At 40.9% G+C, this 71580-nt stretch overlaps 5 protein-coding genes and 2 pseudogenes across 7 annotated transcripts; 4 read left to right on the plus strand and 3 right to left on the minus strand.

Annotated features, from left to right (window-relative positions):
- Window positions 1-7133: 7133 nt before the first annotated feature.
- On the plus strand, window positions 7134-9793 carry LOC147512022 (AP2/ERF and B3 domain-containing transcription factor At1g51120-like). Of its 2 annotated transcripts, none has more exons than XM_086603604.1 (5): window positions 7134-7609; window positions 7729-7846; window positions 9137-9198; window positions 9279-9576; window positions 9734-9793. In XM_086603604.1, exons 2-5 carry the CDS (start codon window positions 7744-7746, stop codon window positions 9751-9753), a joined length of 483 nt encoding a protein of 160 aa, XP_086459730.1. In that variant the 5' UTR covers window positions 7134-7609; window positions 7729-7743; the 3' UTR covers window positions 9754-9793. The 2 variants fall into 2 exon arrangements, with proteins under 2 accessions (XP_086459730.1, XP_086459731.1); XM_086603605.1 differs by having other exon boundaries at window positions 9279-9562.
- A 620-nt stretch (window positions 9794-10413) lies between these two features.
- On the plus strand, window positions 10414-14894 carry LOC147512023 (ferrochelatase-1, chloroplastic-like; annotated as a pseudogene). Its single transcript, XR_015216061.1, has 8 exons — window positions 10414-10494; window positions 11140-11286; window positions 11464-11564; window positions 11982-12085; window positions 12226-12352; window positions 12423-12575; window positions 13818-13918; window positions 14415-14894. The product of XR_015216061.1 is annotated as a ferrochelatase-1, chloroplastic-like (transcript).
- Window positions 14895-19047: 4153 nt separating this feature from the next.
- Window positions 19048-21455, plus strand: LOC147512024 (pectinesterase/pectinesterase inhibitor PPE8B-like). The gene is made up of 3 exons (XM_086603606.1): window positions 19048-19472; window positions 19756-20301; window positions 20484-21455. The coding sequence occupies exons 1-3, from the start codon at window positions 19151-19153 to the stop codon at window positions 21185-21187; spliced, it is 1572 nt and encodes a 523-aa protein (XP_086459732.1). The 5' UTR covers window positions 19048-19150; the 3' UTR covers window positions 21188-21455.
- Window positions 21456-21678: 223 nt separating this feature from the next.
- On the minus strand, window positions 21679-23102 carry LOC147512025 (ornithine decarboxylase pseudogene; annotated as a pseudogene).
- Window positions 23103-24817: 1715 nt separating this feature from the next.
- Window positions 24818-25656, plus strand: LOC147512026 (uncharacterized). Its single transcript, XM_086598631.1, has 2 exons — window positions 24818-24827; window positions 25238-25656. The coding sequence occupies exon 2, from the start codon at window positions 25240-25242 to the stop codon at window positions 25654-25656; it is 417 nt and encodes a 138-aa protein (XP_086454757.1). The 5' UTR covers window positions 24818-24827; window positions 25238-25239.
- Window positions 25657-35295: 9639 nt separating this feature from the next.
- Window positions 35296-39221, minus strand: LOC147512027 (Mitochondrial ATP synthase subunit G protein). Its single transcript, XM_086603608.1, has 3 exons — window positions 38528-39221; window positions 37831-38019; window positions 35296-35783 (listed from the first exon to the last, which is right to left on the minus strand). The coding sequence occupies exons 2-3, from the start codon at window positions 38010-38012 to the stop codon at window positions 35597-35599; spliced, it is 369 nt and encodes a 122-aa protein (XP_086459734.1). The 5' UTR covers window positions 38013-38019; window positions 38528-39221; the 3' UTR covers window positions 35296-35596.
- Window positions 39222-54353: 15132 nt separating this feature from the next.
- ACS7 (1-amino-cyclopropane-1-carboxylate synthase 7) lies at window positions 54354-56352 on the minus strand. Its single transcript, XM_086599437.1, has 3 exons — window positions 56006-56352; window positions 55575-55870; window positions 54354-55426 (listed from the first exon to the last, which is right to left on the minus strand). The coding sequence occupies exons 1-3, from the start codon at window positions 56174-56176 to the stop codon at window positions 54550-54552; spliced, it is 1344 nt and encodes a 447-aa protein (XP_086455563.1). The 5' UTR covers window positions 56177-56352; the 3' UTR covers window positions 54354-54549.
- Between the last annotated feature and the right edge of the window lie 15228 nt (window positions 56353-71580).

The following is a 71580-nucleotide window of genomic DNA, read 5'->3' on the forward strand; positions in this document are numbered from 1 at the left end:
ACCGTATTGAGGTCACTGATATCGTGGAACATTTTGCTGTGAATCGGTCTAGGGCCAATAATTTTAGTTTATAGACACTGACCAAGAAGTCGAGCGTCCTGGATGGGGTTAGTAATGCACCCTGGGAGCTGAGAAGAGGTCGTTGCTGGTGGTTGGAAATTATTGTGCCCCTGGGTTTAGTGTTGAGACTAGGGTTTGTAATTTTGCTGGTATATTTCTGTTTTCTTTGTTGTATTATTGAAAAAATAGGTGCTATATTAACCTGACCTTTGTACTGGTTATTTTTCAGAGGTCGCTATCACAAGGCGAAGTAAGCGTGGAGTGATTGAGAAGTTTGCTAAGCTTAGTCGAGCTCAGAAACAAGCAAGGCTGCCTGAAGTGGTGAACTACTTTGTGGAGAGGGGAGGTCGGGAGATACGGCTGAAGAGAAGGAACCAAAAGAAGCGAGCTTGTGGTCAAGTTGATAGTGAGTTGTCTACTGAGTCAATAATGGAAAGGGGAAATAGTGGAATTGTTATGAGGGAAGAAAGGAATAAGAACCGTGCTGAGTATGGGTGTCCTGCCAGCGGAGCTGGGACCTTTGGGTCTGGGGGTGGGTCGGTAAGGTGACTTGTCCAAGGTGGCGGTGATGGCAAGGTGGTCGCTCCACTGGAGAGGACGAGGGAGGGCTCTCCTTTAGACCTAGAGAAGATCGGGTTTGTGCCTCGTCGGCCAAGCAGCCTGGCTAAGTGGAAGGCAGATGCACCTGATCCTAGGGCCACCAAGGTGGCTAGGGTCATGGACCGCTTTGCTGGGAGTGGGTCTGGTGCTTTGCTCTAACGAACTGGGGGTAAGGGGGTGAGGAGTTCAAGGTCTAGGGGAGGACTCAACCTGGCAATACCCGATATGGACAGTTTTGAGAAGGGGTTGGCTTTGACTGCTGATGTGGGTGGTAAAGGGAAGGGGAAGGTCGTTGCCATGGAAGCAGGCAAGACTACCTCCCAGAAGGGTGACGATCTGGATCGAAACCTTGTTTATGTGAACCCGAAATCTGGGAAGAAATATCTGGTGAAGAGGTAAGATTGTAGCTATAAATCTGCACCTATTGTTGCATGTTTGCTTGATGGTGTTGTTCTAAATGGTGATCGTAAGGATTTGGATGGTAAAGACCTGGCTGAAAATATGAGGGCGATGGATTTGGCCCATTGTTTGGTATGTCTTTTAACTTTTCTTTTTGTTGGTTGGTTATGTAAGTAGTTGTTTAACACTTGTTGTCTTTGTGTAGCTTCTAGCTGGTTATCAGAAGCTGAAACAGATGGTTCAGATAAGCGAGTCTAAGAAGGGAGAACTGGAGAAAGTGAAAGATGAACTGGCCAATGTGAGGGACGTTCATGATGCAGAGAATAAAGAGTTAGACGAGCTGGAGAGACTATACGATGATGTTGTTCCGGAGAAGCTGACTATGAGTGACTCAATTGCAGAGCTTGAAGAGAAGGTGGCTTCTGTAATTGAGTACGCTAAAACTTGTAAACCGGTTACTCAGAGGGCTCAGCAGGCTTACGATGGTTTGGGCCAAGATTTCGATGAACTGGAGCAGATGTATCTTCAATTGAAGGAAAAGCATGAAAGTGGGGCTCCAAGTACACCAGTGATCGACGTACCTAGAGATGCTAGTAATGCTCTATATGCCAATATTGGCGTCCCTACTGAGCGAACTAAAGATGCTGTCAATACTCTTCCTGCTGCCATTCTTCTCGTTGATCTTTGATCTTTGCTACTCCCGATTTGGATCCGTCCGCTGGGCATCGGAGTCTTTGAACAATGTTGCTTGATTCCTTCTATGTCTTTGAAATTTGTGAGGTTTTTGCTTGTTCCTTGAATTTGTAATGTTGTTTGAAAGTGGTGGAGATACAATAGAGCTGGTTTCCTGGGATTGCCCGGGCAGTTCGCCTTATTATTGGTTGTATGGCATGTGCCAGATACATTAAGATAAAGCTGATAACTTGGGGTAGCCTGGGCAGTTTGCTTTATTTTTGAGATCTGAACGAACTGGTTTCCATATAAGTGGCAGTTTGGTAGACTTTAAAGAATTGGTTTCCTGAGTATGTTCAGGCAGTTCGTATTTTGCACTTATGAAATGCATATTTTCTTTGTCTTACTTTAACTTGAATGCTTGTTGCATGTTGTTTTGACATCTCAGTAGGAATTTGACCTGGAGATGTATGTCGTGTCGTTTAGGAAAACTTAGGATGCCATGAAGCATTTGAATAGCGTTCTGACCATGGAGAGCGTTTTGGGCTCGAGTGAGTACGTTATTCTTCGGAAGTGTTATGCACTGAGCTGACCCTAGAAGTGTAGGTCTCCAACTAGTAAGAAGTGAGTGAGTTATGTAACCCTGAGCTCGTGTGAGCATTTTATTGTGGAGAACGTTTAAGCTTTGGAAAGCGTTTTAGTTCAAGTAATCATTTTGGCAGCTCTATAGAGCATTCTACACTAAGTTGATCCTAGAGTTGTGGGTCCTCAACTAGTGAGTAATGTTGGAGCTATGAAGCCCTTGAGCTCGAGTGAGCATTTTTAACTTGAGTAATTGTGTTGTCATAGAGAACGTTTGAGCTCTGGAGAGCGTTTTAGTTCAAGTAAGCGTTTTGCTCTTAGAGAGCGAGCTTTGTGCCTTTTTGTTAACATTGAGAGACTGTTGGGCATTGATGCAAACAAAAACTATGTGTATAATGTTAAGAGTAAGAACTCATGCAAATGAAATCTTTTATTGATAAAATTTATTTAACAAGAAAGTATTCCAAGGACGTGGTAATGTTTGTCCGTCTTGGGTTTTGATCCAATATGCTCCATTGCCAACGACTCGTTCCACTATGTAAGGGCATCCCATGTTATTGCCAGTTTCGAGTCATCTTTAGTCTTTTTCAAGACTAAGTCACTAGGTTGGAAACTTCGAGGGTTTACTCGCTTGTTGTATGTCTTCCTCAAAGTTTGGGGGTAGGATGCAACTCGAATGCCTGCTAGGTCGCGACATTCTTCAAGTAAGTCGACCTCTCGAGCGAGAATGGAATCGTTCTGCCCAGATTCGACGATCTCAGATCGAGTCATTGTAATTGTCAGCTCGATAGGAATGACGGCCTCAGTACCGTAGCATAGTGTGAACGTTGACTCGCCTATACTAGAATGAGTTGTCGTTCTATGGGCCCATAGAATGTTTTCTAGCTGCATTGGCCACTGACTTTTGTTCTTTTCAATCTTCTTTTTCAAGTTCTCTAGAATTGCTTTGTTACTAGCTTCTGCTTGACCATTACTTTGAGCGTACTGGGGAGTGGAGAATGTGTGAACAATCTTCCATTTAGCCAAGAACTCCTTAATTGTTTTTCCTTTAAACTGGGAGCCATTGTCCATCACCAGTGTGTGGGGGAGGCCAAATTTGGTAATGATGTTGGTTCAAATAAAGCGTCTGACATAAGATTATTTGATATGAGCTAAGGGGATAGATCGCTTCCACCCATTTGGTGAAGTAATCAGTTGCCGCTAGGACGAACAGGAAGCATGTTCTTTTCTGTGGGATGAATGGACCAATGATGTCCAAGCCCCACATGTGGAATGGCCAAGGGCTGGCAATGTTGATGAGTTCTCGAGCTGGCTAGATGATATTGTGGCCAAATGTTTGGCACTTAATGCATTTGAGTACATACTTCTTAGCATCGATCTGCATTCTTGGCCAGAAGTATCCTTGTGAGATTGCTTTGTGAGCCAAAGAGCGACCTCCTACATGGTTTCGCATTCTCCCTCGTGGATCTCTGTGAAAATCATCTGACCCTGTTCTGGGCTGATGCACCTCAAATGGGATCCTCCGGCGGACTTTCTGAAAAGTTTGTCGTTTACTAGGCAATAGCGACCTGATTGGTATTGAACCTGTCTAGCCTTGGTACGATCTGCTGGTGCTTTGCCTAGCTGGATATAATCTATGATAGGTTGCATCTATGTTTTACTCATCTGAGTGTCAGAAAGTGGGCATAGGTCGCTGATTTCTAGGACGTGCTCACTTTGGTAAACAGGTCTATCAATTATTTCGATGAGTAGTTTCCTAGGGTCACAGTTCGGTGTTTAGGTCGCGAAGGTACGCCAGGCTGTAAGCGTGGCAATTCTCTTCCCGTAGGAAATGGTGTATTGTGACTTTCTTGAAAGAAGGCAGTAATTAATTTACAACTTGAAGGTACTTAGAAAGGTTACCTTCATTGGTGGTATACTCGTTTGTGACCTAGCGAACAACTAGTTGTGAATCGCTGAAGACCTTGAGCTCCTGAACTTTAAGTTCTAATGCCATGCGAATCCCCATGACCAGGCCGGGCTTTGTACTCAGCTACATTGTTGGAGGTCGCGAAATCCATGCGAACTGATTTTTCCACCATAACGCCATCTGATGACACTAGGACTACTCCGACTCCGCTGGCACCTGGATTGCTAGCTCAATCTACGAAAAGTGACCATATCGACGCATCATGTTGTTTAGAGGTCGGGGTGTTAATCTCTGGTTCCCAGTTTAGGTCGTCAACTAGGAAATCTGCTAAGACCTGACCCTTCTAAGAGGTTCTTGGGGGTGAACTCAATGTGGTGTTCAATGAGTTTTTCTGCCCATATTGTCATGCGAGTTGTTTTGTTGGCTTTAAGAAGGAACTTTTTTAGCGGGAGGTCGGTGAGCACTTTGATTAGAAGTATGGCCTAAACTTTCTTGCTGAGTAAAGTAATGCCAGTATTGTCTTTTCAATGTGGGAGTAGTTCTTCTCAACTGGCAACAATGTCTTGCTTGTGAAGTAGATCGGTTTCTCTGCGTTCTGTTCTTCTTTGAAGAGAACTGAAATGATAGCGAAGTCAGACACAGCTAAGTATAGCCCCAGAGTTTCACCGTCAATCGGTTTTGCCAGCACAGGTGGTGTTGGCAAATAATCCTTGAGAGTAAAGAACGCTTGGTGGCATTGCTCGTTCCATGAGAACTGTTCGCCCTTCTTGAGAATTTGCAGGAAAGGTCGGCATTTGTCTGATGCTCTCGATATTAATTGGTTTAGAGTTGCCACCATTCCTGATAGTTTATGTATTTGTTTCTTTGTTTTTGGGTCGGGCGTGTCCAAGAACGCTCGAATCTAATCTGGGTTAGCTTCTATCCCACGTTGTGAGACCTGATAGCCCAGAAATTTCCCAGAGGACGCTCGAAAGAGACATTTCTCGGGGTTAAGTTTCATCTGTAAGTATCCATGAACGACAAGAGTTTGTGTCCACATGTTTGGTCTACGAGTCGGTCGATTCTTGGTAAGAGGAAACTATCTTTAGGAGTTTCTTGATTTAGATTGGTAAAGTCCACGCAAAGGCGAACTGTGCCATTCTTTTTTGGGACTGCTACTATGTTAGTGACTCATTTAGGGTAATCGACCTTCCTAATGAAGCCAACTTTTTTGAGATTTTCAACCTCATCATTGATTGCTTTTTGAAATCTAAGGAATAATTTTCGAGGTCGTTGGCGAACTGGTTTAGCATTTGGGTTAATATTTAACTTATGGCATGCAACATTGGGATCAATTCCAGGCACATCAATGTACGACCAAATATAAAACATCTTTATTCAATGATAAAAAGCTTACAAGTTGTGCCTTGAGAGTAGGATCAAGGTTAGCTCCTACATAAACGAACTTGGGGTCCTCCTCAGTTCCTAGGTTGACCTTTTCCTTCAATTCGGACTGAGCAACCGCCTCAGTAGGCTGAGCGACCTCTGGGGTCTTGGTCTCTTGCGGTGCCTCCTTGACCTGAAAGGGTGGAGCGACCTCTGGGGTCTTGGCTTCTGGAGGGACATTTTTGACCGAGCCCCCAGTGTTCTCCTTTGTTAGTTCGTTTCAAAGGGTCTTGACCTCAGAGATGATCGAAGTCTTCTGCCAGCTTGGTTTTGGCGATCTCTCCTTTGTTTTTGAGTGAAGCCCCAGCAGGCTTGTTAACTGAAAGGATCTGGTTGCAATTGTGAGCATCAAGCTGGTTGCTTCTGAGCTACATCATGCCTCTGGGGCCAGGGAAGTGTAATACCTGATGGAGTGTTGATGGTACTGCTTGCATCTCGTGGATCCAACGGCGTCCTAAAATAGCAGTATAGGACGAGTTGACATCCAGAACGCTGAAGCGCGTGTTGATGCTGACTTTATCTTCGCATGACCCGACTGAGACATGTAGAATTATGTCTCCAATTGGGTCATCTCGAGATCCATTGAAGCCATAGAGGGGGGGGGGGGTATTGGATCAATCATAACCGACCTAGGCAAGTTCATCTCTTTGAGAGTTTGATAGAACAAAATGTCACACGAACTGCCTGGGTCGATCAGGACGCACTTAACTGTCCAGTCGCTGATTTTGACATGGACAACTAGGGCATCATTGTGTGGGAGGCAAACTTTGTTGAGGTCGGCCTCAGTGAAGGTTATGTCTCCTGAGCTGTGGCTAGCTGGTCGTGGAACGGTGGAAGCTTGTGAGGAGAACTTGTATACTTCTTGGAGAGTGCCAACTCTTCTCCTCTTCTCTCTAGAGAATGTGACAGAATTGTCTTGGAAGGTGATCATGTTGATCGTCCTGTTATTATCTCTATCAGATGAGTGCTGACGACACTCATGACGAGACCACTCATTTGAGCGTCCTTGAGCGTAAGAGCGTTCCTTGTTTGTGTTGCGTTGTGGAGTTTGGCTTCGCTCTCTGCGAGCCATGAGCTTGTGGCGCAGGTCGCCATCGGCAATATCAGTATAGTGCTTGATATGCCCTACTTCCATGAGGTCTTAGAGGTAGTGCTTGATCCTCTAGCATTCATTGGTCTCATGACACTTTGCTTTATGGAAAGCGCAATATGGCTTTCCTGGTGTGTCTTTTGGTTGTTTTACCTCAAGTCGGTAATAGGCTGCTGTTTTTATTTTCTCTAGTATGTAGCTTGGAGATCTTGTCAGCACAGCGAACTCATGTCGCGTTTCGTGTGCGTCTTGGTACCAGACTTTTATCCTTGTGGTCTGGGTCGCTTTTTTAAGGATGGGGCAGCGTCTGAGATTGCTGCGACTTCTCTTTGTTCACATTTGTGGTCTAAAGCTTCCTGTAACTTTATATACTTGTACACGCGAGTGTATATGTCTTCCAAAAGTTCAGGACACTCCTTCATTAGCGACCTGTATAGCCAGGTGTTTCTCTCGAGAAAGAGAAAAAAAAAAAAGTTTAAAGCCCAAATTGGAAGGAAAAAACAACTCCGAAGTCCTACTGTCGGGTCTCCTCAAAGGCTAAGAGTCACAAACAGTCACACAGGTGACAGGCCATCCAAATTATGGCTATTTCCAATTGTAATCAGATTTTCCCTCCCTTAATTCGTCCTCTCTCTTTCGTCCTTCCCGTATACGAGTTAGTAAAGAAATGGACCGTCTATAAAGAACGGAATTTTCCAAATCAGTTTATTTGTATTTAGGTTAACGCTTCAAGTAAAAACAAGAAATAGACTTTTACTTCGATTGGTTATATTGTTCTCAAAAACCTTATTATCATCTCCCTATAGTTTATCTTTGTTTTTTTTTCTTTGCTGCAACTTCATGATGGATGATGAAAAGCTCCTCGCATCATTGTAAGTCATGTCCAACCTTTTTTTCTCAGCATCTTGTCTTTGCTTTGTTAGATTTGCATATTTTTTCTTTTCAGATTGTAATACTAATCGAAACATGTAATTTTTCGTTGTTCACATAGTTCCCACATGTACAGATGTACTTGCATGCATATATGAAAGAGAAGGGGTGGCATGAAACTGCAGAGACTTTCAAGAGAGAAGCTGGTGTTCTCGGATCTGGTGATATAACACTCTTGAGTAAGAATCCTCATCTTTTCTTCCCTTTTTTATTTATATTATTTGTCTTTTCTTTCAAAATAACGAGCAGTATACTAAAGGTCGACTAACAGCCAGGGCTACTCTCAAAACTCATTTTGAAGAGTAGAAAGTTGCGTTTGGATCTATGAATTGCAATTTTTCATGGTTCAAATTAGTTAGGACGACATCCACTAATTTTACCGAGTCTCTTATGGAAGACTACTAAGAGCGTCTCTAGGTAGTGGAGGCATCCACTGCATGTTTGAGGCCAAAATTTGATGCAAGTATCTGTAAATTTTGACTAAGAGCAAGTCCAATGGGGTGCTAAAGGCCATATGGCACCCCAAAAACCAAATAATCATTCTAATGGGGCTGTGCAGAAATTGTGTCGTCTGTCTAATGAAATTCTACTTAAATTTGCAACTAATGGATGGACGGCAGAGTTTTTGCCGTCTGTATGCCTTTACCACTTCAAAATAAGAAACCATCATTGGAAAGGTTTTTGTGCTTTGTGGCTGCCAAATTTGACACTCCTACCAAAAGGCAAAAAAAACACTATGTGGCATCTTTTAGCAGGTCCTTCTAGCAGTCCTCCATTGGACTCGCTCTAACTCTCCAACCAAGTAAGAGTTGCAAATTTGGAGTAGATACTATAGTCGCGCGACACTCCCAATGTCACCCCAAGTTGAAAAAAGGAAAAAAAAATAAAACCCACGCGACATTCTCACTGTCGTGCCAAATTGAAAAAGTAAAAAAAAAAAAAAACCACGCAACATTGGTAATGGCGCGCTACATTGTCACTGCCACACCGCATCTGCATATGAAACTGCAAATTTGCCTCTATAGATGTGGCTAGACAATTGATACCTCCACATTTGCCTCTACCTAGAAATGGTTTCCGAAAGGTGGAGGCAAATATGCAGTTGATGCCTCCACCTAAAGATGCTCTAATAGTGTATACTCTGTTTCATTCGGTAAGCTAAAGTTATTACCATATACATCTATCCTAACTTGCACAAATTAATGAATTATGCATAGTGTAAGTTAAATATGAAGTAAAACTAGTAGAAATTGCATTATCGTGTATTCGTGTTTGAAGCACAGCAAAAAAAAATGTTGATTTTATATACCGTTTAATTAGAATATCCTTTGCCACATGATCGTGTCATGCCCTCTAGTTTCGTGTCTTTTAGAAGTCACAAATTCCAATTTACAGTTGACCAATAACAATAGCAGAATATCAACCTCGTTATGGATTAATGTGTTAACATTTTTGTTGATTTTTTGTAGAAAATGTTGAGAGTGACATGATGAAATGGTGGAACTACTACCTCAAGCAAGTTCCTTCACCGGTAACGAACATTCACACTTTTCAATTAATATGAACTTTTTCCAAGTCATTAACTAAAGTGAAGTCTTTTTTGCTATGCAGCAGCGGATAGAAATATTCACGAAAGTTTTGTCAAGAAGTGATTGTTTGAAGCATCTCGTTGTTCCCAGAAGAAGCAAGGTTATGGATTGTTTGCCAAATCCGAAAGACTCCAGTAATGGAATAGAGATTCTTATAGAAAATGAAGGGGAAACGTATAAATTTACGTATTGCTATAGACAAAGCAATTGCACTTTTATCTTTTGTGGACAATGGAAAAAGTTTATGGCACGAAAAGGACTTAAAGATGGCGATATAATCATTCTAGAACGCAATGAAAATCAAAAGTATGTCATGGCATGTAAGAAAGGAAGCCGTTAGGACGTGGATGACTAGTGCATTTATCAAGAAAATAGAGTAGCGTTCTTTGTCTTTAGATTGTCTTTTAAATGGAAATAGATATTTGTTTGGAATAGTTATTACTCACTTGCTATTTCTTTTAATCTCCTTGACTTTAGACTATCTTTGCAAGGAATAATCAAAACTTGAATCAATATCATGCGTCCAATTTACCAAAATTTTGAGAAAAGAGCTTGGAATTTCTAAGTAACCACCACCCTGCTTCTCGCATCCCAATTTCGAAACGTAAACCTTCTCTGTAAGTTCCTCTTATGTTTTTTTTTTCAGTAATTCAACTCTTTTGTTACTTTTTGGTCTAGCTTCATTAGTTACTCCGCTGGATTACTAGTGGCATTTTATAATACATTTATCATTTTATGAGAATACAGTATGGTGGTGTATCAATGCGCATAATTTCATAAATGTACTGAGGATCCCAATAGGGTTTCTGAGAATAGGATTCAATTGAGTTGTTTGGCGACTGACTGAAATGTAATAAGAATAATGATTTCAAAAAATTAAAAGTAATATTAGTACCAATTCATTGTATGTTCTATCAAAATTGACCTAATTGTGCCCAAATTCTTGTAGTGGGATTTAGAATATTGGTTTTGCTACCTGTTACCCAGAATCCCAGTTTTGGAGATTTTATGCACCTGTCACTGGCACACAGTTACTTCCAGTTTTCTGTTCTGAAATTGTTCTGGTCTTTTATTTGTAGGTCATGTAAGAAGAACAAGTCATTGATAACTGTTAGATGCTGCTCGATCAGTTGAAAAATCTAGACATCTTTCTGAGAATGAAGCAATTAGAGCTTCATCTTGTGACTTGGGTGATAGAAGGAATGGATATATTTGTGGATCATCTAGATTTGACCATGGTAAGAACTCCATTGGGAAAACGTTTTGCCTGTGTTGCATGGGTACGGGTATGAGTGTCCAATTTGGACACCGGTACGGAGATTTGGACACGGCATGGTCTAAAAAGCTGATAGGTAGACACGCCTAATATTTATTTTAATTTTAATTTTTTTTATTAGAAAAACGATTTGGCAATAAGGTTATTGAAAAAATAAGTAAAATTCTGTGGTTACAGGATCTCTCAATTCTAATATTTTATGTTTCTGTGGGTCATATCTTATAAAACATACATTATTCTACACCTCTTACTGTAAAAGTGTAGGTGTCGTATTTGGGTCGTGTGTCCGCGTCAGACACGCCGACACGGGAGTGTTGGACACGGCAACACGAGACACAACAGAAAATATGAAGTACCCATGCAACAGAGTGTTTTGCACTACAGGAGTATGGACGTTTGGTTAAACTGTGTCTGATAGTCCTTCTCAGTTCACACATGAGAAAGTTGGAGTGGTGCTTCTGAATCTTGGAGGGCCAGAGACGCTACATGATGTTCAACCATTTTTGTTTAATTACGCCCTTTTCCACACTTCATTTTATATGCTTACTTCATATTTTGTTCATAACACATGACAATTTTACTGGTTGTACTATTTTTGTTGTGGTAGGATATTATACGGCTTCCCAGACTGGTTCAGTTTCTTTAGAGACCATTGGCACAATTGATTTCTGTTCTTAGGGCTCCAAAAAGAAATAAAGAGGGGTATGCTGCCATCGGGGGAAGATCACCGTTGCGCAAAATAACAGATGAGCAAGTAAGTTTCTTGCTACCTTATTATGAAACAGTATAGTGTTGCCTGGTTGGCGTCGGGATTCCTGATTTGATAGCTTTCCATGTTTTGCAAAATACGACATGCTACTTGTTTTAGATATTTGTTTGGCTTGTCTATATAAACAATGAAATTAACAGTCGGTAATGTTTGTAGTCACAGGCACAGGCACTGAAACTGCCTTAGAAGCAAAAAAACTACAGGCGAATGTATATGTTGCGATGAGATACTGGTATCCATTTACTGAGGAAGCTGTTCATCAGGTTTGTTCTTAAGATCATAAATAATGTGATTGGTTGTTGGTCTTTTTAATATTGTTTCATATCTGCAATTTGATCACTGGAAGGTCTTATTTATAAGCACACTGCCCTTCACTTCCTTTACACAATTTTTTTTCCTTCTTCTTGTGTAAGACTGGCATCAATTCCAGTGACCTATTTACACGACTACACAAAATCTTTTCATAAAGACCAAGACTTGATTATTACATCATTCAACCTCAATATGTTCATTTTATCCAAAATGAACATATAGATGCTCATACTCGGTCGGGATACTCGGCTCTTACTTTATGTTGGATTATTGACGAATGTGGAAATTCCAAGACTTAATGGAATGGCACTATTGTTCATTTCAAGGATAGTAATTGCAAGTTGACATATATGCAGCCTAATGAACAGATTAAGAAGGACGGAATTACAAGACTTGTTGTGTTACCTCTTTAATCTGAATACTCAATCTCTTCCAGTGGATCAAGCATACTCCTCCTCCAAAGTATCTTCAGGTAAGGATGTGATCAATATGAACCACTTCAAGTCATCAGCCATCTTTTTTTTTTTTTTTTTTTTTTTATCAATTCCTGTAACATGTGTTTAATATCTACTTACTTGGCTTACTTAATTGAATAGTTTCTGTATCTATCAGGGAAGATTCATATCTATCAAGGCTACCAGTTTCTATTATAAAGTCATGGTATCAACGTCAAGGTTATATTAATTCCATGGCTAACTTGATCGAGAAAGAACTACAGAGTTTTGCCAAGCCCAAGGAGGTAGGTTTGTGCAAGTTCAAGTGTCTTAGCTTCAGGAGACGGGCTGCTTATCTTTCTATACAACTTATAGGTGATGATATTCTTTAGTGCACATGGGGTGCCGATTACCTATGTTGAGGATGCTGGAGATCCATATAGAGACCAAATGGAGGAGTGCATCAGCTTGATCATGCAGGAGCTTAAAGCTAGAGGAATTGGCAACAACCACACTGTTGCTTACCAGGTTATTTTGCAATTCTAAGTTTTAACTTTACGTAAGTGTTTGTATTGAGTGAATAACCACACTCTTGCTTACCAGGTTATTTTGCAAATCTAAGTTTGAACTTTACTTTAGTGTTTGTATTGAGTATTTGACAATTGATACCAATTTGTTCTCAATTCAAACTCTCGCCCTGGTTAATCACTACTTTTCTTTTTTTTCTTTCCATTTAGTCATTCTTGGCCCAAAGCATCAATTCTGTCTATCTTTTGCAGATTAAACAGAAGCAGCTATAGCTTATAAGTCGTGTTTACTAAGAAGTACTTTTACTGTACGAGGGCTTTAATAACTCTTCTAATACTAAATAGTCGTGGTAATATAATAAGTTAACTGATGTTACTTTTCCTAAAATTCTTATTTTATAATTTTTTTCTTCTTCTTAATATATCTCTATCTCCAATAAAAAAAATTGTTACCAATCTTTGCAGAAGACAAAACGGACCCTTTGAGCTCTTGATGCATGATGAGATTTTTTTTTTGAATGATAGCTATGGGGTTGGGCTGACCCCTACCTGCATTCCTTGATCAAAATCTTACATAGATTGTTCCTCTTGTATCCTCCTCAATGATTTTAGTCAATTGTTCATCTAGAGGGGGTATAAAATACAAAAGAGCCTTGAGAGAGTCTTTAACACACTTAGCTAATAAATCTGCAGCCCTGTTGGTCTCCCTATAGCAATGGTTGACACTACTGTAACTGAGTTTCTTCCTTTTGCTCCCGATAGATAGTACAATATTCTGACAATATCATGGTGGTGTAGTCAAGCCATTAACTATACTCACAGCAATCATAGAGTCAGAGTACACCTGTACTTTGGTAATGTCATGTTTCAGACACCCCTCTAGCCCCGCATCAATAGCCATTAGCTCCTGTGGAAGTATAGACCTCTTTGGGTTAGAGCCCATGTAGGCAAAATGCACTGTGCCATCTTCTTTTCTTGCAATACCCCCGAATCCTTGGTCTGAAGGAGTCAAAGACCCATCCGTGTTTAATATATAGTTCATACTGATTAATTTGTTATGAAATATAAATATTGGAGCCCAGTGCTTTTTCACTCACATTTGAGCACTATAATCTGGAGGCTTTATTCTACGCAGGGGATTTTATTGTAGTTCATAAGTACTATTCAACTGAATTGTATGTGTGGCTGTCTTGGTTTTATAGCCTATTAATAACTTATATAGAATGAACATATGCTGTTTCAGAGTCGAGTTGGTCCTGTACAGTGGCTGAAGCCCTACACAGAAGAGGTTCTTGTTGAGCTTGGCCAGAAAGTTGTAAAGAATATGCTTGCTGTTCCAGTAAGGTACATTTTGATATTTCTGGATAATCACGAGGGTGGGTGATCATTGTTTGTTTTATTTTATGTCAGCAAAGTGCTATTTGACTTCCAGATACATTTTATTTCTGCCTTCATACTGCCTGCCATCCATAGGTTATTGTCAATAATTATAGTAATTGGGTTATCATTGTGAAAAGTAAATAAGTATATTTATTTTAAGTGGGTTATTGTTGGGGATCTCAAGATTTGATTCTCTTTATGGAGTTCAAGTCAGATAGGGACAGCCAGAATCTGTAGAGATATGAGGGACTTGTGAACTAATCTCTGTTAGAAATTTATGTATACAAAATCTAATGTTTTGAGAGTTGAACACCAAGGGTTCCTTATATAACGTATCTCTGGAATTGCTTGATTCAACAAAAGAATCAAGTTCTTCCTTACTTTGCTCTCCATTTGTGACAAGTTGTCAAGGTGATCTTGAAATTTTTATTGAACTAAAACCTTTTATCTTGACTTTCAGCTGTGTAAGCGAGCGCATAGAGACTCTTGAAGAGACTGACATGGAGTACAAAGAATTGGCTCTTGAATCAGGCATTGAGAACTGGGGCCGAGTGCCAGCATTGGGGTGCACCTCTTCTTTCATTTCTGATCTAGCAGATGCGGTGATTGAAGCTCTTCCTAAAATTCTCCCGAAAATTCAGCCAAAAAGAGCATGTCGAGATATACCTTGAAACTATGTTTTGATTCATTATTAGCATTTACTTTTCTTTTCTTTCCAAAACTGATCTCTACCTTCAAGAACTACCTATAAGAACAGAACCACAGCCTTCTTTTGCTTATATACTACAATTTACAGCAAGTTATCAGTTATCACTTAAACAGTATCATGTAGCGTGATGAAAAGAATTCCTTTCAGTTGTAGCTTGGGAAGATTTAGTCATTGAATTTTGTTTGTCACAGCTTTCGAGATTGAATATATCATAACACGAATTGGGGTTGAGCAATGTGTTCAGTATCATATAAATCTATTGACTCTTGTCATATTTATCTTAACCCAAGGTGGTATGTTTGGCTCCCAAGTATATTTTTTCGAAAATTTCTTTATATTCGTTTGATATAAGAGGGAAAATGTTAGTTGTTGTTTTATTCAAAGAAGAAAGGAACACGAGATAATGAGACAATTTTTGCACAGAAGCCTCTCATTCACGAATTTAGCTTGAACGATGTTTAGGGCCTCATATTACTGGTTGATGCAGAATTAAAGTTTATCTTATTGAATTCATTTATATTGAAGTTATTTGCAAATATCGGACACTGCTTACATCCAATTTTTCTTGAGATAAGTAACTTTTTTTATGTTGACAGTAATGAGGTTGAAACGAATGGGAGGTGTACCAACTTGAATATAATTGGGAATTTTATGGTGCTAACGATTACACCTTTTGCTACGAATTATGAAATCAGTGGGTTAAGTTTTGTTACATATGAATTCAAGGAAACTCCAGTAACTGATGGCGTCAGTTGATGGCTTGTGCTGTTGAACAAATTTGTTCTAATACGTAATAACTGACAATCTGACATGGAATATTGACAAACATTAAGGAACATTGGAACAAATGAACAAGTACATAATAGTTTCGCATCAGTTAGGGTGGGGAACGGACGTGTTCAGGTCGATATGCCAATATTTGAATCAGAACCTTCTGATAGTATCTGACCTCGAATTCGAACCCAAAATCCAAATTTTTTACAAATATTTATACTAAATCCAAACTCCAAACCCAATGGGATAACACTAAAAATATAAAAAATTACCCAAAACACGTATAAATATATCCGATTTGAATTTAAATATGGTTATAGAAATGTATCCAAACCCAATATATTCCAAGGTTTAGGTCAGGTTCAATTCTCTACCTAGCCATCAATGTCGTGACAAAATAAATTGCCATTTTCTAATAATCAGGAAGGTATATAATATATCGTACATTATGGATCGTCAACTCTTCCAGCCCTATGTAATAGTGAGCAAGAACTGACGTAGAAAATTGACATATGTATAGTGACGTGGCAAATGATACATGTTTTGTATCATTTGTGCTACATGTCATGTATGTGTAAGAGGATGTTACATGCATAGTTTGGGATTTTAGAATTCCATAAATCTGAAACACCTAAATTCACAATATTTCGATTCTATATTGTTTTTTGTGAAAAAACGAAATATACAGTGGAATTCTGATACCCGTAAACACTAGATACATAACATGTATCATCCACTACGTCATTTTATCAGATGAATGTGTCAATTTCCTGTGAGAGTGTAAAATTATTGATTGTCTCAAAAACAAAAGTCGTTCAAGAGGCACAACCTTATCTTTTTAAGAATTAAGATGACCCAAGATCAGATGAAAAAATGGACAGGTCAAAAGGGGTTTAATGCACATGCATGTGAAAAATCAGATTACAAAGAAGGACGAACATGCAACATTTATTAAACGCGTTAATAGAGTACTTGATTAAGGTGAGACATAATAGAACTGAGTACTTGACAGAGACCAAATCAGGGTTGCTGCAAACAGTACGAATATGTGGGCGGATAGTGACATGCTCACAACATCATTACCATGCTGTTAGTCTGGTCCTCTATGTGATCCACACCGATTGGTGATAGCCTTGTTCTTTTGCTTACTTCATGTTGTTTCTACAGTTTGATATATAGCCAAGCAATAAGAAATTGGGAGATCAGAGTCATATCTGCGTGTCCAATACACTTATATGATGTGTTTTGCTTTCTAACAGTAGAATTGTGATTCATGAGTCAAAAGTCGAATTTTTTATACTATTTATGGTAGAGCATATGACAATGAGCTGATCCAATGCAGTTATGCGAACATGGTTTGACGTCCAAGCGAAGGCAATATATAGCAAGTGAGAGTATTGATCCCAAGAGCATATGTTTCTGTCTCTAAAAAGAAGAAGAGAAAAAATTGTAAACGTAATATTTACATGCATGTATTGGTACAAATCTCCAACTAAAATTAGTAAGGACATATGGTAGGTCTCGCCCAAATTAGAGATCGAGTACGTTAACCATTCAATGGAGTCGTAGGTTCGGCTTCTGAGTCCCCATGGCTTAGTTGATTGTCATTCATGAATAATCATAGTGTTTATCTACTACTGCAGTACTACATACGCTGTATATATATACCCTCTCAAATAATCTTTTGAAATTCAGAATTTTGAAACGAAAGAAATTTGGAGATTTCAATGCTGGTATATGTTGCAATTTTCTAAAATAGAGGTATAGACGTATAGTATCGCGCAAGATTTTGGTTTTACACATCTTAAAATTTCGGCAATTTGAGATTGTGGAGTATGATTTTATTATAGTAAGATAGGAATTTTGTACGTGACAAATATTTTTTTGCATGTTAGCTAGGGCCCTGGTACCATGTGAATTTTGTATGAGATTCTCACATAATGCTCCATCTCAAAGTTACGAATCATTTGGCAAAGTTTGGACTTTGAAGAAAGGTTAATTAAAAGTGGGCGATCGAGTTGTTACTTCACTTACTTGTTAGCATGGCCTCATGACTCATGAAGATCACTACGATTAACCAAAGAGAATTTTCGTGCTTTAATGTGTCAGGTACGGTTCAAGTTCGTAAAAATGGTTGCCAAATATTTATGGAACATAAAATTTGAAATAATCTCCTTGAATTTTAGACTACATCTATCTTTGCAAGGAATAATTAAAACTCGGATAAAAAATTTGAGAAAAGAGTTCGGAATTTCTAAGTCATGATATGTTAACTTCCAAACAAATTTCCTTGAGAACTTCTAGATGCAGACTGCAAATTCAGGAATCGGAATAACAAATAGTGGGAAGAATTTGTTGAGAGGGTGAGAGTGTACCAAAATAGAGCACAGAGAAAAATAACGTTGGAGAATAATGGAGTTGCTTTCAATTTTCAGAATAATTATTATTGTTCGAAATGGAGGGCGTGAGGGTCTGCCATAGTGCCATGGAGAGCTGAAAACTGAACTTAGAAATTTCAGAAAATAGAGTGTATGTCTTGTTTCAGTAACCCGAGTCCTGAAATACTGAAATACTTTGTATATATGTCAGAACATTCTTATTGAGGAAAAACTTGTAACATGTTTTTTACCACCTTTGATTATACAGCGATGAGAGTCATGAGACTGAGTACTATATTGCAGATCCAGATGTGGGGAAACCATTCCCATTACTCTCTCATGTAAATTTAACTCAAATTAATAGGCAAGGTCGCAAGCAAGTCGCAACTCGCAAGGACTAAGGACGTAAGGTTACAATGTTACATTGATACTTCAGCGATGGACGACGTACTTTCACATGCGCCAAACACTTAGCGATACCTTGCAAATGATAGATAGACACTGTCTCCTGCCTGGCTTAAAAATGTCAATGTTTGTATTCTTTCCTTTAATGCTTGACGCCTTGACTACTGGTTCCTTTATTCAATGTTTATGGAATAGGCATTCAATGTGGTGGGGAGCTTTGGCCTTTAAGAAGATTCAAGTAACTGGCACGCAATACTAAGATGCTTAGATGCCCTACACATCTACACTTTGGTTAATTTAGCTAGCTCAGCTCCTTCCCGGATCTTTCTCGGGGGAATTTATGAACTACGTACACATTCACAGTTGCACTGATGCAACCTCAGCTCAGTATGTAGAATGTCAAGTAGAACAATATTTTCAATTCATTATAGACTTAAACAAAATACTTATGACTGCAAAATTAACATATTTATCGGGCATTGTTATATTTCATAATCAATTATTCTACAAAAAAAAAAAAAAAAAAAAAAAAAAAATTTTTAAGTTCGTGCAAAATGATACAAATTTGCTGGGAACTTTAGTGTATGTAAAATAATGAACAAAGAATCATCTTATGCTGTTGGTTTGTGGAATTGTGTACACATTTTGCAGTTTTCACTTTTCACAAGATTGTAGCGATGCAACTAGTTAAGTGACAAAGTGCGCTCGCTTACTGTCAGTTTAGCTAGCATGAGTTGCACCGACTCCTCACTAATCTGGTCTTCTCTCCTCCTTTAATACCCTCACCTGCCCACTCCCTCTTGACTATAAAACTTTAATGGTTCACTGCATTCTCCAAGAAACCAAAAAAAATCTACATACCATTCTCCTCATAAAAATAGTTGTTTCTTCAAAACATTCTTATAATCCTATTAGCATTAGTGCATTGTCATGGCTCATACACTTATGGGGTCATCACAACTTAGAGCAATCTTCTTCACGTTTCTCCTTGTTCACTTCTCATTGTCTATGAAGTATGTTGTTGGTGCTGATTCAATGGACTTGGAATGCTTAAAGGTTCCTTCTACTAATTTCTTAACATCTCTCAGGACTACAATTGAGGCAATAAGAAGTATAGTATCTGTAGTGGCACCGTTTGTTAATATAATCGGTGATGCTCGAGAATCGTATGCAGTAGCTGATTGTCTTGAGTTGCTTGATTACTCGACGAATGAGTTGAATTGGACTATACGTACAACAGAGAATACCAATGGTAATGTTGAATGTGTACTACTTACAAATACTTTTGTGAGTTTACCCATGCTGTACAATATAATAGTGAAGTCCCTGTCCTAATTATTTAACAATGGTCCCAATAAATCATAAATAACACAAAAAAATGAGGTCATGCATAGCCAAGTTTAACTACAGAAAACGTTTTTATGTCCAAAGCACACAAATTTGATCTAATATAGTGACTATACAGTTGATTGTGTGTGTGACACTTCGAGTTAATAGTTGATGATCACATTAATGATTTGTAATGATTTCTACAGCTAACGTTATCAGCACTGGCAATCGAAGATCCGACCTAAAGACATGGTTAAGTGCGGCATCAGGGAATCAAGAAACATGCGCTGATGGATTTGGTGACAGTAACAGTATCGTCAAAGACCTCATTGTAGGACCACTTGGAGAGCTTACATCTCAAGTAATACAAGTACTTGGCATGGTAGCTGAGGGTCCATCAGGTGGACATGCCGAGAGAAAAGCACGGGAAGGTAACAATTTTCCATCTTGGATGAGAGTAAGGGACCGAGGACTATTACAAGGTCCAGTAAATGTAAAAATGGCTGATGTGGTGGTGGCACAAGATGGTTCTGGAAACTTCACAACTATCATGGAAGCAGTCTTAGCAGCTCCTGATTATAGTGCACGGCGATATGTGATTCATATAAAGAAGGGGTTGTATAATGAATATGTGGATATAAAAAAGAAGAAATGGAATTTGATGATGACTGGAGATGGAATGGGTGTTACTGTTATCTCGGGCAATCATAATGTTGTTGATGGTTGGACTACATTCAGATCAGCAACATTTGGTAAGTTGCACATGACTATTTTGTTTACATTTCCACAATGTAAAATGTGGGGCATTCTATTACTTGCCTTCATAAAGATTAAGCTAATCAACAACTTTGGCGAAATTTTAAGTATATGATTCTCAAGTCTATATTCTTTAACACATGTTAACTGCTATAAATCCTGTGTTGTGTTACTGCAGCTGTCTCGGCATTGGGATTCATAGCGCGAGATTTAACTATAGAAAACACAGCAGGACCTTTGAAGCATCAAGCAGTGGCACTTCGAAGTGATTCAGACCTTTCTGTTTTCTTTCGATGCGATATCAAGGGTTATCAAGATACATTATATGCTCATTCCCTTCGCCAATTCTACAGCAAATGTACAATTACAGGAACTGTTGATTTCATTTTTGGTGACGGTCAAGTGGTTTTTCAAAATTGTACAATACTTGCAGGGAAGCCTCTCGCAGATCAAAAGAACACAATAACTGCACAAGGCCGGATACAACCAGGACAAACCTCTGGTTTTTCTTTCCAATTCTGTAACTTTTCCGCGAATTTCGACCTTCTTCCTTCCGTGAATTCAACTCATACGTACTTAGGCCGGCCCTGGAAACAGTACTCAAAAACAGTTGTCATGCAGTCTTACTTAAGTGACGCTATAAGACCTGAGGGATGGACTTATTGGAATGACACTACTTTATATTATCTGGAATCCCTTTATTATGCAGAATTTGAGAATTATGGTCCAGGGTATAATGTTACTAGTAGGGTTAAGTGGCTAGGTTATCATCGACTCAATGACTCAAGGCAGGCAACTAACTTCACGGTATCTGAGTTCATCGATGGAGACTTGTGGTTGCCATCAACAGGCATCGGGTTCACAGCCGGTTTGTCTACTTAGGCTATTTTCAAGCTGATATATGTTGTAAATTAATTTTACAAGAAGCATTGGCTTACAAGGGATTCAACACCTTAGTTGGACACGGGATCTGGATTTAGGCAGACTACACAGCCATCCAACTCTTGTCTTCTGATGTGTTTTTTTCTTTGTTTCTTTAAATTTTGTTGAGTCACACAAGGAGGAGAGGAAGTAATGTTCTTATACTTTATAGCAATCATTAGATTCACAGTGCTTCTGAACATTCTAAATTACCTTTTTTTCCCTTCTCCATTATTTTCATTCTTCAGAATTCGCCCAGATTAACTTCATAGATTATAAGAGATACTAGCGTATGCCCGTGCCTACGGCCCGCGAGGCGTGGAGTAATTTGTGTTTGGAACTATCAAAAAATCTTGAGTTCTTAGTCTGTTAAGTTCTTGGTATATATCTTGTGAAGTAATATCTATATATAAAAAAAGAGTATTGAACTAATTTTTTTGATGGTCAAAATGTTAATGAGAAAAGTAGTCAGAAATAGATTTCATTAAAGAAAAATAGATGCCGTTATTAGTTCCACTATAGAGGAGTTTCTCCCTTGCAAGAGACAAAAAGAAACTGAAAGCTACTTTGGCCACCCCGATACAATGTTTTTGCCTACTTGAACTGCTTCATATGTTAGCTTCTTGTTGGAGTGGAAAAGGCGAGGTAAGTGGAGATAGCGGATGTTTTGAATCTGTTGAAGTTGGATCCCGCTGCAGCTGTGTAGGCTCCCATGTTGGGAAACACTAACCAGTCGTTCACCTGGAGTTCCGGCAGCTGAAATCCAGTGAGCAATGTGTCTAGTGCATCACATGTTGGTCCAAAACTGTTGATTCATATGTCCTCGGTCCTCGACATGTTGGGTTAGCACGACTAGATGAGCATGCTAAAGGAGTAGCCTTCACAGTTGCATGATCGTGATAATATGCAGTTCATTGACCCGTAAATCCCATCGTTGATCCAAGACTCCCTTAGCTCTCCTCGCGCACGTTTTCCAATTATGTTGGTGGCTAATGTGAATGATGTTTCAAAGAAAAAAACGTCCAGTTTCGAAGATCACCGTCAAACCCGGGATAGTTAGCGAAGTAGGCCCGAGAGGCGGTGTGAATGGTGGATCGCGGATCATCCTCATATTGGTGGCCAACACAAAACCACCACCAATGTTGAGAATGTGCATATGAGGCATGCCAAGTCTTGTCATTTGTGTCAAACACCGCCTTGGCGGCAGCTATTGCACCGCTGTAAGCACGCGGAGTGTGTGGCTCCACTGCCCACATGGAAAGAGACTCGGATACCACCGGGCGATGCGGCATGAGCTGCTTGAAGAAGTGGAGTAACCTCTTGAGGCAATGCCCCGTACTTAGGACCAAGAGGGCATCTTGCACCACCATCATCCGGGGCCTTGAGTGAATTAGGAGGGAACATTTGGGGTGCCACTTTCAGTATCTTCTCAACTTCTTCTCGTGAGTCGAAGGTGGTGAGGTTGACCCGCTACGCTAAGCTGCATACGATATGAGCTTGACCTTGCTGTGGGGTTTGCATAAACAATTCGATCCGGTGAAACTCCAAGTGCTAAGACGGCTTCAATTTCAGCTGGCTAGCACAATCAAAGCCCGCTCCTAGAGCCGCAAGTGCACCTAGGAAGGCAGGCTCGGGATTGCATTTGACAAAGATAAAAGGGACGGACAATGGGCATGATAATGGTCCATTTCTCCATTAGGCTCACTAGAATTCCCAAGTCCAATACATAGAAAGGGTCTTTCACCTCTTGCTTCTTTGAGATGTTGGACATAATAAAAAATCTGTCGATCCATCCTTTGATAGGTTGGTAACCTTCCTACCACTTCATCATTGCCGCACCCAAGACCGTCTGGAGGCTTGTGGTACTTGAACCCATAGCTCAAAACTAGATAAGAGTATAGGACCAGGTAAAGAATACCTAAAAAAAGAGGGATGAAGAAAGGTGGATAGCCCCGGTAAGCTTTGGATTTTGGAAGTTATTTTCCTTACCTCAACGAGTATTTATAGAAAACGCTAAGGTCGCCTTCACCACCATTTGGTGGAAAAAGGATAAAAAGAGGTCTATAATTGAAATGCCTTTTTGCGATCTTGGAGAATCAGCACAAAGGTTTGCACTAGGGTAGGTCTCAGAATGCAAATCCAATACTTTGAGAAGTCTAAAAGGAAGGGCTCGTTAATAGCACGGGTTCCAGGAAATAGGGATTGTTTTGTTTTACAGTTTTACTCTTTATTAAATATGGAGTTTATTTAGTACACACGGAAGATGTTAGAGATCCTGAATCTCTTTTTCAATATCTCTATTGTGGGAATATTTTGATACGACCACTGCCATTTTAGCGTTGGGTCTATATAACATCGAACGAAGAGTCATAATACAATTGGAGTAGGGTTGTTATATACTTACTAGGGGTTGCCCGTTCCTACTGCCCCACGATTAACAGTCAAGACACTTACCTTTTAAACCGTCACACACCAAGTTTTTATTGAGTGCTGTATTGGGCGCCACCAGAATTACATTGGGCAGCCTCCGCCCAAGCCCAAATCGCAAAGCCCAATACACCCCCCACTTCCATCGCCAAACCGGAAAAACCTCCCTTAACCGGTCATCTTTCTCGCGCAAACCCTTCGAACCCTAACAAAAAAAACCCAAAAACATATTGAACCAATCCAATCATGATTTAATCTAATCGCACCCAATCAAATCCAACATTCGAGCTTTTGCAATTTCGCCATTGAAGCTTTTGCAAGTTGGGAGAGCGGTGAAAGCTTGAAATTTATTTGGAGTATAAAAGAGACTGCTGTACTTTTTTGTTCTTCTGGCTTTCATCATCACATTTTACATTGCCTTTTGCTAATATAACCAAGCGTCTTTGAGAGAAATGCAGTTAGTTACCAATATCTTGTTGTTTGCAATTCATATTATGTTTGCTTTAAGGGTGATTGTTTATTATTAGTGCTCTCTGCTATTGAGTAGCACATGGTTAGCACCATTCATTCGCGAGAAATAATTTTGCGGAAAGATCACGGAGTTGTAATCTGTTTAAGAATGTTGTTGTTGCTTATGAGCTATCAAACACATCATAATACTATTTTCCTCCGATCGCAGAGCAATGTAATTCTTTTGAATTGCGGTTTATACCGACTCTCCAACACCCTATCTTTGCAGTGTAGTGAAGACTTGACGCTACTTTTGTTAGAGATTATTTTACATTCTATAAAGTTCTCCATTTTAGTAATAATACGCTTAGAGAACTACTAGTCATACTACTAGAGGGGGTAGCATGGTGATACCCCCAAACGTGTGATTTAGAGCCTCGTTTGAAAATTAAAAAATGAGTTGCTTTACATCTTGTTGCTAAACTTTCATAGTGCTCATCTTTCATACCTAGTATTTTCCTTTAGGGCTTGATGTTATAAGAGAAGATACTTTTACCATTTTATGATTAGTGTCTCTGTACATTCTGTTACTCACCTTTTATATTGCTTATGTTCTTGAGTCTTGACTAATGAGTAATGACCTTGATTACATGCGCCTTTTACGAGTACTTGCTTAAGGTCCGGATACTGGGGAACAAAACTGAAACTTGGTAAAGCATTATAGGTGAGAAGCTTTTTCTTTGGTTATCAAATTTCTTGAATGTACAATCAAGGTGGTTTTTTTGGGTGGTTTCCCTATGCTTGACGAGGGACGAAATTGTATTATGGGTTGAATATTTTATAGGGTGGTATGTACATATGGTTGTTGGAAGGATGTCATTATTGATTTCCGTGTTATGACGAGTTTAAGTATACTAAATGTTGACCAAACAAAGGAAACTCTGCTTGAAATTGATAGAATTTGGATAGCATAACTTTCATTCTATTTCTTCATATATACTTGGAGTTATCATAGCAAGCTTATAAGTCTATTAGTTTTACATTAATCGATGATCTTTTTTTTTCTAGTGGTTTTCTTTGTACATTGTTTATTTAAATATGGTTTACTAATACTTGTTTTATTTTTCTTTGTAGCGATGGGTCCTCGATCAAAGAATGTGAAGAATGTAGCGAAAACTACATTCAAGGGTGTTAAGAAATTGTTTGGTGGCGGTTCCTCTAGCGGTGATGCAGTTGGAAGAAAAAGACATAGGGCAGACGGCTTAACGGCATCAGCGCGTAGAGGGGACCATTTGGAAAAAGAGGTTCCTGAGGTTCCTGAGGTTGATTCGTTTAGTGAAGATAGTGTAGATAGTGTAGATAGTGATACTAATGTAGGTTTAGATGTAGGTTTAGATGTAGGTTTAGACAAAGGGAAGAGTATAGTAGAAGAGGAGAGTGAGAGTGAGGAGGAGAGTGAGGAGGAGGATGAGCAGGATGATGATGTTGAAGAATATGTGGTAGAAGGCGTACCACCCGGTGGAAGAAAGCACCTCCGGTATTGGATTTCGTAAGAAAATCCAATGATGATTTGGAGTTTCAAAGAGGTGTGTATGGGGGAGGCCCGTATGAGTCAGAGTTGTTGTATGACTATGCGGTGCATGTCGCTCGCGATGTTTGGGAGAGAAGGGTAATATTTTGTTTTTCTTGTGTACTTTGATTTTCTTTTACAAAATCTTTTGTTTCTGTTCATATATATCTAATGCGTGCTCGGTTGTTTTAGGAGGATCGCGGGCGTTGAAGTGTGTTTCACACTTAGCGAAGTTATCCCAATGGAATTTCAAAAATGAATGTGAAAGGTCTCCGGAGATTTTGCGGCAAATTTGAAGGACTGGGTTGTTTGATCTCGTGGAAGGTTATCACGAGCATATGGATCCACCATTGATCTCTGCGTTTGTGGAGAGATGGCATCCCGAGACCAACACCTTTCATATATGCCGGTTGGGGGAGATGATCGCGTGACTTTGGGCGATGTTGTCCAAATCTGTGGAGTCACTGATTAGAGGAAGAAGCGGTCTGAGACGGTGAGTGAACTTACAACAATCGATAAATCTCTTTACATCTTGGTGCGGGCTCCCTATTGATTTGATTAGGGCGGAGATGGAAGCTAGCAAGTTCACTTCAAAAGTAAGGCTAGAATTCATCCGGAGCATTTTTGCGAACAAGATTCATGATAGCCCTATATGTGTGGCTTGAATGTGGTAGAGAAGGCCTCGAAGTTTCCGGGATGTTCAACGGACCGTTAGAGCTTTTATTCTTTTTTCTTTGGATGTGCCGTTTTTCTTGACAAGTCCGGACTTTGGAGTGCCTATATGTTATCCGAGGCCGTTGTTGAAATTCATGAGATAGAAGAGTATGCATGGGGTCAAACAATTTTGGCGTTTTTATATAGAGGTCTCCGGCCACACATGTCGCGAAGGTGAAAGGGTTCTGACAGCTATATGACTCTTCTACGTAAAATTTGAGTATTTTAGAGTTTATTTTTTTTAATGTTAATTTTATTACTCTATCAATATGTTAACTATTTGTGTATATCTAGGCATGGATCTATGAGTATTTTCCGGTATTCATGATGTCCCAAATTTCAACTATATCTCGTCCCACCGATGCTCATAGACACATCCCGGTCGCTTCCACACTATTACGACCAAATAATGATGCATTGCAGTTTTATCGGCGATAATTGATGATTTGAATGAGTTCAATGTAAGTATTAAATTCAATGACAATTTGGTATTTAAGTTTGTTTATATTTATTTTTTAGTAATTGATCATTAGAGTTGTTAATGATACATTTGATTTTGTTTCAGGTTGTTTGGCATCCCTACAAAAATATAAGAGATACAAACCCGATCGATGACATTGCATTTTTTGAGGGATTGCTATGTTTTTTCAACATTGTCGAGCTTTATCTTTGTCGCGCAAGGGTGGTGCGTCGGTTGGGTCACGCGGCAACTTGTACCTAGAGATCCTCCAATGCCAAATTAGAGAACAAGAACTGTGGCGGACGCGGGGTATGAGGTGAGTTGGACCAATATTGGGCAATTCTATCGAGTCGTGGGGCGGAATCCGTGATTCAACTCGCAGAACCGAGGACCTATTTCGTCTTATCCATGGGGTGTCATCAAAACTACATGACTTGGTATGCGAGGAATTCTCATGTAGTTTTGGTGAACCCCGAAATTTCTTCCTATTCATCCCTCCCCCGGAGACACTTTGCCTAACTGCTCACCGATTGTAAGTATTGTGATTTTTAATTGAGTTTCTCTAACTGTGATTTTTTGCATTCGATTGGTAACTTATCTTGATTTTTCTTTTTTTAAAATGACGGCGTCATCGATGAAACCAAATCGTTTGCTAGAGAGAGGTCTGCAATTGGCTAGGAATGATCCGCCAGAGGAAGCAAGGTCCTCCTTCGAACAGCGCATAACTTGACTAGGTGCAAGTACATTGGTGGGCTTATAGTTGATTTGTTTCAGGTTTAGGGTTTGTAACTTTGTAATTTAGTTTGATGGATGTAATTTGTTTTTTGATTTAGGGTTTGTAATTTTGTTAACTTGAATGAATTGATGGATATGATGTTTGCATAAATGTTTGAATGGAATTTAATGTTTAGGGTTTAGGGTTTAATGTTTGAATGTAATTTGTTTGAGTTTAGGGTTTAATGTTTGAATGGAATTTTATGTATGGATGAATTTGATGAATGAGAGTGTTTGATATCCGATGTGTTTGAATGGAAAAGTGGAATTTGATGAATGAGAGTGTTTGATATTTGATGTTTAAATGGAAAAGTGGAATTTGATGAATATGAAAGTGTTGTAAAACAAAAGCGAATTTTGAAAATTTTTTCTTCCAAACGACCGGCCCATCGTTTGGCATAAAGGCCAAACGACCTCGCCAGATCGTTTCTCCTTTATACCAAATCCACCACGGCAGATCGTTAAACTTTTAATCTCAAAGCGACCCAGCCGGATCGTTTGGTCTAAAGGCCAAACGACATGGCCGAACCGTTTGTATAAAGGCCAAACGACATAGTCACATCGATTGGTCTAAAGTCCAAACGACATGACCACATCGTTTGCCCTTTAGACCAAACGATCCGGCCGGGTCGTTTTTGTATTAAAAGCAAACGACCTCACCGTGTAGTTTCGGTCATTATTGACAACATACTGAGCGTTATTTCAAATCACTTTCGATTGGGTCCGAATAAACTAGTCGATCACTTTCGATTGCCATCCGAATCAACTTAGTCGATCATTCGATTTCAAAATCACTTTCGATTGACGTCCGAATCAACTTAGTCGATCGCTCTATTTCCAAATCACTTTCGATTGCCGTCGAATCAACTTAATCGATCACTTTCGATTTCCAAATCAAATAAAATAAAAGCCCTAACATTATTTCCAAATAACAAAAAATAAAATAAAATTACATTTGTTCCAAATTACATCAAAATATCAAATTACATTAATATATCACTTAGTCGATCGCCGATTTCAAAATCACTTTCGATTGCCGTCCGAATCAACTTAGTCGATTACTTCGATTTCCAAATCAAATAAAATAAAAGCCCTAACATTGATAACATAAAAATCAAATCAAATTACACTTGTTCCAAATTACATCAAAATACAAATTACATCAAAATATCATATCGACAACATACAAACAACTTAGTCGATAACATGTAATCGTTGGGTCTTCAACGAGCTCATTTTCCCATATTAAATTGGGAATGTTCAATGCCATAAATTGCAATTGCCTTACTGTCAAGGCCAAATTCCAACTTTCAGCAATATCATATCGAGCTCTAAGCCATTGGTACATCGGAGGAACCGGACAATCTTCAACAAGTTCAACATTGACAAAATGATTTCCACCAACATGTGCGCTACCCAACACTTGGGTCACTCTCTCAGGATTTGCTTGGGTTCTCAACGGCATGAGAAGGAAGCACTGACGAGCTCCTAAATGCATAAGGACAACATTAAATCTTGAAGCAAATAAGTATCCGAGAAAGGCATGCTCATCCATTTATTTAAGGGTGCGTAACCTTTCTTCATGTAGGATTTCCTTCATCGAATAAAAACCTCACTTTGATTGTACAAAGTACAATAAAAGGGGAGGTTGTCAGTAAGCTCTTCGTACAACTCCCTTCTCATCTGTGGCCATTCTTCTTGACTTCTTCCTAATGCAATGCAGAAAGCTCTATAACCGCAGTTGCCATCGCCAACGGTCATGGACTCTAACAATGTATTTATGCATTTCTTGGGAATATCCAACCCGTAATCCTTAGGACCCCTCGTCTTTCCAAAGTCTAAGCCATCTCTCACATTTCGTTGGTGTGTGGCTTTTTTGAGAAGGCTTATTTCGTGGTGTGGTTGTTTTGGTGTTTTGGGAGAAGGTTTATTTCTTGGTGTGGTTGTTTTTTGGTGTTTTTGGAGAAGGCTTATTTGTTGGTGTGGTGTGGATGTTTTTTGGTTGGTAGTTTTGGAGATGATTTCTTTCTTGGTGTAGTGTGGGTGTTTTGGGTGGGCAATGTTTGGTTGTGACGACCCACTCTTCATGGTCACGTTGAGAATGTTCAAAATGAGATGGATCTCGCTTTGAAGAGTTATCATCTCCAATTTGAAGCTTTCTGCTGCCTACCTTCGGCCGACCTTTGGTTTTGCTTCCTCACAAGGCGGTACTAGCCATGTACTTTCCTTTAAACGCGGCAATCTCCATAAGCTTCCTAATCATAACCTCCTGCTTCTTCTTCGAAAACCATTGCAAACCTATTCATGAACAAGTCCATGAAGGTGCAACATCGGGACCAACACCCATGACACATTGGGAGAAGCGGAACAATGTTTTCCAAAAGGGGTCGATAGCAATCAAAGGGATGGACCGCTCTTGCTCTTCAAACTCAATTAATTCATGAGCACATGGCAAAATTATGGCTCGTCAAATAAAGACCAACACCTTATCTCTCCATCTTTAACACGCTTTTACGCGGGTATCTATTTCTTCAAATAACAAGTCTAAACACTTGCGTGAGACAAGGCCTCTGAGTTCACGAAACAAAGGAATCCGGTGTGGTGGTGCTTTGAGTTATAATCATACTTCTCCTCGGTAGCTCTAAATCGGACATCCGGATCTCTAGAATCGGGTGGATTAAAATTAAACATACTCAAAAATCATGACAATTTGCATTTCCTAGTACACGCTTCACCGAGCATGAGACCCTTCAACTCTATTGGTCGTTGTACTCCCAAAGTGAATGTGTTGGTCAGTCCCAACAACATACGAATCGATCCCCGTGGAGGAAACCAAGTCTCTCGCAAAATAACAAACAAAATTGGAGTACTTTCGAACCCCGTAATATTTTTCCAAATCATCCCATCTACTGGAAAATAACCTCGTCTTCGATTTGACTACGATGTTCCACGAAACTGGGCCTTCTCTACAAGTTACGTAGTTGGAAAAATATCGTAACATTTTGAAAAGACGACGTAGCGATATGCCATCTACATAGATGCTTGTGTGCGTTAGGAAAAACTCTGTCGGCACTCATCGGGGCTAAGTCCCCTCGCCGGACCACGATCACGGATGGGCTTATGTCACCAAGCAAGCCACTAAAATGATGCGGGCCCACTCATAGTCGACCGTTGTTTCGGATCGGCAAAGACTGACTGACACCACGGTGAAAGATTTCCACGTTGAAGTCACCCCAACAAACCGTGCGAAAAGGCCACCGATACACGTTAGTTTTGTAGGTAGCGTCTAACATGAAAAACTTGGAAAAGTCCGGAGCCAACTTAACACCTTTCCGGATGGGCCCATAACAATCCCGTTATCTCCTCGGTATTCTCATCCCGTCTCTACTCCTCAAATAATGTTCTTTTGCTAACAACTCACGCATCTGTGAATTGTGTGAGGCCGCTCATATCCATTTCCTCACCTTCGCCTTGCGGTGTAGACTTAGGATATACTAGAGATGTTATCATGATACCTATTCTTGATGGAATCAATATTTGTTTAGGTTTTATTCCACACTTACTCATCTCGACAAATACTTTCGAACTCGAACGGTTAGTCGAGTAGCAAATGCATGTCCTTCAAGGGTCTTCGCCAATGGATGGTTGTGAACACCATTAAGAATCGACAATTTTCCAACTATCGACAAGTCCGCCGTTGGAAAACACCTTTTAACTTAAATGGACATCCCGATTTCTTGGTTCCCGACCTTCTCTTATTAGCCTTCTCTTAGCCTTCCTTCTTGTGTGACCGATACACACCCGAAAGCACTCGCAAGCCAAATTCAATCTTGCTACTTTCGGTTTCCTTTGGCACACTCGACTTTTCAATGACCACAACAACATTAACTTGTCTTCCTCTAGCGGTTGCCCAATCGATTGCCTCGCTACGTGTATGAAAGACCTAAACACATAAAAAACAACAACTATTATTAATACACTAATAAAATTATATTTAGAAAATTAAAAAAAAAAAAAATGAAATCAATGCCTACTCAATCATACCTCTTCCAGTAGTAAAAATTTACGTTGTATCACTTAAAATCGGTTGACAATCTACATCATTCGAAGTTTGCGAAGATCGGTTCCCGATAGCGGCAAAAGAATTCTACATATATAGAATAAAAAACAAGAGTCTCAAACAATTTGCATTTAGTTTCAAACCACCCAAAGATGTAGTTTCATCAAGAGTCCAAACGACCCGCCATGTAGTTCTATATAGTGTAATGAAACGACGACCATGTAGTGCTATATAGTGTAATGAAACGACCCGACCATGTATGTCGCTTCAGAGTGTTGTTAAACTACACCGCCATGTCGTTCATAGTGTTCTCAAACTACAGGCCCATGTCGTTTGATAGTGTTCCCAAACGACCCAGCCATGTCGTTTGGGCTCGGGTTTTGCATTCATTCATTTTGCATCCATTCATTCATTCATTCAATCAATCAAGTGTTTTGTATTCATTTTAATCAAGTGTTACCTCATTATTTAGGTTTTGCATTTTGTCGTCGACGATTTCTCGGAATTTCATTTGCTCGACTTGTCGCATCTTCAAATTCTTCACCTTGACCTTCAACATTTTGTTCCACTTCTTCACTTTCAACATATCTTCTATTTTCTCCTTCTCTAATTTGTTGTTCTTCTCTAATTTGTTGTTGTACCTCAAACATTATCTCAAATACTTCTTCTTCATCTTCATGTTCCATTTAGAAAACTTGTGTGTGTAGAGAAACTTGAGTATGTAGAGAAACTTGAGTATTCTATGTAAACCCTAAACTCTAAACCGAAATGAATGAGTATTCTATATATATTTGAAATTTTGATATATTTCGAATAATTGAGTGAAATATATTTGTAAACCCCCCAAACTAGTTTATTATTTACAATTGAATAAAAAAAATGGAAAATAACAAGTTTAGATATAAAACAAATTATTATTTTAGATTTGGATAATTTAGTGAAATATGTTTGAAATTAATTTTTTTTTTATGTCGGTACGAAATTTATAAACCCTAAACCCTAAACTCTAAACCCAAACCCCAAACCCCCAAACTAGTTTATGATTCAAAATTTGAAAAAGAAAATAAAAAATAATAAGTTTATAAATAAAACAAATTATTATTTTGAATAATTAAGTAAAATTTGTTAGCACGAAATTTGTAAACAACTCTAAACCCTAAACCCTAAATCTCAACCTAGTTTATGATTCACAATTTTAAAAATAAAATAAAAATAACAAGTTTAGATATAAAATAAATTATTATTTCAAATAATTAAGTGAAATATGTTGGTACGAAAATTTCTAAACCTTGAACTCTGAACTCTAAACCCCAAACTAGTTTATGATTCACAATTGAAAAAATAATAATAATAACAAGTTTAGATATAAAACAAATTATTATTTTAGATTTTTATAGCATGTTTGATTACATGTTTTAACTTGGTTATAAAGATACTATGTCATAAATGGATAAAGAGTGTAGAGTGCATGTAATTTTATTGATGTAATTGTGTTGTTTCTAACCCAATTTTTAAATCGGATTTCAATTTTTCTAATTCAATTGAAATCGTTTGAGTGCATTTGGAATCGTTTGAGTGCGTGTCCACGTCGTTTGAGTGTACACTCAAACACGTGACCAAGTCGTTTGAGTGTATACTCAAATTACATGTCCAAGTCATTTGAGTGTATACTCAAAAACGACATGGACAAGTCGTTTGAGTGTTACTCACACTAACACACAAACTACGCGGCCATATCGTTCGCGGCCATGTCGTTTGAGTGTACACTCAAACTACGCTGCCATGTCGTTTGGCGTGCACACTCAAACTACTTTCGGCCATGTCGTTTGAGTGTATACTCAAACTACATGAACCCGTCGTTGAGTGTTACTCACACTAACACTCAAACTACGCGGCCATGTGGTTTGAGTGTACACTCAAACCACGCGGACCATGTCGTTTGAGTGTACATCAAACGACATGGCGGCAGAAGTTTGAGTGTTAGTGTGAGTAACATCAAACTACGTGCCATGTCGTTTGAGTATACACTCAAACGACTTGGTGATGTAGTTTGAGTGCACACTCAAACGACATGGCAGCGTTTTTGAGTGTACACTCAAACGACATGGATCGTAGTTTGAGTGTAAACTCAAACGACATGGACCAGTAGTTTCAGTGTTAGTGTGAGTAACACTCAAACGACTTGTCCATATCGTTTGAGTATACACTCAAACGACTTGGCCATGTAGTTTGAGTGTAACTCAAACTCAAAGTAACACTCAAACGACTTGGCCATGTCGCCCGCGAGTGTACCTTTCGAGCCAAAGTCGTTTACGTTTACACTCAAACGACATGATCATATCGTTTACGTTTATACTTCAAACGACACGACCATGTCGTTTGAGTGTAAAACGTAAAACGACTTGACCAAGTCGTTTGAGTGTACACTCGCATCGTGACGGTCGTCGTTTTGAGTAAAACGTAAACCGAATCGGAGGGTTCGTTTTGGCGATCCGGGTTGAATTGGTTCTTTGGGCTTGGGCTTGATGGCAAACTTGTAAAATTTCTTTTTTTTTGAAGGGTTGCCCAATCCAATTTGATGAGTGCCCAATGGAATCACCTTTTTATTTGATATATCAGAGGTCACAACTCACAAGGGAATGGAAGTACAAACTAAGGATTTTATACTTGCATATAAATACCCATCTATAACAGATAAAATGCAGTAATTAGTTTAAAACTTTGACTAATGTGAAACTTTCTCTCTCTTAAATCTCTATTAAGTCTCTTGATTCTAAGGAAGGCGCTGGAATGTTTGAGACTTGGTGTATTACTAACTGAAGACACTAATTGACATAGCAGAAACGCTGTTGTGGGACACTCAATCTTCTGAATTTTACACTCCTAACAATTATTCAGGGGTGTCTTGTATAATTTGAACTTTTGAAGGCAAAATTTAGTCCCATTGCAAGTGTAGTACCTGGAGAAGAAGAGGGAAGAGCAAGTACGAAAGTAATTTTCATGTTGAATGAGCATCAACTTTGGATTCATACCTCCACGGCTCCCACCTAGCTCAGTTTTTTTTTTGACGTTATAACCTAATCAGCTACCGAAGCATTTGAAGTTTTCAACAAATTGTTTTGAAAGATCTTTAGTTAGAAAGGAACGCATATTTGCACTAAAACTCTTCAACTAGTAACTATTTACCCTCTTTCAATCGCAATTGTGGGCGACAGCAATTGTGGGCGACAGGTTAGAGGTAGGCCGTAGAGACTGATGAGACCACAGAAACCAGTTGAGCGAAAAAAGAGACCACAGATGAATGTGCCATTCTTTCCTCTGTTTCCACTTTCTAGTGACAATTGTATTTTGGGCCTAAACTGGGTTAGTGGGCCTGCTTTGGGCTATACTAGCTTCATCTTTGCACCCGCCTCTATACGACTATACCAACTAAAAAGAACGGCATTTTTTTCAATGTGCCAAAAGTCAAATGCACTCAATGTGCACAATCTACATCCCTCATCCACTCAAACCAAGGGTTGAGAATATATTGCACAAAAGCAAATATTTTTGAGTAAAATTTTTCACAATAACCCAAATCTCAATGAAAAAGATGTCAAATCAAAAGCAACAAATTGTGCTAATTGAGTCTACTCAATGTGATGCACATTGAAGAAGCACTCAGAATGAAAATATTATGACAGAGTCACAGAGAAATGCAGATTCATCCAATTACTTCATGGAAGGGGTAACAAAATACCAACCTGGTTAATTATTGGCTAACCCGCTTATCCAGCCGGCCACTAACCAGCTACAAATATTTTTAAGCAAAAGCAAAATTTGCATGTAGAAGTAGGTCAGTGACTCAAATCACTCGTTGACAAAGACATGTTTATAAATGCAAACCACAATCAGTTTTCTCCTCGAAGCAGCTGCTCAGACATAGTAACCAGTGAATGTGAATCCTCTTCCGACAACCTCACCAGCAGTAAACCAACAAAAACACTCCGCAACAAATAGAGTAGCAATGCCAGCATCCTCAACCTTCAGTTCCTTCCTGTTTCTCCATAGCTGCTTAACATAATCACACTCCTTCCAGAATGTCTCAGTACGTCCAGGAATGCTGTATAAAAAAAAACAAATCAGTATGCTAATGCAAATTAAAAACCATTATGTTTTATAAGACACACATATATAGATAGATAGACTTGATTACTTGAATTAGCTATTTTCGGGTCAGACCACCCGATGTGAATGTTGAATGTACAGCACACAGTCAACAAGTTTCAGATTCATGATTTTATACAGTTTTAAGTTTCTTTGAACATAAAGGACAGTCTCTAGATTTGCAGTAAGCATAACAGAATTATAAGTTGTAACACTCATACAACTATAGACAGACACATCTCAACCGTCAATATTATGGGAAAAATAAAAAGAGCGGGAACGGATTCTAGAAATGTGGGCCACATTTACACAGTTGAAGGAGATTTGTAATTACGACTCTACGGAGACTACTTCACTAATACCATGTTCATGCTTACTTTCTAGTCATTAGCATGGCACCCCTTCCTCACTCCACCGAGTCCAGCTTGGTGCATGTTTTGTGGTCCTCTGTAACTATTATCCAAGTAGTTCAGCAATTAAACACTTAAACTTCTAGTGAAACCTCTCCCGCTCCTCAAGGTACATTTTTTCTTATGAAGTATGAAGCATGCTACAAGATAATCTTGACATGTGATGAATGTAAACCTAGAGGAAAAAATGTTTCCAACAAGGTGTGTTCTATGCAAACTTGAAATGGAAAAAATGGAACATCCTCTGCCTAACCGCCGGATTCAGTAAAGTTACGGCTTGTTTTTGCTTCAGAAGATGGAAATCATTTCAAGTTTAACTAGGTTATTATTCATCACTCACACAGTGGCTCCTTGTCCAGAGCGGCAGCTTTCGTCAACCACCACAGCTTACAAGAGTCACCTTTGACTTTTGGTCCATTTCTAGGTAGAGGGTTGCTCATCATTTTTAAACAAGAAACGACACAATCTTTTCACCAATAAAGCATCCTCAATTCACTCAAGGGGCATTGGACCTCTATGGGCGTGGAGCAGAATAATTACTCTCTCGCCCACCCTCTTTTTTGTGAACATAAAGCAGACTTGCAAAGAATGATTCCTAATGTTTAAGTAACTTCTAGTTACTAGGGCACTAAGAATCCAACATTTAGGTTTTAATACTTTGTCTGCAGTTGGGATTGTATGCTCTACGTTGTGCTTTAAAGTAGTTGACTTCGCCCATTTCTCTTCAGTCAAGGCATGATACCTAACATAGGTATAATCACAAATTACAAAGGTAATTGCACTCTAGCGTTGTATAATCACTAATCAGAGGCAAGGCGAGGCACAAGGTGTTAGGAATCACAACTAACAACTTGGCACCGCTCTAGGAACCCCTCTGACAGCAACCTGCAACTAAAAATAACATATCATAACAATAACATACTGCCTTAGGGGAACCTTGGATGGCCTTGGAGCCGACTTTGACAGCATAGGTTGTATAATGACATACCATGATACCAGCATCTTGCAAAGGATGCATTATATGAGAAATATAAAAAATTTGAGTTTGATAAAAATTAAACTTTCATAGATACAAGTAGATGCCTGTTCACACTCATACTTTGCAGTTTGATCCTTTATAAATGAAATTAATTTTGGCGATCAATGACCATGAATAATTAAACTAGTTCATACTTCAAATCTTTTGTTTGTTGGAAAACTTCAGTGGGTTAAAAACTACAATGCCCTAGTCAACACATAGAATCAACAAGCATTTCTCCGAAAACAAAGAAACCTGAAAAGAATTGATGACCACGTTTCAGGCATTGGGTTTCGAAAAAGGTTCTGCTAACTACACTGGCCAACACAAGTGCCGCACTAACTTGGCAAAAAGGAATTAATAAGATACCTTGATCCTTTGTAATTGAATTAGAACTTTGGTTTGACACTTGTGGCGTACCTCAACACACTTAATTTTCAATCCTATTTGTCAATAAATGACGTAAGAAATCCATACAGCAGAACCGAAAAAACAACAGAGTTTAACATACTAAATTTTCATGTGGTTCAGAACTAAATTAAGGTTAATGCAGAAAAGGGTTATCAACAACTAACCTCGCCAGACGAGTGTAAAACAACTGCTTTGACAATTCTTCGCACTTTTCTACAGTGGGAGGCTCCTGGATGTATTGTTTGTTCTGCTCCAACAATTGCTTGTAATAGGTCTTCCCATTCTTGGTCAGAAATTGTGTGGCTTGACATGCCTTGGATTGCAACTGAAGCAACTTTGATGCCATTGATTCCCTATATTAAGTTTGACCAAAAAAGAAATCTGATCTTAATTAAGTCCATCAAGAGAAAACAAAAGGGGAAAACATATACCTACATAACATGATTCTAAACCAACAAGAGTTGAACAGCTATTTCACAAACCAAGATCTTCTCAAACCCAAAACAACCTATATGGCTATCTAACACAAAAGGTACACAACCTTTTAAAAAAAAAGATTGTCCAGTAAAGTAGCAATTGTACAAATGGCAGCCCTTAGGTTTAAAAACAATGCACCAACATATACAAAACCAGAAAAATATAATTTCGATATGTCATTTCTCATAAATATTCCAAACTCAAGCTCTAAACTACATTTCTCATAAAAGTCAAATGTAGAAATCCAATAATAATATAATAAACCACTAAATCTACATTCATCAATAAAAGAATTAATAATAAAACCCTAGATTTAAATAAATAAAAATGACGTAATAAAACAGTTATAATAAGTGAAATAAAATTGAGATCCTTAAAGTGTACCTCTAATGATTTGACGAATCAATTGGGGAAAAAGTGTCGCCGCTGGGAGTCAAGGGAGAGCGTCACATTTTGTGCTTCACTGACCCTTTATCATCTTCATACACAAGACTTCGATTGGGCCGGGCTTTATTTTGAGCCCAATTCGTTTCTTGGGCTTGGGTTTGTTACTACTAATCTACTGTTGAGTATTGACTATTGTACATTTGTACCACTACTCCACAAGTCCACTACATATCTAGACAATTACAAGTGGTTGTCATATAACCAGACTTTTCTAATGGAGTTATTATATTCCAACAAATCAGAGTATCAGACACACACTAAAAAGCCAAAAATATGTCTATCACAGGCTCACGTGAAGGAGAAGATGAGTAAATGTCAAAGCTAGTTGCATCTTTGTGCATCTTTGTCCAAACTGACTTTGACGAAAATTAACTGACTCTGCGCTGTTAAGGGGCTTCAAGCTTGATTTACCCCACATCCATATCTGGCTTAGAATGTGATCTCTTCCTTTCTACAAGCTAATAGGCCCCGCATCAGACACACAAACACACGTTACTAAGCACAGAATGAAGATTCAACTCTAAAGTCTGAGCATTCAACTCCCAAGTCTTTGCAGAATCCTCAGTGAATTCAATAGGTTACTTGTGCTTCAAGTCATTCATTTACGAAGTGAAGAAAAATTTGTCTGGTCAGGTGATAAAATTTCTTCAGTGTACTTTTGAAGAAAAATTTGTCTGGACAGGTGATAGAATTCTTCAATGTAGTTGGCAGCTAGGATGTATCATAATGTCAATTGCCACATGAAAATTCCTGGTTGGCTTCTCAAGCCAGCACGATGGATTTGGAAGTTGTTGGGTGTTAATTGCGTCATATATTTACGAATTTAGTGTAGTAGTTTGCGTGTTGGAGGACAAAATATTTCATGATATACACTAATACACGTACAAAATTGTAGTTTGCGTCAAACGTGTGGAGGGGGAGTGTGGACTTTGACATGAACATGACAAAATGGCATGGGCCGGGAGCTACAAAGTCAATTTTAGAATTTGTCAAACAACAAACAATAAGAATTAAACTGAATAATGGAAACATTGTCACTTTCACAATTGAAGGACAGATAAATGTGGAAGTGAAACATCCATTCGTATGTCCCCTCTTTTATTTATTTTTTTTAAAGTTATTTCACTCTCAATTTTTTGATTAATCAACCTTACGCAAAGTGTGTGAGATTGGTTATATTGCCTCTCGAATACGAGTAGTTTCATATAAGTCCGCTCTCTTAAAATATTAATCTTGTAGCTTCCATGGCGTCTCATGGTGGACGTGATTCTTGATTTTGATACAATTTTCTCACAATACCAAGATTCGAATATATATCTTAATGATTTTTCATTAAACATATTCTGTTAATCTGTTTCCACGGACCCTTTCTTTCAAAGAAACAATCAATCAACTAATTAATCATAAAGCAAAATCGGGGTAAACACCGGCTATGATCCGCGCATACCACAGTCCACAAATTACAAGGAAGCCTTCCGAGTTTTTTTGTCTGTAAGGTTCATTATTCTTCTATCCTTTATATGTGTGAATTTTTTTATTTATGTTCTTCTAATTAAATCCATGCATTTTTCAATATGTTAACTGGATATAGAGGAAAGTACCCATACTACAACCCATATACATGACGAAATTACACTTGTTGACAAATTCATATTGTCAATCCTTTATAATACGGAAGTCTCGTACTTGTACTCTTGTAGTAACTTGCAGCTGAAGATGATGATGAATACTATAGCAGAATAATAAGTATAATATGTAAAATTTTCAAATCGTTATTCATATCTTCATAAGGTTGTTTTTGTTGATGGATTGTGTAAGGGATATCCTACCAGTCACGTGATGTGCACATGCAATGACTCTCCCAATGTAATGCGACCTCTAGACGTACGACCGCCCATCACACTCGCTTACTCAACAGCCCAGTGACTCGTCATTCGACTTCATCTCGTGATATCATCACCTCCTACCGTCATCATTACCAACTTATCTTTAAACCTCTTTCCCGCTATAATACATGTACCATTACATCCATCCACCATCATTACACCCTATGCCAACTCAGATAGACCTAAACACCTACAACTACTATCCACGTACTTCTGACAGGCACATGTCGTCCATCTCGACCGCACATCTGTACTCATCAGTACACGTGTTGCACCTGATGCTCACTCTCAATGACTACAAAAGCCACTCTTTAGAGCTACATGTGGCTTGATTCCAGTCTCATTAACACAGTCTGGATACGTGGGCATCTTCTTACTCATGAAGAGCAGGCATTAACACCAAATAAAACTATCCCCTCTTTAGGATCCCAACTTAATAGCTAAGAACTGAGTCTTAATCCTTAATGTAAATTTAGACATTTACAGTTGGCATCGTCTATTTGCTTAAAGCATAGTGAATTTCATTCCAGACTTAGGATTTCATCCAAAGCATCAACATAGTCAAGGCTAAGTATTTTTGTTTTTATTTTACATTTGCATTCTCTTTTTTATTTAACAATGACCTGACATTTCAGTATTTACAACTCTTGATCACTGAGATCTATATCCTCCTAAAACTCAAATTCAAAACTTACATGCCGAGCGCCTTTACAACGGCCTCATCAACGCCCATACATACAAAATCTAAGTAAGGCCACGACCTACTGCTTGGTACTCCATTACAGACAATATTTGGTGACTAAGGTGTAGATTTTTGCCAAACCCTCACCATGTCAAGCCATAGTGAATACAGAAACGTTATAAATAACTAAGCTAAAACATTTATATTTTTTTCTTCATTTTACTCATAACACTCCAAACCTTTACTAACTGCCATCGACATTTTTTATGGCATAGCTTGACATATTGCAGGTCAGTCTAACGAATTTCGATCACTGAGGGTTTGATTTTAATCTATGTACTCAACCGATCAAATTCTAAACCCAAGAAGGCCAACGACCCAACTCTTGGTGACATACGCTTAACTCCCTCACAACAGCTTCAAAAAAAAACATCACACTGCAAACAATAGTCCACAATTGAGGGATAGATTAAAATCACACCCTTAAAACGATTAAGGCACGACGTCTCACGTTCCACACTAAGGGCTAATAGCTGCACCTATGGTCTACAATAACCAAGGGCTACACGCAGTTCATAAAGCCCTCCCCTGCTCTCATTTTATTGAGGTAACTTGTAAGCCCTCTTCCACTCGCATTTAACTGAGGCAATTCATAAGCCCTCTCCCACTCGTATTGACTGAAGCCATTCCATGGTACACAACATTTATATATATTTGCTACCAAGTCTTACAACGACTTCTGAAAGGCTACATTAATTCTCATTTCAATTACAACACAACTCAAAACCTCAACACACTGAGGACTGCCACTTCCTATTTTACATTTGTCCAGTCGAACTAGTCATCAAAAAATACTCAACAACAACAGACAACAAGTTATAGACAATATGTTAGCTACATTGAACAGCTACATCAATCACATGCAAGTAGAGATCTTTTCAACAAAATAGAAAGCAAAGACACTCTTTTATTATATTCATAACATCATACATTCTCATATTACATGAGTATAAGTTATTCTCTCATATCACATTTCTCAGAGTACAAGTCACTCCCTCACTCTCCACATACACTAAGGGCTCATATCACCTTGTTCATTCATTGAAGATTTCGCTGGTTCATTAGCATCATCATTAGCTCTATCGTTGCATATACACCGCCAAAGTCTCTCGCAACACCAGGCGATGAATGTACTTCAAAAAAGAGAAAGGCCAAGGCATATGACTGCCTCTTCTCTATCTCTCTTGACTCACACATGCCACGACCAACATCCAGAGGCAATCGAGTGGTTCCAAGCCAGTATAAGATGAGCGTCACCACTACCCAAGCACTGACACTGCGGAAGAAGACCACTCAATTTGCCCATAACCAACAACCCGAGGAAAGTAGGGATAAAAACACAGCCGAGACACGCATAATGAGCTCGTGCAACATGACATCATCCCTACTGAAGGCACCACAAACGTAAAAAGCACGAGGATTTGCCACTACCAGAAGATTCACCCGCCCCTGCACATGGTCGATCCCCTAATGCGGATCACCAATACCACAGGGTGAGCCTAAGGCACTCGACCAAGGATGCATTCCTAAAATCACACCCTCACAGATCAAGCAGCCTGTTGAAATCTCCTCCTCGTGGATCCACACCCCCTTCAGTGATATGGCAACCCCACTCGATTTGGCAAAGCCCAAACTTCATATTTGCTCTTCTCCACCAGATTTGAGCTTCCTTGGGCGATGAAACCGCACCATCCATCGATGCGGTGCATCATTTCCCGAGACCACCCATTCCTAAACACAACCCCCATAGGGCTCGAGCAGAACATCAGTTACCAACACCACGAGTTCGCTACACATTAGCAACTCTCCCTCTACAACCACCAAATGCATCAAGCCAAACAATTTTCTCCACCACCTCCACCAACAACAAACCACCATCTCCCGACAACCTAAAAAATTCCTCACCACCTGATACAAACTCCCACCAGCATAACCATAACGCCACTTCTTCTTCCTCCTCATCTCTCAACAGAACTACAAACAAACTACTTCACTAACACCTCAACACACTTACTACACTACAAGTCTAAGAACTTATATCAATAGTCATACAGAATGCCCAACAGAAAGAACGGAGAAGAAACACAAAAAAACGGCAGCAAGTTTTGAAAAAAATTCTCCAAGTACGCAAATGACAATGACTTCAGAGACCACTTTATATAGGCAAACTCAATGCCTCCCAACCCTCCGATCCATATAATTAAGACTCAATGGCCACGATCTCAACAAAATCTGTATAGAATCTCAACCGCATATGTCAAGTCCAACTTTCTTGATCTCCATATCTCAACATACCATTTATGGATCTCCCTTTTCCAAGAACAACTCACAACCTCTTGAGTGACTCCTTGCAACTTGGTTTGATAAGTCAAGTCCAACGTAACTTCAGCATTTAACAACTGCAAATTTCGAAGTGACAATTACATTTCCCAAAAACAACAATTTCCAAGAAAGGCCAAATACAGCTCACCCACAAATATGGAAAGACTCCAAGCTTTACCTTTTTTTACTCACATTCCTTATGATTACAAGTTAACCTGATATGCAGATCACATGAAGACAAAACAACAATCGCAATATAAATATTCAAAGTAACAATCAATTTAAGTGTTTCCTACACCAAGCCCCACTGAGCTATCCCAAGTGGAAGACGACTCACTGTTTCTATCATGGAAATAGAAAGATGAGCAGCACAAGACATACTTTATTGTATCAGGCTACTTAGAGCCACATCATTAAAAACAAATCCTCACCAACACTCGCTAAACAACAAATTCAAGAAGACACGAGCCCCGACTCACCGTCACCTACATATTTTTCGCCGCCTCCTCGCCAATCGCGTTGGTCGCCTCCATTGCTTCCACTGCCTGGACAACAATCACAGTCGAGGCTCCAGCAATCGTCCTTTCGATTGGCGCATCAGCATCCATCATATCTTTCCCTTTCCATGCATCAGAGCCCACATCCACCATAGCTACAGAAGACACTTCCGCCTCACCACTGCAGTCACCTTCTTCATAATCATCATCACTCGCATCATCATTACTCTAGGAAATGGCCGCAATCTCTGTACCAGGTGCCACCACCAGTTTCCCATCCGCAAGATAACTAGCCAGACGATTCCACTTTAAAGTGCGCCTATCTGCCAGCCTCTGATATTTATGCACATCTTCTTTCGTAAACTCCAAGTCCTTCCTCAGATGCTCCAGCTCTAGCCCTCGCCCATCATATATCTTCCTCAATTCTGCATGCAACATCTTTTCAGTATTACGCTGAAAGTCTACTTCAACCAAATCTTTCAACACATGTATTTTCGCTACCTTAGCTGCATGTAGGTCCCCACACACAATGTTATTCACATCCTCCACTTCTTCAAGACGTGCCTCAGATCAGCAACCTTAGCCAATTTTGACTGCATCTCCATATCAGATGAAGCCAAAACCGAAGCCAACACCTCTAACTGCTGCACATAGAGCATATTCTACACCAATACAACAAGTCAAGACACAGTCAGCTACATGGGCATATACAAAACAACTTATGAGGACATAAATATAAGTTACACGTACCTGATAAGTGCTCACCTCACTCTGCTCCCGTAGTTCCACAACCATCATTTTCTTCACCAGCTTGCGATCAACCTCCAGCATAATCGAGTCCACCAAGCCGCTTCTCGCCATTGGCGCTCGATTATAGGTTGCATCCGTACACCTCACTCGACTCACCCTTCGATAGTCCAGAAACGTAGCCTTCAATACATAATCATCTTCCCTATCTTTTGGCAACCTGGCCACTGGTCTATTGGGCTCAGTCGCCCTCTCGCTAGTCGCTACATGACTGCCATCAGCCGCCCCCCTCGCTGGCGCAGGCACTGCCACACTCATACCAACACCCCATGTTCACTTGCCCGAGTCGGAATAGACACTTCACTACCACTCACCACAGGACCCCCAGTCGCCTATCCTGCTCCACCAACTCCCTCTCCCTCAGTCAGGTCAACCACCTTCCTTCCCCCCAGCTTTGAAAAATTGATCTTCATCGACCCTAGTTTCAACTTCTTACGACCACCTTTGGACGACTCCGCCCCAGCTAAACCCTTCCTTTTGTCCCCGATGCCCCCTTCTATATCTTTGAACAAGTCCCTTATCAAACTAACCGACCTCTTACGATGACTCCTTGCACTATCTTTTTTCTCGTCCCTCTTCTCACGAGCGACAATCGACCCCCGCTCGTTGAAATACTCAACGATTGTTGTTAACAATTTTTTCTTCTCTTCCCTCCCCAAACCGGCAAAATTTTCTATCTTGCTACACTGCTCTGTCTGTGGCACTGTGTATTTTGGAACCTCTGCAAAACACAAACAAATTTATATCAGAAACCCTCAAACTCAAACAGAAACCTACACAAACATCAACCCCTACCCGCTCTTACCTTCATTTTTACACCTACAATTGTGCAAAACACTACTTGCACTACCTGCTTCACAATACAACCATGTAACCAGCATCGGATGCTCCCACCACGACTCCCGCTTCAGTAACTCCATCAACTCTGAAGCACCCACCCTCATGCTCAAGGCACATGTCATCACCGCCTTATCCTTCGACCGAGTCAACTTCATATACATATACTCTAGTATATTCCTCAAAGTAATCCCATAACCCTGCTTCTCGTTCAATAAATCAAAACCCTCAGATACCTCCAGATGTTACTCGTGAACTGGTATGGACTCTTCTTACAAAAGTTCAAAAACTCAACCGTCAACTTCATAAAGGGTGTCCTCAACCCCGCCCGCATCTGCCCAGTACTCATTACAACCTTCAGCATTGGTAGTTCATACCTCGACATCCTACACGTCGGAAAATCCCTTTGTAGATCTGTAATAACCCTAAACTTCAACTTTTCTAAACCCATAACCTCTCTCATTGTTTGCTCCAGTGACTCCACACCATTTGAGCTGCGATGCACCCTACCAGCCAGCGAAGTATCCACAACTCCCTAGTTACCACTCGTGTGATTGCCTAGTTCGGTCCTTTCCTCACTACTCCCACTACCTTCCCCCCGATTCGACGGCAATTCCTCCATATCCAACAGTTCTTTCACACAAGCACTACCCCCAAACTTCACCAATAACAACACATCTTCCAGACAAACACTTTCCTCCTCACTCAGAACCTCTTCTTCCTCTACATAAGTGTCATCAGACTATCACTATCACTATCACTATTTATACCACATCCAAAAATCCACCCATATCTATCTATCATCTTAACAATCCATACATAAAATTACAACAAAAAAAAACCTCTCCTTTCATCACCAGTTAAAACAACATAATTTTTTCCCTCCCTAACAGAAACAAAAGACACAAAACAACAATACTAAAAAGTCCAAAACTTACCTTGTACCGTGAAGATCACAGTGCTCGCAAAATTTGCTCCTGACAACCTTTAGTGCAATCCTCTCCACGGTATTCCGAAGTTCTTTCTTCAACTTTACCTAGACAGCAACAAAGCCTTTTTCCACCTACTTTTTCCACTTATATATCACACCCAGTCACTCCCCAACCGTCTAATCCCCAAAACCGCTATAGCCTTATCAACGCTCCACAAAACGCGACTTTTCGTCTATCCTTTTTTGGGTGCCAATTTTTCTAATCATCATCCCAATCAACGGTCCACACGTTTTTCATCCAACGCCCATCCATCATTAGTGCAGATGCAACACCCACCCCACGCTTCGTCTGCCACATACCCACCTTGAGCTCCACAATCGTCTCTTCATACGCAAAACAATCATAGCCGCAGTAGTTAATTATTACCCCATCCAGCCCACCTCGCTTTTCGTAACCGTCACTTCATGTGTCTTCAGTTATTTATTTATTTATTTATTTCTCTCTCTCTCTCTCTCTCTCTCTCTCTCTCGACACGCTCTTTTCAATGTCATGCTAACGAGAGAGGGCACTGTAAGTGACATTCCACCAGTCACGTGATGTGCACATGTAGCGACTCCCCCAATGTAATGCAACCCCTAGACATACGAACGCCTATCACACTCGCTTACTCAACAGCCTAATGACTCGTCACTCGATTTCATCTCGTGACATCATCACCTACTACTGTCATCATTACCAACTTATCCTTAAGCCCCTTTCCCGTCGTAATATATGCACCATTACAGCCATCCACCATTATTACAGCCTATGCCAACTCAGATAGACCTAAACACCTACAACTACTATCCACGTGCCTCTCACATGCACATATCATCAGTGGCGGAGCCAGGGGGATGCCAGGGTACACAGTGGTATACCCTCAACATTCTATACAAAAAATTATAAATAGTTATTATCACTACTTAAGACTTAAGACTTAATCACTGTACCAACAATCTCCTTTGCTATATCCCCCACACACACACACACACAACAATTTGTCATTAATCACTCTAGATTTTCTCACTAAGCCACTAGCCTACTCGGGTTTTTTTTTTTCATACAATTAACATCCTTACACAATTTTATTTTCAGTTTTCTTTTATCTCAGTCATGATTTTCCTAACGTGAATTATATTCTTACTAGGTCATTACAACACGTAGTAACTAATAAGGCCATAATCACTACAAGAAAATTGAGCTTTGGCCACAGGTACAACCTAGGTTTAGCCACGGTCATTAGCTGTTGCCAGGGTCCAACGGCCCACAGCCGTGGCCAAGTTTTTAAGTGGTCGTCGGGTATTGTTTGTGTAGTTTGGGTTTACTTCGTATTTTGGCCACGGTTGTGTCCATAGTTTCGTCCACCATTAGATTAGACTTGGCTTTTGATGTTCGGTTAAGATCTAATGAAAACCCTCGTGAAAATAAGGAGGGCATCGAAACAACTACCAAAAATCAAAGAAGAAGACTCGAGTCGTTCTCCAGGTTCGTTTCCTTTCTTTCTCTCCTTTATAAACATGAGATTATCTCCTCTCCTCTAATAGATCTTCCCTTCCCCTCTCTATCTCTTTTACCCAGGCTGAAGATTGAGGACATGCATTTAGTTTTTTTTTTCTCACATACTCTCTCTCTCTCACGCTAGGGTCACATGTACCAGGTTTGATTTCACTCTCATATTCATTTTCGTTTTTACTTATTTTGATGTTAGATGCTAATTTAGGGTTTTCTAATTTTAATTGTTTATGTTGTTATATGCTATTCATTTGATGAAATAAGTGCCATGAATACTATATGCTGTTATGATGTTTCTTATGCCACCCGACATTGTTATCAATAGAACCTTGCTTGTTCAGGATATTCATGAGAGATTTCAAACCGAATCCCATTCTAAAGTAACTGGGCACTTTAATGAGCGCTTCATATTATCTCTCGAGTCCTGCAAGTCTTGTGTTGTTATGGACGATGAGCTGATCAATATTCTACCGATTTCATTAAATCTCAATTTTGAGGAGGTATGTTTCTACCATTTGTTTTACATAATTTTTTTTAACATTTTCTCGAGATAATGATCGCAAGAACTTACCTGTTTTAGTGAATATCAAAATAGATATAACTAGGATCCAAAATGCGTGCACAATCACCATCACCATCACCAGTAACCTGCAACTTCCACCCTACCCACCATTGCTACTGTCTACTTTTCCATCAACATTTTTCATATCCTTACCCCACCATTTTTCTTCTTCTAAATCGTCTTTGGAGCATTCGAAGTCGATTTTGGCTTCTTCATCTTCGTGGAGAAACTTTCAGAATCTTGGTTATCCTCTCTCCACGTTTTCTTTTATTGTACTTTTTCCTTTTATCCATAGTTATATGATGGACCGATGGTCTTATTTATAAGCTTCTGTGCAATTTCTTAGCTAAAAAAACAACAAGCCTACTATGCTGTTTGTTGGTGTTTAGTAGCGAGATAGTATTGAATGTAATTTGATTGGTTGGAATGGTCTTTATTATAAAGCTTGATAAACTCTTAGTACATAGTTATCTTTAGGATAATAATGAATTGTCTTCTCTCGGTAAAAAAAATATGTTCTCTGTTGGATATAATATTCTTTTAGATAATATGTGGAGAGTATGTTGTTACTTCTTACAATTAGTCAATTGTTTGTGTGTAAGTTGGTTGAATTCATTTTGTTTAGGTTTGCTTACTACTTTTTTTATCGATGTTTGAAGGACTTTAAGGGGCTTTCAAAAATGCAAAGAGACTTGAAGAACGTAAAAGAACAAGCTAGTGATCGATGTTGTTCCTTCTGTAATTGGCTTTGTTTTCCTTCACACCCCGATGTTGTTCCTGGTGATTTTATCCATGTTATTGGGGACACTCATGTCTATAAAACTCATGTGAGGCCTTTACAGGAGCAGCTTTAGAGGCTTTAAACCATTCCTAGTGAGCAGAGGCTAGTGCTGATATTTATTAGTGTTTTGTACTATTAATCTTTCTATTTGATGATGACTGAATCTTAAATATCGACTTAATTTTTCTTTGAAGATGTGTGTGTAGTTCAAGTTCTAATGATTGATTTTATATGGTTTTAGCTATATCTTCAATGCCTGTCCTACTGTCCAACATGATGAGGTACAAGCAAGTGAACCGGAATATGCGGACTTTGATCTAAAGAAGTTGAGGTGATGTTTAGATGGCTAGGAATATAGTCTATCGAGTTTGGGCGCTATGTCTGGTGATGTTTTCATTTTTTTGGGGGAGTCCTAATAATATTTCAAATTTCTTAAAGAGTATTATATTTTTTTTTTCTCTCTATGTTAGTTTGGATTTCAAATGGAATCTACGATGTAAAAACGTTCATGTCAAGTACACATTGTGTATGAAATGTTAAATTGTGAAGAATTATGATTTTTGTGGGTTTGAATGGAATTATATATCTTTGTATGAATTATAGGTGTTGTATAAAGGCGCTGGAATCATATTTTTTTTACCCAATTCAAAACATTTGCCATGGCTTACAACCGTGGCTAAATTATTGATCTAGTTCAAGAAAAACAATCCCCACGGTTCATCTAAGCATTGGCCACGATTAACAACTGTGGCAAAAGGGGTATCTGCCACGACCTATGGAATGGTCCAAATCCGTGGGCAAAAACCAAGCTTTGGCCATAGCCAATAGCCGTGACAAAAGGTTAGCCACAGGCGTATTGGCAACGGTCGTGCAATGGCCATAAACCGTGGCAAAAAGGCTTTAGCCACGGTCTATGGCCATGGCAAATGCTCAGTATTCTTGTAGTGAATTTATTAGCATATATACTATGTTTGTGAAAACGGTTTCAGGTTTTGAAGTCTGTTTTAATGAGAATCTATCTTATTTGGATATGTTGGTCGTGGCATTTCATATGTAAATTTTTTTAATCCATATGCATGATTATTATTCTCAGGTGATCTCAAGTTTGGTGTATATAACCTCAGCTTGTATTAATCCAAGCGTAGTTGTTGTCAGTTTATTCTTTCTAGTTTGATACTTAGATTTCTCCAAAGTACTTACTATACATCTTAAACACTGAAGCTATTTTCATTTAAAGGGAAACGAAACTGAATTTCAGTATTATTGCTTATGTAGGCAGGTGAAGCATGTTAGATATTACATGCAATGAGGTGTATTAGAAACTTAACTTTTGAAATTAGGATTTCGTGCATCCGTGTATAACAAATTAAGCTTATTTAGTCTTGAGAAGTAATAATATCATTTTTTTTAAGGGTTGATAATATTGAACATATTAGAATTCCCATTTTTTTTTTTTTAGTCATATATATGGTTCTCTAGGTGTGATTGTATTGGACAAGGGATGTAAATGGGGCGGGTCGGGGTTGGCTCACCCTCACTCAATTTCCTAGCTCCACCACTGCATGTCATCCATCTCGACCGCACATCTATACTCATCAGTACATGTGTCGCACCTGATGCTCACTCTCAATGACTATAAAAACCATCCTCTAGAGCTACGTGTGGCTTGATTCCTGTTTCACTAACATAGTGCTGGATACGTAGACATCTTCTTACTCATGAAGAGTAGCCATTAACACCAAATAAAACCATCCCCTCTTTAGGATCCCAACTTAAGAGCTAAGAACTAAGTCTTAATCCTTGATGTAAATTTAGACATTTACAGATTGAATTAGAAATAGGTTTCCACCAGATAATGTTATTATACGTTCATTTTCTTTTTGTTTAAATTTCAAAGGAAAATGTCAGTTTTATCATTTATTGTTCTTGGCAGTGTTATCAGACCCCGCTCGGAGGTCAATCTGGTGAAGGGACTGGGTTAGTTGTTGGATTAGTGACGTGGGTTGCTGGTTGAACTATATATATATATAATACTTCGTGGGAATATTGGCAGGGCAATTGATGTGTAACTAAGGTTTGAGTCTGCTTGCAAATAATTTATTTTTGAATTTATAAGAATAGCACAATTAGCCAGATTGGCACTGTTAATCCGGCTCGGTTAGGAGACCGGTTCGCCAGTTTATTAGGTTAAACCATCGGGCCAGGCTGGGTCTGATAACACTAGTTATTGGCATGCTAATGAGTAACGAATATCGATAAGTGCACTTTTTTCTTTCTCTTTTTATTATATTCGTTCTGACATTTGATAAACTATTGAGTTCGTCTACCCCGGGGATGTCCTCATAGGGACGCCATCCGAGACCGTTGGATCCGAAATCCAACGGTCCGAAAATCAAAAACATATTCACATTTTCTCTCTTCTTTTTTGTTTTTTATTTTCAGACCGTTGGATTTCGGATCCAACGGTCTCGGAACCCGCATCCCTATAGGGATATTCTCGTGGTAGCCCAAATCTAAACTATTTCTCATTACTTTCCGCCGAATTCAAGATTAGTTTCTATATTTTATTCTTTACAACATTTTCTTCAAAAAGTGTTTTTTATATAACTTATAGGCACCGTTTGATTTAAGGAAAAGTGAGGAAAAGAAAGTATTTTCAAGAAAATTGAAAACTCCCGAGTGTTTGGTTCACAATAGAAAGTGAAAAACTAGTAGTACTCAAAAACTAGAAAACAGATTCTTCAAATGGAGGAAAGCAACCTCCATTTTAATAGAAAGGAAATTGTTTTCTTTTTTTGTCCGCCAACAGTCTCACAAAAGAGAGGGAGAGATATTTGAGATAGCAGGTTTCAAAAGGTTTTGATTCCCTACTTTCACAAGTTTCGTAAGCCTTGATCTAGTACTCTCAAACTACACTCAACTACAACAAACTTTCCCATTTCCAACCAAACACACTGGATCAAAATTCTTGGAAAATCAATACATTAAAAAACAAATGAAAAAATCAGATTTCTTTTAGAATCAGATTTCAGCGAACCAAACACAGCTTATACTATAAGTCGTTGGAGAGTATATAAATATGAGCAAATTATCCAACAATTTCGTCACTAGTAGAAAAGATGTACATATAGATTGTATGTATCTGAGGGAGTATTTGGGAGGACAAAAAGATCTAGATCAGCACACTATATCAGAGAAATAATTAAAGTCAATCTTCTATCCCGTACACTGAAAGACTTCATTATCACGAGTTCACTGTAATGCTATTGCGGAAATATGGAGAGTGAAATATGTATACGACTGTTAACTAAGAAGTATGTTATTGACTCGAATATTCCAATACGACTAGTGAAATTGCATGCTAATATGTGACTGTAGATACAGTTGAATCTCAAAATATATAAAGAGTTATCATAATTTCATGATAATTTCATATTGCTGATCCAAGAACCAGTTAAATATAAGGCATAAAAGGTGCGGGGATAATGAGTGTTGTGTACTGAAAAGGAAGAATAGTAATACGTTCCCCACGGCATAGCTGTACAAAGGATCCCAGAAAGGCCTAAGAAGCATAGCTGGATGAGGGTCCCTAAAGCGCCAAACACAATCCAACCTTACTATATGGACTTTTGGACTAGTGAATTTGCTTTGGGTGGACAGTTTTGTTTTGCTTGTGGGTGAACTTCCAAAGACATTTCTTCATATGTGCCACGGTTTCTCTCGATCTTAAGGGACGCTCACCACAATATTGTCGCATTTGATGCATCTTGGCATTGCTAAAGCATGGATGTTAAACCTAATTACTCTACGCTCTATGTTTCACTTGCATAATAATGGATATGAGTTTTGGTTAAAATTTGAGCTAGCTAGATGGTTTTTCCAAAGGAAGAAAAAAACAATGTCAAGTTCTCAGTCTCAGCACTACGTACTTGGTAGGTCTTTCCACCAGCAAATGGAGTGAGAACTTGTTTGCTGATATCCCATAGTTGCAAAAAGTTATCTGAATATGCATTTTTTAAGTTGGCCTGGGTTTAAAACGGTATTTTCATCCAGAGAAATAAACCAAAAATAGTTAGATACAGTAATCAGATAAGTTCAAGATATTAAAATTAAGTAATTTGCTTATGTACATAACAGTTTATAACATATAAAACGAAACAACATTTTTTTTTCCAATTTTCCTGTTTTCATATACTTCCTGAAGTGTGCTTGGCATTGGCGTGCATCGCTAGCTTTAGTCTGTTTTTTTTTATTAGTTTAACGAATAACTTTTCAATTTTTCAATAGTATAATGTTGTTTACTTGATTAGTAAATGCTGTGCAAGAAGTAGTTCACCTTTTGATGATTGCACAAAGAAAGATCGTCGGGTCAGTGACCACTGACTACTAGTAGATATAAAACTAACAACTTCCTAATCCTGATATTAACATCTAATCACAAATTAAAATAGCACGCTAATTCAAATTCCATGCCATTGTTATGACATAATCAGCTCACATGTCAAAGGCAGGGTGTTTGAAATTTGAAAACCTAATGAATTGAGATTATGCGATCGTTCAATCTCTTAATTATTGTAAAAGTTGAAAGTGATCCTCAGAATATAATATTTAATGTGGAAGAATGTTTCCTAGAACCGCTACTACTTATACTTAGAACAAAGTGACTGCGCCAACAAGGTGAGCCAAATTAACACAGGACCTGTTCCAAAATGTAAAGCATAGTATACTATATTAAGTAATCTTCCCAAATGTGGTCATATGATTCCAGCTGGGAATACAAAATTACGCAATGCAGATTTTTGCATTCTTTCGCTAAAGTATGACAACTAATTGTAACAGTGACAAGAAGAGAAAATTGCATCACTGCACCAATCAATATACAAAGAGAGTTTCCTGGAAGACTGACAAATGCAAAAGAAAAGAGATAAAATATACATTCTTTTGATTTAGACTAATTTTACAGTATTTTAAGATGATTCCATTTCATGAAATGATTTTCTCATCTTAAGAATCAAAGTGGCAAAAATGAAAATGGTATGGAATTAATTGGAAGAAAGTGGACATCTCTGCATCCTTCTTTTCTCCATGAAATCGTGTATTCTCTTGAGTGCAACTTCTAGTGTTTGTTGGCTCATGTTAGCAAAACAGACTCTAAACCAACCTGGTTCAGAACAATGGCACGAAGAGCCTGGAGAGATATTCAACTTCACTTCATGCAAGAATGAATTCCATATAGACAATTCACCTTCTCTTGTAGGGGCGTCCAAAAAAGGGCTCAAATTCATCCAACAAAACAACCCTGCATTTCCTTTCAAACACTCAATCCCACACTTTCTTAAGCCTTCAATGATGAAGTCATTTCTCTTCCTCAGCCTTTCTCTATTCGTCTTTATGTAATTTTCTGTAAATTTTGTGTCTGATAGCATGGAAGCCAATAAATGCTGTGTTTGAGAGGAGACTAAACTGAAGCTAGACATCCTTCTTGCAGTAGTCACCACCTTGTCGTTGTACGAATATATAGTTCCAACTCTAAAACCCGGAAGCCCAAGATCTTTCGATAGACTATAAACAATGTGAACTCTTTCCGCGTCCTTGTAATTCCGAGCATGGAGGATTTCAGCAACGCTTACAAACTCATTTGAGGAGAAGACAGAACCAGAATAAATTTCATCGGATATAAGATGAATATTTTTGCGAGTGACAAAGTCAAGAATCTCTTCGAGGACTGACTGTTCAATTGCAGCACCTAAAGGGTTTGATGGATTTGTCATCAAAACCCCCCTGACCTTGATGTTTTGAGCTTGTGCTTTATTATATGCTTCCTCTAAAGCTTGGGGAGTTATGCGGAAGTCGGTTGTGCTGTCGCAGTGAACAGGAACAATCTTGACACCAGTCCTCCACCTTAGGTCTCTATCGAATCTGCGTAACAGAATCCACCAAAAATTTAGAAAAGCGCAATGAAAACAAGTACCAATGGCAATGTGCCATGAACTCATATATATTGATTAGACAGAATTAAAACACAAAAGAAACTGAATGTATGTCTAGTTATATATGTAGTTCTTACCCTGGGTAGTATGGAGTTGGTATTAGCAAAGCATCACCAGGATTAGCTAATATGAAGGTTAGTAGTTCATTAGCTGCGGTTGCACCCGCGGTGAGAACTACTCTGGCAGGGTCGAATTTAGCTCTCCCTCCTCTTATTTTCTCCATGAAACTTGCCATTGCCTTTCTAAAAGTTTCAAGTCCATGATAATCCTGAAACAAAGCATTCTCTCTAAAGGTAGAGATCCCATTTTTCTTTCCCCAGTCAGATGCTTCTGAGTGCTGTTCCACGTATTTTTCTAGCAAATCGAACGAAACCTGTTCAACATACACACAAGATTTAATGCAAGTCCTAAACTTATAACTGTAGATATTCTTAGATAGGTAATGAAGTATTTTTTTTCTTTCTCCCCTCTCGTTCTCATTCTCAATGAAACATCTTGATGTACTTACTTGATTTTCTGCCAGTCCCATTTGTATGACCCCTGACGGGTTATTTGATTCATTGTAAGGGTCTTCATCATATGCTTTCCATCCAGCAAAGTAAGGAGAGTCTTCTCCATGGGTGTCAGAAACTGCAATACTTGACAGCTGAACACTATGTTGCTCAATCTCTATCGTCATATCTTTCCTCGAAATAACTGGCCAAAAAAGTAGTTGTTCAATTCTCTTGTACAAAGATTTTTCTCTATAGAGAATGAAAAGGCTCTTCGGTTGTGTATGTAAGATGAGTATTGACGAGAAGTGATGAATGAAGGTTACAATGTCAAAGGACCCATATATATATATAGGTAGGCTCAAACACTAAGGTCTTCCCATCTTAGTTGGAGGTAGTAAATTTCTCTCTTAGAAAAATAAACGAATGATTGATCTTGTAGTGTACAAGATCAAACCTCACCTTTACAAATGAACTTTTTTTATCATATGTGACAGCTGGTATATTTCTTGTCATTCTTGGAGAACTTCTCTATATCTCAATCTTCCGTCAATCTCCATAAGATCCACATCATATATATGGTGGTTGATGAGATTATATTTATTATCCTTACATGTTTCATTACTTTTGTCCCTTTAAAAATATCACAATGTTTTCTTCTAGTCTCACTTCTCATATTCACTATTATTGTTCTATTTATTTCTATGTAGTAGTTCAGTTCCATAAGACCATAACAGGTGCTTCCAACCTATGACTAATCAAATCCTTGATCAACATAATCTCTTGTGAGACTCACTATCGAACACAGTTGAATAATTTTAGTATTGAAGTATTACATGTGCAGATACAATTCAAGCAAAAAAAAAAGTGCAGATACAATTCAAGCAAAAAAAAAATACAATTCAAGCAAAAAAAAAAGTGCAGATACAATTCCAAGGATGTCCATGCACTTCGAGGAAAGAATTGTTGTACAAGACTATCTACATACATATCTACAAGACTACAACAAACACATACGTACATATTGTTGGAATCTCTTTAGATTTTGGAATGATATTGTAGCTGTAGGGGAGTGATATTCTCTATCCAGCACGCGCCTAACATGGTGGGAATGGCACATCGACCTATGGATACAGGTCGCATCCACGAGCTAGTAGAACGCTACAGACAGATCGCAGTATCACGCGAACTACGCTAGGAAGTGACACAGATCCCCTATCCAGAAGCAATCATTACTAAAGGTGTACTTGCATATATCTTCACCGTCAGCCACTGGTCACGGCCGCAAGCTACTTGTACAGACTGCCACTCCACATCATTACAACAGACCTATAAGGGCAGTTCTCACATGCTATCCTAATCTCGACCCCTCATTTGGGGGATCCTTTACACGTGGTGGGCAAGGATACACTCCCAACCTCTATAAATACCTCTCCTATGAACTTCGCCCGGACTCTATTCTACTCTCCCCATACAACCCGAGTAAGATCGTAGGCGGTTAAATCTCAAATCGAACTTCGGTCTCATCCATAACCTATTTCATTCCCCGGTGATTGTTTGTAAGGAAAACCATATTACACACATTTACATTGGCGCCTCGTGGTCTCCGATTACTTTGAGAAACCATACCATTTCCAAACAAATCAGAGCCAAAACTCTCAAGCCCACGAAGCATGGCAAGCCTCGGCTCAACTCCACCTTTTAGCGGGACAACTAGGGATGATTGAGCGAGCAAATAGCCGAGCTCGGGCAAGAAAAACGTCACACACTACGTGCCGCAGTGGATACACAGAACCCACTAAGTGTCACCACAGAGGACGACGTCATCAACGTCAGTCAACAGCTCAACGAGCTGAGCCAAAGGCTCGACAAAAATGCGGTAAAGAAAGATTCCATCCATATAGTGCAAAAGATGCTGAAAACCTACCGCGCATCTCCATTTGCTGTTGAAATACTTCACAAAGTCTCTCCTCCAGACTTTGTCCAACCACGGTTCCCGATGTACGACGGCCGCACATGCCCAGGCCAGCATATAGCCCGGTACGTTCAAAGTCTTGCACTCTACAGTGCCGAGTTCGACCATCTCCATTCGCGGTTGTTTCCGGTGAGTCTAAAAGATGGCCCACTCGACCGGTTCTTCTCCCTCGAGGCGGACTCAATAAAAGCTTGAGCGGCTCACCGACTGTTACCGCCAATATCGTCCACAAATGGGCGTAAGAAGGGTGATCTCAATTCACTATTCCAGCTCGCTCTTGGCAAAGAGGAAACCTACAACTCCTTCTTAAGTCGGTTCAAAACAGAACTTTTGGACATGGAAAGCGGCCTCAAAGAGTCATTTGCCGCAGTGGCTTTCACAACCGCCTGTCGCACCCGCAATACCGCACTCACCAGATCGCTCCTGAAAGACCGGCCCGAAAACGGCGGCGAAATCATCAGCCTTCGAGTTGATAAATACATCAAGCTACAAGAAGGTTTGAAAGATCAGAACCAAGAAGAAGAAGAAACAGAAGAAGGAGAGGTTTATGAGGTAACATCATCCTCTAAAAAGCGACCCCGACAACAAGGGCAATCCTCCAAACCCAAACCAAGCAATAACCGAGAATTCGCCGTGCTCACCAGATCTCCTAGCTACATTCTAGAGAAGATCAAGCGAGCTGCCTTCTACCGACCGGAGATAAGGTAGGCGGCGCATAAGATAGACCCGACCCTACTAGCGGCGTTTCACCGTGCTAGGTGTCATGAGACCGACGTGTGCTGGGGGCTCAAGCATTATTTGCAAGACCTGGTTGAAGCCAGACACATCAAGCAATACACCAATATACCCGATGGCGACTGCGTCACAAGCTCATGGCCCGAGAATCTGGCGGATCCCCCCGGACGGAGCGATCCGCGGTCCCAAAGTTGCCCTCACAGCAGAGGACGTTCCAGAGAACGCTCCAGTCAAGATCACCGTCAGCCATCAAGAGGTCGCGAGTATGACAAACCATCCACATGATCACACTTCAGGATGATTCCGTCTCAAGTTCGCGAGAAAAGAGAAGGCGCGTTGGCGCCCTTCATGAAGTTTACAACTTTTCTTCACAAGCCGCACCAGCCACACGCGCTTCGGGGCGTGGGGCCGGGGAGACATCACCTTCTCAGAGGCCGACCTCAACAAGGTTTGCCTCCCACACAACGACGCACTCGTGGTCCATGTCAAAATCAGCGACTGGACCGTCAAGCGAGTTTTGATCGATCCTGGCAGCTCCTGCGATATTTTGTTCTACCACACGATCCAAGAGATGAACCTGCCAAAGTCGGTCTTCATAGACCCAATCGCACCCCTCTTCGGATTCAATGGCTCCAGAGCCGACCCAATAGGAGACATCATACTCCCAGTCTCAGTGGCCTCCCGAGAAGACAAGGTCAACTTCAACACGCGTTTCAGCGTCCTCGATACCAAATCGTCTTACAACGCCATTCTAGGACGACGGTGGATCCATCAGATGCAGGCAGTACCGTCCACTTTGCACCAAGTGATCCATTTTCCGGGCCCAAGGAGAATGATGGAGCTTCGGAGCAACCAGCTCGAGGCCCATCATTGTAACAAGATCATCGCAGGAAACAAGATCACCGAATCTCCCATCACCGTCAGAAACGAGCCCACCAGCTATACAATGGCCAAAGACTTAGTGGCCGAGGTGAGAGCCAGCGCACCAAAATAGAACGCTGGGGGCTCCAACAAGAACTTCCTCTCACCAGCCCGGATCCCGACCTCAACCAAGGCAGCAATTGCACCAGCGTTGCAAATCCTTGAGGTTGCCCTAGTGGAGAACGTCACGTGCAAACAAAGCTTAGAGATCGCCCCACCAGCTCTCATACAACCAGCGGAGCTGTAGCAAACCACCCTAGTTTCTGTTGTCACGACAACATCAGTCACCTCTGACCCTGTTGTCGTAACCACAGAAGACGCTCCAGCTCCTACGGCTACTCCAGCCAGTCATCAGACCAGCACAACATCTGCAAAGTGCAATCCTCCAGAGAGCACTCAAAACGCACAGAACCAGGCACCGACTGAAGAAAGGCAGCAAGTGAATCTGGGAACAGAAGACGACCTTAAACTCGTCTATGTTGGGGCTAACCTCGACCCCACACTTAAGGCTCATAATGTAAATTTTCTGTCCATGAATAAAGATGTGTTCGCTTGGTCGTATATCGACGTACCTGGTATAGATCCTAGCGTTGCATGTCACCGGTTAAACGTCAACCGTGGTGCCAAACCAGTTCGACAACGACCTAGAAGATTGTCATTACGTTTTCAAAAAGCAGTCAACGATGATGTCAATAAACTCAAACAAGTAGGTTTCATCCGAAAGGTCGATTACCCAGATTGGGTAGCAAACATAGTGGCCGTTCCGAAAAAGAATGGTACAGTCCGCCTGTGCGTCGACTTCACCAACGTCAACCAAGAAACTCCAAAGGACAGTTTCCTACTACCCAGAATCGACCGACTTGTCGACCAGACTTGTGGGCACGAGCTGCTATCATTCATGGATGCATGTAGTGGGTACAACCAAATACCACTCGCTGAAGAAGATCAGGAGAAGACCTCATTCATCACTGAGCAAGGAATTTATTATTACAATGTTCTCCCGTTCGGACTGAAGAATACAGGGGTGACATATCAACGACTAGTAACTGACATGTTCCAGGACATGTTAAGAGATACCATGGAGGTCTACATCGACGATATGGTTGTCAAAAGCAAGAAAGCAGGCGACCACCTTACTCACCTCGAGCAAGCGTTCTCCAGACTACGACGAACCGGAATGAAGCTGAACCCAGAGAAGTGCCTTTTTGGAGCGTCCTCCGGAAAATTTCTCGGTTATCAGGTCTCGCAGCGAGGTATCGAAGCGAATCCAGACCAAATTCGGGCGTTCTTAGACATGCCCGACCCGTAAACAAAGAAACAGATACAAAAGTTGTCAGGCATGGTCGCTGCACTCAACCGATTCATATCGAGAGCATCAGATAAGTGCCGACCGTTCCTACAGATACTAAAAAAAGGCGAGCATTTTTCATGGAACGATCAATGCCACCAAACATTCTCCACTCTTAAGGAATACCTCACAACACCCCCCGTCTTAGCTAAGCCGACAGACGGAGAAACTTTGGGGCTCTATCTGGCAGTATCGGACTTCGCCATCAGTTCGGTCCTATTCAAAGAGGAACACAATTCAGAAAAGCCGATCTACTTTACAAGTAAGACACTCACTCCAGCAGAGAGGAATTACTCCCACGTAGAGAGAGCAGTCCTTGCTTTGTTATACTCGGCAAGAAAATTCAGACCTTACTTCCAAGCCCATCCAATCAAAGTACTTAGCGATCTCCCATTGAAGAGGATCCTTCACAAGGAAAATAAGACCACTAGGATGGCAATATGGGCCGAAGAATTGGGTGAGCACCACATGGACTTCGTCCCCCGCACGTCGCAGAAGGGTTAGGTCGTCGCAGATTTCCTAGCAGATTTTCTAGTTGACGACCCCAATTGGGAGTCAGAAACAGAGGTCACACCCATAAAAGCGAACATAAAAACAGTCTGGTCCCTCTATGTCGATGGTTCCAGCAACCCAGGAGGAAGTGATATCGGAATCATTTTAGTATCCCCCGAGGGAGCTATGATAGAGAAAGCAGTCCGTATAGACTTCGCAACTTCCAATAACGAAGCAGAGTACAAAGCACTAATAATGGGAATGCGTGCGGCAATCCAGCTCGGTGTAAGGGAACTCCAAATCTTTAGTGACTCGCAACTGGTCGTTCACCAGATCGCAAAAGAGTACACTACCAGCGAAGGTAACCTTTCCAAGTACCTTCAAGTTGTTAATGATTTGCTTCCTTCTTTTAGCAGAGCTACGGTACACCATTTTTTGCGTGACGAGAACCATCACGCAGATAGCTTAGCATACCTAGCCACTCGGACAATCGCGTCGCCCCCAAGACAACTGACCATTGAAGTGGTCGATCGAGCAGCTTACCAAGCGGACCATGTCTTGGCAATCAGCGACCTGTGCTTACTCTCTGAAGATCAGGTGAATCAAACATGGATGCAACCTATTATACAATACATCCAGCACGGCACACTCCCAGATGAGCGTACCAAAGCCAGAAAGGTTCCACACCAGGCACGTAGCTATTGTTTGGTGAATGACAGATTATTCCGCAAGTCCGCAGGGGGACCTCATCTGAGGTGCATCGATCGAGGCGGTCGATTAATTTTTTTGAGATTCATGAAGGAGAGTGTGGCAATCATGTCGGAGGTCGCTCATTGGCCCACAAAAGCGATCTCCCAAGGATACTTCGCCCCGTGATGCAGATTGATGCCAAATTGTATGTCCTCGAAGTGTGTCAAATGTCAAACATTTGGTCACAACATCATACTGACCGACCAGCGAATTGATCAACATCGCGAGCCCTTGGCCGTTCCACATGTGGGGCATGGACATTATGGGACCATTCATCCCTCAGAAGACAAAGAATCACTAAGTGGGTCGAAGCAATTCCGTTGGCACACGTCAAAGAATCACACGTCAGGAATTTCATTTGGACTCATATCATCACCAGATTTGGCTTACCACACACACTGGTGATGGAGAATGGCTCCCAGTTCAAGGGCAAGACAGTCAAAGAATTCCTGGCCAAGTGGAAGATCGTTCATGCATTCTCTACGCCCCAGTACCCTCAAAGCAATGGACAAGCGGAGGCCAGCAACAAAGCCATTCTAGAGAATTTGAAGAAGAAAATCGAAAAGAACAAGAGCCAATGGCCAAATCAGCTCGAAAACATACTATGGGCTCACCGCACTACAACTCGCTCCAGCACCGGCGAATCACCATTTTCCTTATGCTATGGCACCGAATCCGTCATCTCCACCGAGCTGACAATCACGACAACCCGTTCTAAGCTTGTCGAGTTAGGTCACAATGACTCAATATTAGCTCGAGAGGTCGACCTACTCGAAGAACGGCGCGATCTAGCAGCTATCAGAGTAGCATCCTACTAACAAGTCCTAAAGCGATCTTACAACAAACGAGTACATCCGCGATCTTTTCAACCTGGGGATCTAGTTTTGAAGAAAACTCAAGATGACTCTAAGCTAGCGCCAACGTGGGAAGGCCCTTACATAGTGGAACGCGTAGTTGGCAATGGAGGGTATTGGATTAAAACCCAGGAAGGGAAGTTGTTGCCACGACCTTGGAACACATACTTGCTAAAACAGTTTTACCAGTAGTTGTATTAGGTTTTGTAATTCAGGTTTCCATCTATTATAAGATAAAGTGTGAGATACTCAAGATTGTTACCATAAACTGCGGTTTTACTCGCATCTCCAAACCACGCCACTCGCACCGCAAGCACCATATGCACTGCTTCCTTACAGGCTACGCACGCTCTCAAGCGAGCAGAACGCTCTCAGGAGCTTACAGGCTTATCGCCTCTCCGAATCTTGCTAAGTTGAGGACCTACACTCCTAGGATCAACTCAGCGAGAACGCTCTTAGGCAGCGGCGCCCCTCGGGGGCTACGCGAAGCTCTCAAAGCGGCGAACGCCTCGGGGAGCTTACAGGCTTATCGCCTCTCTTGAATCTCGCTAAGTTGAGGACCTACACTCCTAGGATCAACTTCGGCGAGAACACTCGGAGCGGCCACGCCTCAGGGCTACGACGCCGCTCTCAAGCGGCGAGCGCTCTTAGGAGCTTACAGGCTTATCGCCTCTCCGAATCTTGCTAAGTTGAGGACCTACACTCCTAGGATCAACTCAGCAAGAAGAACGCTCAGGGAGCGAAGCCCTCGGGGGCTATACGCAGCTCAAGCCGGGGCGAGCGCTCGGGGGCTTCACGGGCTCATAGCCTCTCTGAGCCTCGCTAATCGAGAACCTATACTCCCAAGATCAACAACGTAAGAACGCTCCCAGCGAGCAATACGACCTCAGGAACTCGCAGGGTCATGTTCCCCCTTTGCCTAAGCTAATCAAACACTTACATCTCCTAGATCACTCTCCCGAGCAATACTAAACGAGCATAACGCTTTATGAGAATACCTCTCAGAAACAAGCCCAATGAACTAAGTAAGAGAGTGATAGTCACAGGCAGTCAAGCAAAAGATAAACATTAAGCATACAATTACCATGGAGCTATACAACAGGTTTCAGGTAACCAGTTCAAATCCACCGATCTGCTGGGTTTACCCAGGAAATCCAGATCGGACCGGTGAACAAAGAAAGGAAAATTAACAAACTGCCACTTTTGTGGAGACCAGTTCTCTATATCAAATAAAAACGAACTGCTTAGGGCAAGCTTGAAAACACAGCTCTAATGTTTAACCCTCATAGGGGCAAAGAACAGATACAGTCACTTCAAACACGAGCTAAGTTTCTTACCAAGAAGAGAAATCACCATCACGGAGCCGCAACCACATGTTTATCTTGAGGAGTTGTGCTGGTCGAAGGAATGTGCCTCGCAGCCCTCGCGACCCAACCTGCAGCAACCCGCATACCCCCCGGCCGAGACCGTCACTTTTGTCGGTGACAATACTTCGTCCAAATTTGGCATACTTTCGCTCTGAGCCATGGTATACGCGCTTTGAGCTTTGCGAGCAACCCGCTGACAGCGCTTAGCGTACTCAATGACTTCCGCTACCTCCATTCGCAGCTCAGCCATTGCAGCGACTTGTTGAGCGTTCTCACCAGCAGCAGCACGGTACTTCGCCATCATTGCCTCCAACTTCCTCTTGTCGGCCCCAGTGCAACTCGCTCGCAAAGCATCCCAAATCGACGAGAGTTGGCGTCGATATCGACCGTTGTTGCGGCGTTCTTGAGTTTATCATACCCAGCCAGAAACTACAAGGACAAAATCATAATCAGAATCACTTAAGGAACAAAGCGGCAAAGCAGACAGAGAAACACTCACCAAACAACTAGCCATATCCATGGTCCCCAGCAGCGTATCCATATATTCATCCTCGACTTCAGCTCTATCCCCATCTAACACGATCCCCTTCAGCAGACTAGTCGCTATGGGTGCCGAGTGGAAGCTGCAATCAGAGCGTTTTACAGCACGCTTCTTCCCCGTTCTCCCCACGTAGTAGAATTCGCTCCCCACGTCCCCGACACGAGGGAGCGAACTCTCACTAGCGACGTGACGACCTGATCCCTTGGATCGCTTGTTCTTCTTGCCCCCAGACGCCACAACTTTCCTCTTACCGCGGTCCCCATGCACATGGGGACGGAACTCCATCTCCTCCATGAGCAGAGGGGAACTCGCTCTTGCACTCCCTTCTCCTCTAACGTAGGGGAAACACCGAGCCATAGTGTAAGCTGGGCACAGAGAACAAAACACAGATGGTCAGAGCGGCCAGTAACCTCTACGTTCATGATCAAAATGAAGGAAAGAGAAACGTACCTGAGTAAAAGGGAAAGCGGAGAGAAACAGACTCAAGTGGGAAGGGGAGCAGCCACAGTAGGAAGAACAAGACGAGCAAATGTCGTTGCTCTCCCAAGACCGGTCGTATTTATACCCACGAAACGTCTCTTCCCAAGGCACACCATTATGGCATCGAGACACCAAACGCCAGCCAACCTGGCAGCCATCATTTCATATCTCCGACCGCCCATATCGACGACACGCCACGCGCGCGCTACTATCTTCGTGCCGCACTGTGAGTACAAAACACCCTGGCGCCCTCATCGAGATGAACGACCTGCACCATTTAGTTCGCAACAGCATGCACATGCTTACAAATACAAACATTCTTCTCATACACAAGGCTAGGTATAAAGGGAAAGAGCAACAAGATTCACATTCATACAAGGAGCGACCTAACGACAAGAGGGACGCCCCAATTCAAAGACTAACCGTGCTGCTGAGAACACTCAGGAAATCCAGCACAGTTAATCATTAAGTACCATAATCAATAACAAAGAAGAAAAACGAGCTGCCCAGGTCAACCTAGGAAACCAGCTCTATTGTTTACGGCCTGAGGCCCAGTACAAACGCATACAATAACAAATGGTCTAAACACTTTCATCTAAATCTTCCCCAAGAGCGACATTCAAAACGAAGACGGAGCTTGGATCACTAGCAGACGCCACAACTGCCTCAGCACCAACCACATGGAGATCGCTGGACCCCTGAAGTTGCTCACTCATCAGACCAGTGAAGGGGGGTGGCACGACTGCAGAAACAGGGGCGGCCTCTTCAGGCAGTCCGCCTTCGAGCTTCGCCCGAAGTCTGGCGTTCCCACTCCTCCTGCAGGTCGTCCAATTTCCTTTCCAGCTCCTCCACCTCAGCACGGATGGTGAGATAGGCCTCTTTTGCTTGCAGAGTCGAAGTCTTACATCGTTCAGCATAGGTGTTGGCCGCGGCTAGTTGGCCCCTCAATGCCTCCACCTCATGCTTCAACTCGATCGACTCGTTCACCGCAGAGGTCCTCTCCGAGTCGGGGCGAGGTGAGGCCTCAAATAAGATCAGATTCGGCCTTCTCCTCTTTATGCGGCTCGTAGATTCGGCTTTCGTCCCTTAGTGACTCAACGTCTACCTTCTCCAGTTCAGCGATCTGCGCAGCCGTCTTCAGCTTCTGGTACCCAGCGATCAGCTGCGATAGCTCGCACAACATATCATGTTATTACCAAACTAACAACATATAACGAGATAACACAGTCAAGTAGAATGCAAGAGTTACTCACCAGGCACATCGCCTTGTCCATCCCCCTCAGGTTCGACTCCAGCTCCTTAGCATCCAGGTCCTTCCTATCACCGTCCAGGGTCATCCCCTCCAACAAGCAAGCAGCTATGGGTGCGGACTTGTAGCTGCAGTCCGACCTCCTCACATAGCGCTTCTTCCCAGTTACCTCATCAATGAACATCAGGTTGCGCTCCAGCTCGTCTTTTCTAGTACTGGAGTGCCCCTTACCAGTCTCTCTTGCACCAACCTTTCCCTTCATCTTGCCAGAGGGATCTCCAACAACCCTAGGTCGAGCGACCTCCGGGGCAACCTCCGGGGCGTCCTCACCTAGGACGCTGAAGTCGGGAATCGGCCTTGCCCTCGAAGTTCTGAGCAGCCCTTCCCCGATTCGCTTCTTCCCCACCCAGTAGCGGTCACCCACCCTTCGCGCCGCCAGCGGGCGATACTCACGGGATGTCGAAGAGAACGTCATCCACATCCAAAGGAGCGTCCTCTCGACCCTTCCCCGCTCCAGACCCAGAGGCCCCAACATTTCCAATGGGTTGCTTCACCCCAGTATGGCCTCGTTGCCTGTCTTCCCGCGTCACCAGTTCGCTCTTCCGCTTCTCCATCACAGCTTTCTTCGACCTCTTCCCACTCACGTTACCCCGTACTCTGGCTTTCTGCTCTTCTCTTTTCTCCTGGATTGCAGGTCCTCTGCGCTCTTTAAAGAAATGCGCAACTTCCGGTAGCTTCGCCTGTTTTTCAGCTCGCGTCAGCCTAGCAAACTTCTCGATCACTTGTCGACTTGACTCCTTTTTCAGGCGGATATCTGCATAGAAAACAAGACAAAAGTTTCAGTTTAAGTTCAGCAAAACCAAGTTGACCTAATCTGACAACGCGCTGCTACCACCCACCAGTAAAGTCGCATATTCTATGGTCCACACTGAAACCTCTAGCACAGTAGCTTCCTACAAGGAGCAGCGGTTGTTTGTCCCACGACTCGTTACTCTTACCATCCAGAACGCCCGACAGTGTAGCCTGAGTTTGCAGGCTAAAGTTCAGCGACCTAGATCGCTTTACGAGGTAGTGCTCGATAACATCAGCGACCTCGATTCGGTACTCACCACTGGCGTTCAATAGGTCAAAAACCTTGAATAATCGCCACGTATTACCTACAAACTGAACAGGCGCCTTGCCACAATGGTTCAGGAACTCGCAAACCAGCTTGGAGAACGGTATCGTCGTATGTGCCCTCGTCCCCTCACGGATGATTACCCATGATTTGGTGGGGGTGTACCTATCACTATAAACCAGAGCGTTCTGATCCGGCTCATGGATCTCCAGATCGCTTATGGTTATCCCATATTTCTTTCTCAGATATGGGAACGCCCTTAAAGCATGTCTATCCACAGCCCTAGGTGGCAGCCCGCTTGAAGACGACGACCCCTCACTGCGACCTGAAGTGCTAGCTTCAGCAGCTACAGACGCAGATCGAGCCACATCTTCCTCACTGCTAGCCCCCTCAGCCGCCTCACCTTCATCATCACTCTCACCCACCCACACACGCACTCATCTTTTTCATCACCTTCGCCCATCCCAACCAAGAGAAACTTCGCGAACCTCATTAGATCGAGTGTCATCGGAGTCCGACATTTTCTCTTCTAACCCTAACAAGTCTAGCCACTAGTATCTAACAGGGTATCCTAACAACTCTAGAACTGAGGCTTAGCACCAAACAAGAAGAAGAGGTTCAAAAATGGCAGAGAACTAACCTGAAGGATGATGCGGTAATGAAGTTCTGTCTACCAGACGAAGCAGCCAAATGAAGTCTCAAAAGAGCAAGTGAAATTTTTGAGCAACTGCCCCTCCAGTTTCCGAGGCATCATGATTACACCCTAGCCCTAGCTGCCCACGACTTCTAACCAACTGTCCTGTCTTTTCACATCCCAAAAAATGGAAGCCGTTTTTCTTCTCTGCAGAATCGCCGGATCATCCGCGTCTTTGCACACGCGTCAAAAGTTCGCACCCACTAGCTCACATGGTTAACACGAGCCATTCCTCACAGGTCGTTGGAAATTTCCACCTCTAACATACTCCACGCGTGCTACCGATCTCTCTCAGCAGGTCGTTCTCACAACCTACTGAGAGGGGGTTGTGTAGGGGAGTGATATTCTCTATCCAACGCACGCGCCTAACATGGTGGGAATGGCACATCGACCTATGGATACAGGTCGCATCCACGAGCTAGTAGAACGCTACAGACAGATCGCAGTATCCGCGCTAACTATGCTAGGAAGTGACACAAATCCCCTATCCAGAAGCAATCATTACTAAAGGTGTACTTGCATATATCTTGACCTTCAGCCATTGGTCACGGCCGCAAGCTACTTGTACAGACTGCCACTCCACATCATTACAGCAGACCTATAAGGGCAGTTCTCACATGATATCCTAATCTCGACCCCTCATTTGGGGGATCCTTTACACGTGGTGGGCAAGGATACACTCCCAACCTCTATAAATACCTCTCCTATGAACTATGCCAGACCTGATTCTACTCTCCCCCATACAACCCAGAGTAAGATACATAGGCAGTTCGCTCTCAAATCGAACTCGGTCTCATCCAATAACCTATTTCAGTCCCCCAGTGACTGTTTGTAAGGGAAAACCATATCACACCTTTACAGTAGCCTTGTGGGATCCTTAATTAATTGGCATGCTTGAAGAGATTGAACAGATGAAGAGTAGTACGTAAAGTCTGGATGAAGTGATGCACTGACAATCATACCAATTAAGCACCAACCTATAGCACTCTGTATATCAAACATAGTTCAGACAAAAAAGATGCTCTTGGAAAATCTTGTATTTTACACCTGTGGTGAGTCCAAGCCACGGAACTTCAAAAGTTCACTGTTGTTGTTGTTGTTTATATAACTAGTGGATAGTTGGATACTAAGGGTTATTTTATCATAATCTATACATCATCTTCTATTTTGAGGCTTTTTTTGCCCCCTTTTTCCTATTTGATAAAAGCATGTGTTTTCTATGGTTGCAGGAAAATAAGGACTTGTGCGTGTATTTCAGTATGTATTTATTTACGTTTAAGCGTACACATGCGTAGACGGAATTAATTTGCTGCTTAAATAGCCTTATAAGCAGAGTATTCTCCCAAGTGCCTCCTCTTTGAGGCGGTGGAAGTTCTTAGAGCGTGATTGTATATGATTCTTCTGACAGAAATTACTACGGCGCTGGAGGCCGGGTATGTTCTTATAAAATAATGGTGGTGATGATTGCTCACTCATATGCATATATGAAGTATGAAATCGAAGAAACTCAATAACTTTTCTTCTAGTCTTCTCAAATTAAGTACTTATTTGTTATGTGTAGATTGTACTGCTTGTGTGGACCCTCATAAATGGTCTGCATGGAATTATCTGATCCCCCTATTCTGGGGCTTCGTTGGACCAATTGTGGGCAATGAGACTTCCAACTTGATGACATCCTTAGTAGCACATTGTCTCTATGGACCAGCTGGGCATGTTCTCTGGACATGGCACCCAGACTGGACCCTTTAAATCTGCAGGCTTAGCCCGGGTTCGTAGCCAGGGCACATCATTACCTGATCGTCCTCATTTGTGGCCTTGTTGGATCGACTTGTGTAGTGAGACATCCAACTCGATGGAATGCTCATCAGCACAATGCTTCTATGGACCAGCTGGGCATGATCTCTGGACATGACACCCAGACTGGACCCTTCATATCTCTGCAGGCCTAACCCCTCGTTCAGAGCGTGGCACGGGGATGGCATGTGGGTCAATCCTCACTATAAGCCCGTGTCGGTGAAAACAAGGACCGGCCCGGATCTCACGAATCCGAGATTTTGACTCTATCCAATGTAACTGAAAACTAGGGATAAGGATCCATATCCAGAGATTCCCTAGTTTTTTGGATGGTTACATATTGAATAGTTTTCAGCAACAGAACTACATTTGAAAGCTCTATACTCAGTAGACTTTCAAAGACTTGATCCTTCTGGGGTATGTAGGTAGCCACTGAACTAAAAAGTGGTTCAGTCTCAACATCTCAAACAAACCAATTCATCGTTACTTAAATATTATGTGCATAATTTTATAGGTGGTGATATTCAAAAGGTTAGTTTCTCAAGAGTGTTTTGGTAGATCTGTAGCTTACAATTTTTGCCCCGACATCTTTTGGCGCCGTCTGTGGGGAGCAAACCCACGACTACTTTCTTCTATTTTATTATATTGAATATCACGATCAATGGCTGCTAGTAGACCCAAAAGAAATCAAAAGCTGGCTGACACCAGTCAGGCTCCAGAAATTGAACAAAACCTTCCTCCTAATCTTTGAGAGACAAAGACAACACCGATTCTTTGATGAGGTTCATGCTTTCGGATCAACATACACGTCAGATTCCCCCACAGAATTTGGGAGCCTAGCATGAAGAAGAAGATTTGGTGGAGAACCTGCGAATTACTGTTCCAACAGGAGAACAAGATGCAACTAGGGATACTCGAGTCGTCACACACGGAGGCGGATTTGTATCTACTAGGGCAAGACCTTTAATGCTACATCAACGTCTGCAGCAATGCCTTGGGCTTAGGTCGGGTGCTATTTCTACCAGATCTTGACCATCCATACTGCCTAGACGTTTGCAAGAGCGCCTTGAGCCTGAATCTAGCCCTTAGGATCTGAGCCAAAGTGCTCACCCATCTGATGAAGAAACTCTGATGTTTATGCTGCTCAGGCTGACCAGAGAAAATGATCTACTTAGGAGAAATGAAGGCAAAAGGCCTAGGGAAGAAAACTCTTAGCAAGAATCTTCCGTACCAAGGGAAAGCAGGTCTCCTAGAAGGAGGCATCATCCAAGGAGC

Source organism: Coptis chinensis, chromosome 3, assembly GCF_015680905.1.
Source record: "Coptis chinensis isolate HL-2020 chromosome 3, ASM1568090v1, whole genome shotgun sequence".
Classification (NCBI taxonomy): domain Eukaryota; kingdom Viridiplantae; phylum Streptophyta; class Magnoliopsida; order Ranunculales; family Ranunculaceae; genus Coptis; species Coptis chinensis.

Bases quoted from the DNA above. Each gene is read 5' to 3' on its own strand.
- LOC147512022 (XM_086603604.1), top strand. From the start codon at position 7,744: ATGTACTTGCATGCATATATGAAAGAGAAGGGGTGGCATGAAACTGCA. The intron at 9,199-9,278 runs GTAACGAACATT...TTTGCTATGCAG, and splicing joins TCAAGCAAGTTCCTTCACCG to CAGCGGATAGAAATATTCAC. The intron at 9,577-9,733 runs GTAAGAAAGGAA...CCTTGACTTTAG, and splicing joins TCAAAAGTATGTCATGGCAT to ACTATCTTTGCAAGGAATAA.
- LOC147512024 (XM_086603606.1), top strand. From the start codon at position 19,151: ATGGCTCATACACTTATGGGGTCATCACAACTTAGAGCAATCTTCTTC. The intron at 19,473-19,755 runs GTAATGTTGAAT...TGATTTCTACAG, and splicing joins TACAACAGAGAATACCAATG to CTAACGTTATCAGCACTGGC. The intron at 20,302-20,483 runs GTAAGTTGCACA...GTGTTACTGCAG, and splicing joins ATTCAGATCAGCAACATTTG to CTGTCTCGGCATTGGGATTC.
- LOC147512026 (XM_086598631.1), top strand. From the start codon at position 25,240: ATGGGTCCTCGATCAAAGAATGTGAAGAATGTAGCGAAAACTACATTC.
- LOC147512027 (XM_086603608.1), bottom strand. From the start codon at position 38,012: ATGGCATCAAAGTTGCTTCAGTTGCAATCCAAGGCATGTCAAGCCACA. The intron at 35,784-37,830 runs GTTAGTTGTTGA...TTTTTTATACAG, and splicing joins TTTTACACTCGTCTGGCGAG to CATTCCTGGACGTACTGAGA.
- ACS7 (XM_086599437.1), bottom strand. From the start codon at position 56,176: ATGACGATAGAGATTGAGCAACATAGTGTTCAGCTGTCAAGTATTGCA. The intron at 55,871-56,005 runs GTAAGTACATCA...TATGTTGAACAG, and splicing joins TGGGACTGGCAGAAAATCAA to GTTTCGTTCGATTTGCTAGA. The intron at 55,427-55,574 runs GTAAGAACTACA...TCTGTTACGCAG, and splicing joins CCAACTCCATACTACCCAGG to ATTCGATAGAGACCTAAGGT.